The sequence below is a fragment of the Bos indicus genome, chromosome 6, assembly GCF_029378745.1.
Source record: "Bos indicus isolate NIAB-ARS_2022 breed Sahiwal x Tharparkar chromosome 6, NIAB-ARS_B.indTharparkar_mat_pri_1.0, whole genome shotgun sequence".
Taxonomy (NCBI): domain Eukaryota; kingdom Metazoa; phylum Chordata; class Mammalia; order Artiodactyla; family Bovidae; genus Bos; species Bos indicus.
In genome coordinates this window covers 78,725,882-78,797,970 of record NC_091765.1, presented here as the reverse complement: position 1 = coordinate 78,797,970, position 72,089 = coordinate 78,725,882, and the positions used below count along the sequence as shown (strand labels likewise).

Here is a 72,089-nt window from a genome sequence, read left to right as displayed (position 1 = left end):
AAAAAGCAAGATAGAAAATGGCTTATTTTCAGTAAAGAGTTAAAAATGCTATTTTTTAAGAAACTCAAATATAGAAATAATTTAGAAGATGCCTTTAATGCTTTTATAACCTGTGCTTCCATATAAGGTTTATATTTGGAATATTTGACTGCCTTTTTAAAAAACCTAGTACTAAGTACTTCTCAGTTCAGTTCAGTTCAGTTGCTTAGTTGTGCCTGACTCTTTGCAACCAAACCCATGAATCGCAGCACACCAGGCTTCCCTGTCCATCACCAAATCCCTGAGTTCACCCAACCTCATGTGCATCGAATCTACTTACTTAATAATTCCCTGGATATGGGAAAACAGCCATGCCTGTCAAGTGTAGCACTAACCATCTCCTTTGTGCAGCCATGTTTGGTATTTCAGGTCTGTTTTGCATTCTTCTCCGCAGCAATTGTTGAAGCCTGTTCTTGAAAGACAGAAGCATAGGATTTCCTGCAAATTTCTGTCTCATTGATTTATTAACTGATTTCTATAAAATGGCTGTTTTAATACACTAATTACTAGTGATGACACAGAGAATAACAACCCTATAAATGATCAGAAAAGTCATTTTTGATATGAAAGTAATTATCTTTTATCATTAAAAGTCTACACAGACCAGTTCTTTCTTTTCTAGGATACTGCATAACAGAAGTTATAAATCAGTATCCTAAATACTTTCAGGGTGTTGAATATTGTTGAAATCAGTGAGAGGATTAAGGCAAGTGCATGTTTTATAGGTCTAATTTTTTTCCTTTTGATGCACAATTGAAAGAATATCACTGATCTTGTAACAATATGACAAAAATAATATTATAAAGCAATTATAAAAAGTTTTATATTTTAAAAAAATGCATTAGGGCTAAACAGAGATATCAAACTATAATTTCAATGAAATAGTCTTTATATAAAACAATATATTACTAAAGAAAAATATTACCTAAAATCAATTTTGAATCATTTCACGGGTGGATGAATTCAAATTAATATTGATATTACTATGCTTCACACTTAACTAAAAGAAAAATAATGTTGCTAGAAAATGTTCATATAATGATGTTGCTCTGGTTGGCTTTCTGCCATTTAAGCAAATAACAGTGGCTTTTTGTTAGGCTGTTAAAATTAAATTTTGGTATGAAAAATTATCCTTTAATAATTACTTTCATTATATGGAATTTTCCAATAGGTCAAAGTACATTTGAAGAGCCTATCTTTTTTTTTCTTTCTGGATTAATTATATGTCTGGAAATTAGATAGTCACAAGGGAGATTTTTTTTTCTTTTTATGTCCCTTGATTGAATTTATCTTTTTTCTTTGGTTTTATAGACTATGATACATGTAATATACATTTACCTTTTCCAATTCAGCATTCCAAAACAGTTACCTGTCAAATCATATAAAATTAAGAATGCTCACAGTTCCTACATCACCATGAACTATTATGATCTATACCTCTCTGTCCATTTTCTTCGAGACAGCCATTGTGAGAGCATGAACCTTTTAATGTCAACACTACTGTTCATACCATCATGGTCCACCCTGAACCACACAGAGTTCTTTCATCACTAACAAAACATTTTACTAGTTTTCATTTTACAATTCATTTTTTTCTTTTTTTTATATATTTTTTTTAACTTTACAATTGGCATTGAAACATGTACAATTCATTTTTTTCATGAACCCTTTGTTTGGATATGTTAGTCATTTGGAGACTTGAAAAAAACAGCTTTTTTCCCATAAGATTACAAGAGCTCTATTCTTTTTCTAAATTGAATTAGAATTTATAGATTTCTTTTCCCTTCTCTGCTTTTCTTTCTCTTCCTTCCTTTTTTCTTGCATCCTTCCTTTCATCAAAATACTCAGAGAAGCAACAGATAATTGTACTATATTGTAGCTCACTTCCCAGATGGCACTAGTAGTAAAGAATCTACCTGACAACACAGGAGATGTGAGAGATCTGGGTTCAATCCCTAGGAAGACCCCCTAGAGAAGGAAATAGCAACCCATTCTAGTATCCTTGCCTAGGAAATCCCATGGACAGAGGAGCCTGTTGGGCTACAGTCCATGGGGTTGCAAAGAGTTGGATATGACTGAGCACACATGACACAAATACTAATTTAATGACCCTATGTGAAATTTCTTCCTCCTAATTTGTATCCCTGATTAATCCTTTAACACTTCTTTAGGTAAAATACTTTCATTTTACCCACTGTATCAATCTGGGATCACCAGAGAAACAAAATCAATAATATACTTATGTCTGTCTATATAAAGAGCTTTATTGTAAGGATTTGTTTACACAGTTATGAAAACTATGTCCCTCAATCTGCTGTCTGCAACCTGTGGACCCAGGAGAGTTGGTAGTATAAGACCCAGTCCAAGGGCAGCAAAAACCAATGTCTTAGCTCAACAATCGGGCAGAGAAAGAAAATTCTTGCTTTCTCTACATTTCTGTTCTATTCAGACCCTCAATGAATTAGATGATGTCCACCTACACTGGAAAGAACAATCTATTTTACTATGTCTACCAATTGAAATGTTAATCTCATTCAGAAATAACCTCACACTCAGAAATAATGATTAACCATATAACTGGACACCCTATGACCCAGTCAAGTTAAACAAATAAAGTTAACTTAATATTCACATATTATTGTTCTATTTGGCTCTTTTCCCCTTTGCTGGAACTGGAAAAATACATGACCTCATAAAATTATGTCAAAATATACTCTTCATGATTATTTTCTCCTCAAACTATGACATGCATCTCATTTGCTTCCATTACACTTTTTTTTAATTAGAATTCAATGATAAGGTATATTATAGGAAGTCAGGAGTAATGCAAAACATCAGCAATTTAGTCACTCAGTCCAGTCTAACTATTTGTGACCCCATGGACTGCAGCACGCCAGGCTTCCCTATCCATCACCGACTCCTGGAGCTTATCCAAACTCATGTCCATTGAGTTGGTGATGCCATCCAACAATCTCATCTTCTGTCATCCCCTTCTCCTCCTGCCTTCAATCTTTCTCAGCATCAGGGTATTTTTCAAATGAGTCAGTTCTTCGTATCAGGTGGCCAAATTATTGGAGTTTCAGCTTCAGCATCAGTCCTTCCAATGAATACTCAGGACTGATTTCCTTTAGGATTGACTGGTTGGATCTCCTTGCAGTCCAAGAGACTTTCAGGAGTGTCCTCCAATACCACAGTTCAGAAGCATTAATTCTTCGGTGCTCAGCTTTCTTTATAGTACAAGTCTCACATCCATACATGACTACTGGAAAAAACATAGCTTTCACTAGATGGACCTTTGTCAGAAAAGTAAAGTCTCTGCTTTTCAATATGCTGACTATGCAAAAAAGCCCTTGCCAAAGGAGAAGGAGGTGGGAGGAGGAGATCAAAATGATAAAGTAGGAGGACATGGACCTCACCTCCCACATGAACACATCAAAAGTACATTGACATGTGTAGTAATTCTCATAGAAAACAAACTGGAGACTGGCAGAAAAACTCTTCTACAATTAAGACTGTCAAGAAAGACCCATGTGGAGTCAGGTAGGAAGGAAGAAGATGCAATCGTTTTGGGACCTGTACCCCTAGGAGGGGTCACAAAAGAAGAGGAGGATTGCATAGGCTTGGAGATCCTCCCTACTGAGAGAGCTTTTTGAACTATATGTTAGACACCAGAGCCCTGGCATCCAACACTGGGAAAATGAGTTCACTTTGTTGGTTTGAGAAGCAGTGGGATAACAGAGGGCTGTAAGGCACTAGACTCCACTCATGAACAGTGTACATATGCTTGCTTACTCCCAGGAACAACGTGGAGGAAGCAGACTGAAACAGCCCAGCACTCTGACTGGCTTTCTGTGACCACTCCAGCACATGCCCTCTCCCACACTTAAGTACCCATTTCAGCACTTCTAGCTCCAGTGAAGCTCCTTACTAGGGCAGAAGCTGTAGCAGGGAAGGAAACACAGGTGGGTGGAAAGGAGCTGTATGGCTGTCTGGGACATGGCAAAGCACTAAAGGGGGCAATGTTGGCCATTAGTGGCACTGACAGAGATGATAGATTGGGAGATGTCTAGAGCTCTTACTGGGCTGAGACCATCCTAGCATACTCACTGCCTTACACTGGGCACCCACTCCAGCTCTTCTTGCTCCAGCACTGCTCCCCTCTGGGGCAAAAGTATGATAGCTAGGAGTGGAGAGAGCACATATTTAGAGAGGAAAGAACTGGCTTGGACCCTACCCTCAGGGCTTCTGCTATAGCACTTTGGGTCTAGTCTTCACCCCTGAGAAGGAAGGGATAGCCACTGAGCATAGAAAACCTAGCTCATACCTGGCTCTGGCCCCAGCCCCTCTGCTTCCAGTAGGACTCCCACCAAGGTGATAGCTGCCAGTATACCTTGAGGGGAAGATGTAACCTGTACTCACTTCATATCCAGCTTTCCCAACAAAGCCACAGGGCACAAATAGACTGCATAGAGATGCTTACACAAAAGGACACCCCTTCAAGACTAGCACAGGAAACTGTTTCACCTATTTTTACAGAGACAGAGAAGGAAGAAAATGAGAAGATGGAGGAATTTGTTTAAAACAAATAAAGAAGGAAAAACTTCTGAGAAAACAACTAGTGAAACAGAGATAGATAATTTACCACATAAAGTTTTCAAAAACTGAAATGAAAAACATACCAAAAGGAATTAACAGAAGACTAAATGATACAAAATTATTCATGTGATCTAGAAGTTAAAATAACTAAAATCATCCAATCTGAGCAGCAAAAAGAAAAACAAACTTAAAAATGAGCTTAGTTTAAATTACCTCTGAATCAACATCATGCACACTAACATCTACATTATAGGGACCCCAGCATGAGAAGAGAAAGAGAAAGGGTTTAAAAATGTATTTGATGAAATTATGGCTGATAACATCCCAAACTTGAAGAAGGAAATAGATACCCAGGTACAGGAAGCACACAGAGTCCCAAATGAGATGAACCCAAAGAGAGCCACACCAAGATACATCATAATTAAAATGGCAGAAGTAAAAGTGGGAATTCTAAAGGTTATATGAGAAAAATAGTCACTTACAAGGGAATTTGCACAAGACTACTGACAAGGAATTAATTTCCAAGATACATAAACAGCACATAAACTCAAAGAAACTGAAAAACCCAACCAAAAAATGAGCAGAAGTCAGTAAGACATTTCTCCAAAGAAAACATGCAGCTGGACAAAAACACACAAAAAGATATCCAACATTGCTAATTATTGGAGAAATGCAAATCAAAACTACAATGAGGTATCACCTCACATCAGTCAGAATGATCATCATCAAAATGTCTAAAAGTAATAAATGCTGGAGAGGGCATGGAAAAAAGGAACTCTCCTACACTGCTGGTAGAAATAAAAATTGGTATGGCCACTATGGAGAACAGTATGGATGTTTCTTCAAAAACTAAAAAGAGCTACTATATGAACTAACAATCCTATTCCTGGGCATATATCCAGAAAAAAACTCTAATTTGAAAAGATATATGCACCTCAATGTTCACTGCAGCATTATTTACTATAGCCAAGAAATAGAAGCAACCTAAATGTCCATTGACAGATGAATAGACAAAGTAGATGTGGTGTATACACACAATGGAATACTACTCGGTCATAAAAAAGAATAAAATAATGGCATTTCAACAACATGGATGGATCTGGAGATTATCATATTTAGTGAGGTAAGTCAGACAAAGAAAGACATATATCATATAAACCACTTAAATGTGAAATTAAAAAAAATGATATAAATGAACTTATTTACAAAACAGAAATAGACTTACAGACATAGGAAACAAACTTATGGTTACCAAAGAGGAAAGGTGAAGGGGAGTTAATTAGGAGGTGGGAATTAATATACATAAACTACTGTGTATAAAATAGATAATCAACAAGGACTTACTGTATAGCATAGGAAACTCTACTCAATATTCTGTAATAACCTATATGGAAAAGAATATGAAAAAGAAAAATAACACAATGAAGTATCACCTCATACCTGTCGAATGATTGTCATCTAATATACTGCAAATAACAAATGTTGTCAAGTATGTAAAGAAAATGTAGTACAGTGTTGGTAGGAACATAAATGGGTTCAACCACTATGGAAAAGTATGAAGTGAAGTGAAAGTCACTCAGTCAAGTCCAACTCTTTGTGACCCCATAGACTATACAGTCCACGGAATTCTCAAGGTCAGAATACTGGAGTGGGTAGACTTTCCCTTCTCCAGGGGATCTTCCCAACCCACAGATGGAACCCAGGTCTCCCGCACTGCAGGCGGATTCTTTATCAACTGAGCCACAAGGGAGGCCCAAGGATACTGGACTGGGTAGCCTATCCCTTCCCCAGCAGATCTTCCCCACCCAGGAATTGAACTGGTGTCTCCTGCACTGCAGGCAGATTCTTTACCAACTGAGCTATCAGGGGGTTGCTAAAACAACTACTAGCAATTAGTAGCTGCAATTTAGTTGCTAAAACAATTACTAGCAATTTAGTTCTACTAAAAACAGGACTACTAGCAATTCCACTCCTGGTTATATATCCAAAGAAAATGAAAACACTAATTTGAAAAGATATGCACCCCAATGTTCATAGCAGCAATATTTATAACAGTGAAGATGTGGAAGCAACCTAAGTGACCATCAACCAATGAATGAATAAAGAATATATGGTATGTGTGTGTGAATATATATACATATATATATTCATAATACATATTATGTATATACATACACAAAGATATACATAAAAATGTCATTCTTTGATATGACTGAGTAACATTTCTTGTATACATACACAATAAGAATGAAATTTTTCCATTTGCAACAGCACAGATGGAGGGTTTTATGTTAGTGAAATAAGTCAAACAAAGACAAATACCATATGCTAGCACTAATATATAGAATCTATAAAATAGAACAAATGAATATAGCATAATAAACAAAGACTTACATAGAGAACAAACTAATGGCTGCCAATGGGGAGAGAGAAGTCAGAGGGGTGTGAAAGGGGTAAGAAACTAAGAGGTACAAACTACTATACATAAAATAAATAAATTACAAAGATATATTTTATAGTGTAGAGAAAATAGCTGATATCTTTAGTACCTTTATATGGAGTATAATGTATGAAAATACAAAAAAAATGCAAAGCATATAAATCATTAAGATAAATTATAATTGGCATATAAAGTAGATTAATTTCATATTATAAATATTAACTATAATTTTTTAATGGATGAACTATGTTTATTATTTCAGTTAAATCTGTTTCAAAATATTCTGAATCCCACATGATGATACCTGTAATGCAAATATTGAACATGTGTGTGTGTGTTTGCTAAGCTGCTTCAGTAGTGTCCCACTCTATGAACCATAGACCACCAGACTCCTCTTTCCATGGGATTCTCCAGGCAAGAATACTGCAGTGGGTTGCCATGCCCTACTCTAGGGGGTCTTCCCAACTCAGAAATTAAACTTATATCTCTTGTCTCCTACATTGGCAGGTGGGTTCTTTTACTACCAGCACCACCTGAGAACATGCATTTATTCAAAATTTGTATCACAAACAACTAAACATTAAAAATAACCTGTTCTTCAAACTTATCGTTACTAAGGGGAAGGGTGGATCGATGGGATAGTTAGGGAGTTTGAGACTGACTTGTACACCCTGCCATATTTAAAATGGATAATCAACAAGGACCTACTATTTAGCACAGGGGAATTCTGCTCACTATTATGCAACAACCTAAATGGGAATAGAACTTGAAAAGGAATAGATACATGTGTATGTATAACTTATTCACTTTGCTGTATATGTGAAACTATCACAACATTGTTAATCAATTATAGCTCAATTAATATTAAATTTCCATATCCTCCTAAGATAATTTACTTCTTTAAAAATAAGGTATGTAATATACCAAATGTTAATTGAATTTTTCACCACAATTCATAGTCTCCTTGATTTATGAAGGGAAAAGTATAATTAGATAAACATAGGCTTTGGTTTATTGCTCCATTTTAAGATTTTTTTTTTTGGTTGTGTGAGAGTAAACTGTGCATTTTGGGGCACGGAGTATAAAAAAGTTACTCTAGTAAAATAGCGGTTATCTATCAGAATCAACTCCTAATAATCAGTATTTATTTAGAAATGTTTAATTTGAATGATATTTAGAACCATTGTATCTTTATTTTTAAGATAGTTTCATTATTTGATTGTTCTATAATATTATAGTGATCAACTCTCTACAAGGTTTAATTAATTATGTATCATATATACACACATATGTGGGCTTCCCAGGTGGTGCTGTTGGTAAAGAATCTGCCTGCCAATGCAGGAGAAGAGACACAGGTTTGATCCTTGGGTTGGGAAGATACTCTAGAGGAGGGCATGGGAACTAACTCCAGTATCCTTGCCTGGAGAATCCCATGTACAGAGGAGCCTGGCATGCTATAGTCCACAGGTTTGCAAAGAATCAGACACAACCAAAGCAATGTAGCACACACACACAAACATATTTACATATGCATCTTACAAGTAACTGTCTTTTTATAGAATATATAGGCAAATTAAAAAGTTAAGCCAGAACTAATTTTTTTCTTTACTGTTAAGTAGGGAACTGTTAAAGGCTCTGTCATGTCATTTGTGTCATAAATGCACAGATTTTTATAAATTTAAAGTAAACAGAGATAACATATATTGGTTGCCTTCTTTATACTGTATAATGAATGATTGAACACATAACATGGGCATTGCTTTCAGTAGGAAAATATAAACAGAGCAATAACAGTTCAGTAGGGTGAGTGATTCTTTTTCAGATTAAAATTCAAATAGCAAGCTAATGCTTCACAGTCAAAATTTTAGGTGCTTTGCCCTTGGTCGCAAGGAAAAGACTACTACTTATGGCCATGAAGAAGAGCCAAGCATAGAAAAACAAAGAGAATTCAAGGAATGGAAACAAAGGGATAAAATATTTGATGACATTGACACTCCCAAGGATGAATCAAGCATAGAACTGTACAGAGCACACAGGAATGGAGTAAGCGCAAGAGACTCCACTAGAGGGAATTATGTAGAAGTGCAAAGAGAGTGCGATAATGGCAAGCAATTGACCATAATGAATGCAGCAGAAATGCTCATAATTGAAAGATAGTCAGCAAAAAACATATTGAAAATCCTGACTGAATCAGAATAAAATTAAGAAGTGTAAGCTGATGATCAGAATACAGTGAACAAAGATTTTTACTGTGCATGTTTATTATGTGTGCTGAGTCGCCTCAATTGTGTCCAACTCTTTGTGACCCTATGGACTGTAGTCCACAAGACTCCTCTGTTAATGGGATTCTCCAGGCAAGAATACTGGAGTGGGCTGCCATTTCCTCTGCCAGGGGATCTTCCCAGCACAGGGATCAAACCCATACCTCTTACAACTCCTTCACTGGCAGGCAGGTTCTTTACCATTAGTGCCACCTGGGAAGCCCCAATAATGTACATTAAATAAGTATTGGTCCCACCATAGAGTATAATTGATTATTCTCTATAAATCTGTTAGAAATAGGACAATAATATTTGTTAAATCCTTAACAGTATTTAACATGTAGGCAATTTAATTATATTTATTATGTGCTTTAAAGTCAAGTGAGAAAAAAGAAATTTGGCACCACTTATAAAGTCCTATCACCATTAAGACTCATTTCTGTCTGAGTCTCTTATAGCTACAATTTTAAAAGTTATGATTAATTTTGGCGAAAGAAACACTACAAATAAATGAAAGAGGAAATGTATATAGACACTGACAACAAAAAGTATAATCATACTCAAGCCTAACTATTGAAATTTTTTAATCTGTCCCGCAAGTAATTGCATATATCTATGTTTCCTTCTTCCTATGGAATCTCTAAAAGTTGATTTTGCAACCAATACCCCATTACACAAAACTGTCTGTGAAAAGAAGAAAAAGTTTAAGGAATCTTCCTTCTAAGGTACTGAATTAGCTCTTTTACATAACTATTGACAAAGTCACCAAATACAAACTGGCCAAATGAACTGTGTTTTCACCCATAAAAGATGATGACTTGATCATTAACATCTCAGATTCCTTTCTGGGAGAAAATAATATTGTATTAATTAAAAAAAAAGATTAGGTACATACTTAGCATTTTATGGGCTCAATTAAATGCTCTGTCCAACCCCCAATTCTGAAAATACAGGCTTTCTTCTTGTAAGGAAGAAAATCAGACCTCATGTTCAATTCTTGTAGTCAACTTCCTACATAAATTCTCACTGCAGTAAATTCTCACTCAGGCAAAGAGGGATTGAGATCCTTTAACTATCTTTTATACAAAAGCAGAATTTAGATCTCCTGCAGTTTTAGGAAAGAGAAGCATTCTCTTTATGTGTGATTAATGGAGTTACTGAAATAGAAAAATATCATGGAAATTTTAACAGTTACTCTTGTACCATTATGGTCATTATTAAAGTTATTAAATTCAAATTACTAAAAAGTAAAGAACAATTACTGGGTAAATTAGAAAACCATGGGAATGCAAGATTGTTTAAAAAAAAGACTCAGAAGAAATTATAGAAGAGGTTTGAGTTTACATATTAGAATTTATTGTAAATGAATTTACTTGTCAATAAGGTTAGAAAATATTAAGGTAGAAAAATAAATTATAAAGTATTGAAGCTTGACAGTGATATTACACAGGCATTGCATGTCTCTGCAACAAAGGGTCACCAAACTGATTTGAAATGCTTTGAGGAAGAACTGATAAAGCACATCCTGGAGAGATAAGATGGATGTAAAAACAGTAGGAGGTAAAAGAGATAATCCAGAAGTTATCAAGAACAATGAAAATAAATATACACAATATTATTTTGGAAAAATTTTGGGATGCTATTACATCAAAATTATCCCTCATTATGTACTATCTATAAGCTTTAGCAATAAAATCCAAGCAAAAGATAAAAAAGGGAAACAAAGTTTACTATTCATTGTCCAGTTAAAGGAGAAAACATATTGATAATCACAGAAACAAACAGCTGTTTTTAGAAACTGATATTGTCTATGAAGGAAAGGAAACTGATGCTCTGAGATTTTTTTTTTTAATTTTATTTTATTTTTAAACTTTACAATATTGTATTAGTTTTGCCAAATATCAAAATGAATCCACCACAGGTATACCCGTGTTCCCCATCCTGAACCCTCCACCCTCCTCCCTCCCCTACCCTCCCTCTGGGTCATCCCAGCGCACCAGCCCCAAGCATCCAGTACCGTGCATCGAACCTGGACTGGCGACTCGTTTCATACATGATATTATACATGTTTCAATGCTATTCTCCCAAATCTCCCCACCCTCTCCCTCTCCCACAGAGTCCATAAGACTGATCTATACATCGGTGTCTCTTTTGCTGTCTCATACACAGGGTTATTGTTACCATCTTTCTAAATTCCATATATATGCGTTAGTATACTGTATTGGTGTTTTTCTTTCTGGCTTACTTCACTCTGTATAATAGGCTCCAGTTTCATCCACCTCATTAGAACTGATTCAAATGTATTCTTTTTAATGGCTGAATAATACTCCATTGTGTATATGTACCACTGCTTTCTTATCCATTCATCTGCTGATGGGCATCTAGGTTGTTTCCATGTCCTGGCTATTATAAACAGTGCTGCGATGAACATTGGGGTACACGTGTCTCTTTCCCTTCTGGTTTCCTCAGTGTGTATGCCCAGCAGTGGGATTGCTGGATCATAAGGCAGTTCTATTTCCAGTTTTTTAAGGAATCTCCACACTGTTCTCCATAGTGGCTGTACTAGTTAGCATTCCCACCAACAGTGTAAGAGAGTTCCCTTTTCTCCATACCCGCTCCAGCATTTATTGCTTGTAGACTTATGGATTGCAGCCATTCTGACTGGTGTGAAATGGTACCTCATAGTGGTTTTGATTTGCATTTCTCTGATAATGAGTGATGTTGAGCATCTTTTCACGTGTTTGTTAGCCATCTGTATGTCTTCTTTGGAAAAATGTCTATTTAGTTCTTTTGCCCATTTTTTGATTGGGTCATTTATTTTTCTGGAGTAGAGCTGTAGGAGTTGCTTGTATATTTTTGAGATTAGTTGTTTGTCCTTTGCTTCATTTGCTATTATTTTCTCCCATTCTGAAGGCTGTCTTTTCACCTTGCTAATAGTTTCCTTTGTTGTACAGAAGCTTTTAAGTTTAATTAGGTCCCATTTGTTTATTTTTGATTTTATTTCCTATATTCTGGGAGGTGGGTCATAGAGGATCCTGCTGTGATGTATGTCAGAGAATGTTTTGCCTATGTTCTCCTCTAGGAGTTTTATAGTTTCTGGTCTTATGTTGAGATCTTTAATCCATTCTGAGTTTATTTTTGTGTATGGTGTTAGAAAGTGTTCTAGTTTCATTCTTTTACAAGTGGTTGACCAGATTTCCCAGCACCACTTGTTAAAGAGATTGTCTTTAATCCATTGTGTATACTTGCGTCCTTTGTCAAAGATAAGGTGTCCATATGTGTGTGGATTTATCTCTGGGCTTTCTATTTTGTTCCATTGATCAATATTTCTGTCTTTGTGCCAGTACCATACTGTCTTGATAACTGTGGCTTTGTAATAGAGCCTGAAGTCAGGTAGGTTGATTCCTCCAGTTCCATTCTTCTTTCTCAAGATAGCTTTGGCTATTCGAGGTTTTTTGCATTATTTTTTTAAGGAATTTATTTAAAGAATAATGGAAAGTTTTTGAGAAATTGACTTTAAGCCAAAACTTATTATTAAGTATGAATAACTTGGCAAAATTATTTGGAGTATGGAGTAAAAGGAGACAATTAATAGAGAGGTGTGCTTCAAGAAAAGAGAGATAAAATTTTAAAGACCTAAAAGAATTGCCCAGACCCTGACAGAAAGCCAAAGCAGAAAGAGTAAATGGATAGTAAGAGTGACAAAAGATAAAACTAAAAATGTATCATTAGGGCAATGTTAAGATTTTTTTTTCCTTTCTCTTAAGGGGGTAGAGATGGAGGTAACTTGTCATAGTTGAGCCATTATTTTTGTGGCAAAATGGTAGGATGTGGTGTTCACTTATATGTAAGTGTTGTTCTACTTTATCCCTTGAGCAACTAGTGGGTGGTGGTGTCACTTACTTAAAACGATGAATATTAGAAGAGGAACAAGTTTATTTGAAGATAAGAAAAAATTAATTTTGGTCATGTTAGGACTGAGATAATCAAGAGATATTAAAATGTACATGTATAGTAGATTGTTATTCATACTTCTTGCAGAAGGCAATGGCACCCGACTCTAGTATTTGCCTGGAAAATCCCATGGACAGAAGAGCCTGGAAGGCTGCAGTCCATGGGGTCACTGAGGGTCAGACACTACTGAGCGACTTCACTTTCACTTTTCACTTTCATGGATTGGAGAAAGAAATGGCAACTCACTCCAGTATTCTTCCCTGGAGAATCCCAGGGAGCTGCCGTCTATGGGGTTGCACAGAGTCAGACATGACTGAAGTGACTTAGCAGTAGTAGCATTTATTTTTGGGAACTGAAACCCAAAAATGAAAACAGAACTAGTGATATACTTTTGGGAGAGATAAGGGTATAAATGGTTTCAAAGTCAGGGAGATGGCATGAGGTAGACAAAGTGTATTTAGTATGAGGGGAAAATAAAGGTACAGTGCAAGGACCTGAGGCTATATGAAAAAGAAACAGCCAGCAAAAAAGACATAGAAGAAAACACAATTAAAAAAAAAAAATCCAAAGCCAAAGAATGTATCATGAAATTAAATTAAAGAAGTCTACATTAATACAAAGAAATTGGCCAAATGCATCAAATAATGCTGAGATATATGTGAAGTACCCTTGATCATATTGGGAAACCTGGGTTAAAAGATCTTATCCTGCTTTTGTAGCTAGATAACTATGAGTAAATTAGAAAATCATTCTTCAATTCAATTTTCCTAAAGACAAACTACAGTTAAAAACCCATATTTCTCATATTGTTATGAAGGGAATAAGCACATTATAAACTTTTATGTTTGTGTAAGGTAGAGTTTACCACTAAATTTTTTAAATTTATTGATTTTATAAAGATGATAACAAGACATTTCAAAGCAAGCCAATAATACTGAATTTATATAATTCATCAATTTATATAATTTAGCCAGATATAAAGTATATGCAGATGACACCACCCTTATGGCAGAAAGTGAAGAGGAACTAAAAAGCCCCTGATGAAAGTGAAAGAGCAGAGTGAAAAATTTGGCTTAAAGCTCAACACTCAGAAAACAAAGATCATGGCATCTGGTACCATCACTTCATGGGAAATAGATGAGAAAAAGTGGAAACAGTGTCAGACTTTATTTTGTTGGGCTCCAAAATCACTGCAGATGGCGACTGCAGCCATGAAATTAAAAGACGCTTACTCCTTGGAAGAAAAGTTATGACCAACCTAGATAGCATATTGAAAAGCAGACATGTTACTTTGCCAACAAAGGTCCGTCTAGTCAAGGCTATGGTTTTTCCAGTAGTCATGTATGGATGTGAGAGTTAGACTGTAAAGAAAACTAAGCATCAAAGAATTGATGCTTTTGAACTGTGGTGTTGGAGAAGACTCTTGAGTGTCCCTTGGACTGCAAGGAGATCCAACCAGTCCATTCTAAAGGAGATCGGTCCTGGGTGTTCTTTGGAAGGAATGATACTAAAGCTGAAACTCCAGTACTTTGGCCACCTCATGCAAAAAGTTTACTCTTTGGAACAGACTCTGATGCTGGGAGGGATTGGGGGCAGGAGAAGAAGGGGACGACAGAGGATGAGATGGCTGGATGGCATCACTGACTCGATGGACATGAGTTTGAGTGAACTCCGGGAGTTTGTGATGGACAGGGAGGCCTGGCGTGCTGCAATTCATGGGGTCACAAAGAGTTGGACATGACTAAGCGACTGAACTGAACTGAACTGAAAAGTATGTTATGTAGATTCATTATCAGTCTAATAAAGTTTCAACAACTTGAGAATTGTTCATACAGATTGAGCCAAATTTTCTATACCAGGAAATGTTGATATAAAACTTGATTTTTAAACTTTATTGTTACAAATAAACGTATATGATTTTTTCAGCTATAATTATTTTCAACCTATTTGATGTCTGCAAAGATGGCTTTGGTACACAGACCTTCAAGTGGCCCACAAATATATCTCCGCCTCTCTCCTTAAGAGTGGGTGGGACCTGTGACTTCTAGTCACTAATAGAATATGATAAATGTCTGTGTTAGTTGCTCAGTCCTGTCTGACTCTTTTCAACCCTATTGACTGTAGCCTGCCAGGCTCTGCATTACAGGCAGATGCTTTACAGCCTGAGCTACTAGGGAAGACCAGAATATGACAAAAATGACGAGATAAACCCTTACTGGTTAAATTACTGTGGGGAAATAAAACTTTCCTAGATTTCTTAATATTCAGGTAAAAACCCATGTCTCCCAGTAACAAGTTCACATACTATTAGAATTAGATCCATAGTCATTTGTCTAGTTAATTTTTCTAATTCAAAACAATAATGTAATTTCTTATCTCTTTAAAGGGCTAAATGGATATGGCCACCAGTAGGTGTCTGGGTTAAGCCCTCAAGGAGCCAGAAAAACTGCAAAGGTTATCTTCTTAGGTATTTTCATTTCAAGGAGGAATGAGGCCCAGGAACTTGAAGATTTATCTAGATTTTAGACCAAACACATGGGGTTATCTGTTTTCAGAAGAAATTTTATTTACAGAGCTAAGGGCTAGAGTAAGGAAGACACCCTTCACCAAGAAAGAAAAAAGAAAGAGAAGGTATCTTGGCCCTCTATAAGCATAAAACAATGTTTTCCACACTCCTGTCTATGGGGGCAAGTTCTTCTTCCTTTGGAACAATGACATGCATCTATCTTATAGTCCTAGGGATAAATATCGAACATGTGAATAATAATGCTATTATTTACTGTGAAATATGTAATTTAAAAATCTGTTTCTAATTTAAAACACCTTATGTGGGCATTTAGGATGAAATCAGTAGAGAAATATAAAAAATCCAACAGCTTCATAAGATTGAAATTTCTTTCTTGCTGATGTCCTCTACTGCTTGCTCAGCTTGCATATTCTGGTGATGCAAGAAACAGGCAATAGCCAGTTGGGAACTGAGGCCCAATAGGCTGTAAAAAAATTGAATTTTATCAAAACTACTGAGCTTAGAAAACAGGTCTTAGCTCAAACCTTCCAGTGAGATTGCTGTTCAGTTGCTAAATCATGTCCCACTCTGAGACCCCATGGACTACAGCATGCCAAGATTCCCTGTCCTTCACTATCTCCCCAAGTTTGCTCAAACTCATGTCCATTGAGTCAGTGATACCATCCAACCATCTTGTCTTCTGCTGGCCCCTTCTCCTCCTGCTCTCAATCTTTACCAGCATCAGCATCTTTTCTGAGTCTACTCTTTGCATCAGGTAGTCAAAGTACTTCAGCTTCAGCATCAGTCCTTTTAATGAATATTCAGAATTGAAATTAGCCCTGGCCAAAACCCAGACTGTAGCCCTGTGAGAGATTCTGCAGAATACACCTCATGTAAGCTATGACTAGATTCCTGAAACAGTGAGATAATATGTGTTTTAAGAAATTAAGTCTGTGTCTAATTGTTACTAAGCAATGGATTATTAGCACCATGGCCTTGGAATCCAGAGCACAAGTTAATAGTACCACACTGTATATTTGAAAATTGCTAAGCAAGTACATCTTAAAAGTTCTTATCACAAGATAATAATTGTAACTATGTGTGGTGATAGATGACTTACTGTTTTAGTCATTTTGCAATATATACAATTACAAAATAATTATGTCATACAGCTGAAACTAATATAATGTTATATGCCAATTGTATCTCAGCTACAAGAAAAATCTAGAGTACAGATAATGAATAATTTCATTAGCAAAAGCTTTCTCACATGCATTATTATATAATGTGAACTGTGTCCTGTAGATTATAATTTTTTTTCTAATAAATTAAGGAAGTTGTCTCTTTGGAAGATACTTATTACTCACTTTTTATAAAGTTTCTATAAAATGTAAGGCTTTTATCTGATCATTTTAAATGCAAACTAATTTGAAAAATGATATTTCAGAATTGAGGTAATTAGAAAAAATTCTGAGATACACTGGATGAAACATGATTTTTTAAGTTCAATACTTTAAAAAAATTATAAAGGAAGACCATTTCCCCAAAGTTTGTTTGTGTTAATAACTTTAATATAAAGTACCTATTAAACTAAAATAGCACACAATTTCATGAAGTTTCTAAAGAGTTGTTAGAAGACTGTGAATTGAAAACAGGTAAAATCTTACCAGTAAATTTAGCATATCTGTCCAGTTTTTGATCAATAAAACCATCCATATATTGCTTAAAGGCATACATGTATGCCCCAGGCATACATAATACATGCAATTTCAAAGTTTGGAAGAAAAATAAAAACTGTCACTATGAAGACTGCCACTAGCAAAGGAAAGAATAAAAGAAAAATAAGCCTTTATAAAATATAAATTATACTGTTTTCAAGATTCTCGTGTGAATTTCATTACATAAAATATGCAATGGCTAAAGAAAAAAATTATAAAAATTTAAAATTCTTGCCAAAGAAGTGTATGAATAAATATATATAAATGTTATATATTTTGTATTACAGATTATAGATTTTGAAGAGACCATTTTATTGTGTAAATGTTTTATTGAGTATAAGAAAGATCAAGCATGAAAAGCAGATAGACTACAAAGGATATCAAAAAATATGTTTTTAACTTAGCTAAAATCCTATTATTTTCTTTTCTCAGTTGATATAAAAATACATGCATTTTATATGAACATGAAGCAGCACAACAGAAATAGTAAATAATGTATAAACATCTGTCTCTTTTCAAGATGGCTATTTGCCTTATGTGATTATATGCTGGAAACACTTAATAGATAGAAAATTAGAGCTCTAGGACCTAATCCAAACGTTGTTTAGAAAAAGAAAAAAAGTTTATGATCCATATATTCATTTATAGGAGAAAACAATAATATACTTTTTGAGACATAATAATAAAACATATGGTGCTCTGACTGTTTAAAAAGACACAAGCTAATCTTTCCCTTATCATTTCAAGGAAGAAAACAAGAGTATAAAAACTCCACAAATCTTTAAACAATGAAAGGTGATTGAGACATATTTGTTACTCTTTCTATCACACACAACTCTCATAATTGGAGTGATTCATATGCCCATATCATATTTCTATATTAGAAAAGCTTGTGTGTGGCTGTTTTAACCAAGGAAGTGACATCAGGAAAATTCTGTTATTAAATGTAATGCACATATGTGGAGAAAGGATTGGACAGGGATAAAAAGTAGCAGGTGATGTTTTAGTAGCTTACTGGTGAAGTTTAGGAAAAACAAAACATATGTTTGGATTGGTAGGGACAAAGCAAAAGGACAGGAGGAGGGGAATCCAAGATAAATAATATGGGTGATAACATTAGCTGGACTTACTGATGTCAAAGAAAAGAATACGTTAAGGCTGACTCCTTGGTTTGAGGTTTGAGCAAATAAATCTGGATTACTGATAAAGGAATAGTACTGATATTCTGTTACTTGATCAGTGTGGCAGATTGTATCCCCTGCCCCCTCAACCCCCCCCCGCCAAAAAAAAAAAAAGTAGCAACACAATATTTCTGATCATACATCCACTTCTGGAAATAGTAGGATTTCTGATCCTGCACCCAATTCTGGAAGTAGCTTAGGGAGACTATTTCTTTCCTTTGAACCCAGTTGGCTCCTTTTGGCTACGTTACCAAATAAGAACGTAAGGTAAAGGATACTGCCTGACCCCTGAAGGTAGGTCATAAAAGGCAATCTCACTCTCAGGTCACTCTCGAGGTTCATCCTTGAAAGCCACCATCAGGTTGTAAGGAAGCAAAGACTACCTGGGAAGAAAGCTACTCAAACCAACAGCCTCGAAGCTGAAAGCCAGCAACAACCAACTGATATGAGGGTGAAGACACCTTCAGGTGATTCCTGATTCCAGCTAACACCAAGTATAGCAGTGACAAGCTATCATGGACTCCAGCCAGGCGCCTCTGGCTGGGATTCTTCAGACAAGAATACTGGAGTGGATTGCCATGCGCTCCTCCAGGGGATCTTCCTGACCCAGGGATCAAATCTGTGTCTCTTATGTCTCCTGTGTTGGCAGACAGGTTATTTATCACTAGTGCCACCCAAAAGGCAGACTTGTGAGAGAAACAAATGACAGTGTGCTTTAATCTACTCAGATATAGTTGCTTGGTTAGTACTGTTCTTATTTGTGTGTGTGTGTGTGTGTGTGTTTGTGGAGCAGGGGAAGTGGGTGTGCATGTGCATGTGCTTTTGCAAGAAAGGCAATTTATCAGTCTGATCAAGAGTTCAATTTTCAATGTGAACCTGAGAGAGATATAAGTTTATGTATCCAATGTGCAGTTGGAAGTGAATGTGGAATTCAAAGGAAAACTTTAGCCCAGCAATGAAAATATAAAGGCATGGGCTTCCCTAGTATGCTCAGACGGTAAAGCATCTGCCTGCAATGCCGAAGACCTGGGTTCAATCCCTAGGTCGGGAAGATACCCTGAAGAGTGAAATAGCAACCCACTGCAGTATTTGTGCCTGGAGAATTTCACGCACAGAGGAGCCTGGCAAGCTCCAGTCCATGGGGATGCAAAGAGACGGACACGAGTGAGTGACTAACACACACATAAAAAAATTACCAAGAGATCTAGTTAAAATAAGTTAATTTTTAAGTAGCTTAAAAAATTACATTGAATAATTGGATTAAATCATCAAAATTAATGCTATGCTTTGCAAATTATCAGGTCTCAGGTGTTAAGTATTGGCACACAACATGTTTCTGCAATGAGGATAATATAGTAATAATTACAGTAACAGATTATTTATTTAGTTTACTATATGGCAAACATTGTATTACAAAACTAAACTATCTGTATTTAGAATCTAATTTTCTCATTAGATTAAAGCCATTTTTTTTTTAAATTTCCCTCACTAAAGAGATGTGGAAATGAAGTCTAAAGGAGAATGGTAATCAACCCATAATCATGTAAGCAGTGACTGGCAAAAATCTTAATTTTGGCTTAATTCTATGTGACTACAGCTAAATTATGCTGATCTTTTCATATAAAATTTTTCATTTATTCATAACCAAAATAGTTGTATATTACTTATATATGTATATATTTCTCACTCCATAATGTTCGATATTCAATGCTAATAAAAACAAAATCTATTTTTATTTTTTTTTAATATCCTACACCTTGCTCAGAGATTGCTGAATTTTCATTTACTCTCAGGGGATTCATCATTATGGGGTCTCATCTCTTTAATGACTGATTTTTTAAAACAATTCTGAAACAAACATTTTAGAAAGCTTGTAAAAATATGTATGCATTTTCAAGCAGTAATAAAAACACTATTACTTTCTCCTTGACATTATATTATGTGCTGTGTGCTTGTGCAACCCCTTGGATTATAGCCTACCAGGCTCCTCTGTCCATAGGATTCTGTAGGCAAGAATTCAGGAGTGGGGAGCCATTCCCTTTCCAGGCAATCTTCCTGACCCAAGGATCGAACCCAGGTCTCTTGCACTGCAGGCAGATTCTTTACTGTCTGAGCCACCAGGGAAGTCTGACATTATATTTCCCTTAAATTGTTTAAAGAACAAAATGCAATTTTACATCTTATAAACCTGAAAGATTACAATAAAAATTATAAAATACAGGAATAAATGTAATGTTCTGAAATAAGCAATTTATGATCCCACCGAAAAATAACAAATTTTATACTCAACTAATATGTCAACTGCAGAAGTCTCTGTTGTTAGTTTATTTTTTTTTTATTTTATTTATTTTTTTTACTTTACAGTATTGTATTGGTTTTGCAATACATCAGCATGCATCTGCCACGGGTGTACACGTATTCCCCATCCTGAACCCCCCTCCCACCTTCCTCCCCATATCATCCCCTTAGGACATCTCAGTACACCAGCCCCAAGCTTCCTGTATCCTGCATCAAACCTGGACTGGCGATTCATTTCTTATATGATATTATACATGTTTTACTGCCATTCTCCCAAATCATCCCCCCTCCCTCCCTCTTCCACAGAGTCCAAAAGACTGTTCTATACATCTGTGTCTCTTTTGCTGTCTCAGGACATTTTACAAAAATAAAACATCTACATTTTTTGCACTCTTTTAAAGAATTCAACTCTGACCAATTTTGAAGAAGGGCATCTTTGCAGATTCTGAGATGTAGCTATCCTTGTTCAATTGTTGACCACTGAAACTGCAAAAGCCAGGCTTCAGCAATATGTGAACCGTGAACTTCCAGATGTTCAAGATGGTTTTAGAAAAGGCAGAGGAACCAGAGATCAAGTTGCCAACATCTGTTGGATCATCAAAAAAGCAAGAGAGTTCCAGAAAAACATCCATTTCTGCTTTATTGACTATACCAAATCCTTTGACTGTGTGGATCACAATAAACTGTGGAAAATTCAGAAAGAGATGGGAATACCAGACCACCTGACCTGCTTCTTGAGAAACCTGTATGCAAGTCAGGAAGCAACAGTTAGAACTGGACATGGAACAACAGACTGGTTCCAAATAGGAAAAGGAGTATGTCAAGGCTGTATATTGTCACCCTGCTTATTTAACTTATATGCAGAGTACATCATGAGAAATGCTGGGGTGGAGGAAGCACAAGCTGGAGTCAAGATTGCTGGGAGAAATATCAATAACCTCAAATATGCAGATGACACCACCCTTATGCCAGAAAGTGAAGAGGAACTAAAAAGCCTCTTGATGAAAGTGAAAGAGGAGAGTGAAAACGTTGGCTTAAAGCTCAACATTCAGAAAACGAAGATCATGGCATCTGGTCCCATCACTTCATGGCAAATAGATGGGGAAACAGTGGAAACAGTGACAAACTTTATTTTTCTGGGCTCCAAAATCACTGCAGATGGTGACTGCAGCCATGAAATTAAAAGACGCTTACACCTTAGAAGGAAAGTTATGACCAACCTGCTGCTGCTAAGTCGCTTCAGTCGTGTCCGACTCTGTGCGACCCCATAGACGGCAGCCCACCAGGCTCCCCCGTCCCTGGGATTCTCCAGGCAAGAACACTGGAATGGGTTGCCATTTCCTTCTCCAATGCATGAAAGGAAAAATGAAAGTGAAGTCGTTCAGTCGTGTCGGACTCTTAGCGATCCCATGGACTGCAGCCTACCAGGCTCCTCTGTCCATGGGATTTTCCAGGCAAGAGTACTGGAGTGGGTTGCTGTTGCCTTCTCTGGCAACCTACTTGACCAACCTAGACAGCATATTAAAGAGCAGAAACATTACTTTGCCGACAGAGGTCCATCTAGTCAAGGCTATGGTTTTTCCAGTAGTCATATATGGATGTGAGAGTTGAACTATAAAGAAAGCTGAGCACCAAAGAATTTATGCTTTTGAACTGTGAGGTTGGAGAAGACTCTTGAGAGTCACTTGGACTGCAAGGAGATCCAACCAGTCCATCCTAAAGGAAATCACTCCTGGGTGTTCATTGGAAGGACTGATGTTGAAGCTCAAACTCCAATACTTTGGCCACCTGATGTGGAGAGCTGAATCATTGGAAAAGACCCTGATGCTGGGAAAGATTGAGGGCAGGAGGAGAAGGGGACGACAGAGGATGAGATGGTTGGATGGTATCACCAACACAGTGGACATGGGACTTCAGGAGTTGTGTGATGGACAGGGAGGCCTGGAGTGCTGTGGTTCATGGGGTCGCAAAGAGTCAGACACGACTGAGCAACTGAACTGAACTGAAACTGAGAAAGACTGAAGGAAAAATATGACTGCTTTTTAAATGCAGATTCCCTTTTTATGTCTTTGTTTCTAACCTCCAACTTCATATTTTGATTCATGGTGAGTTTTAGGTATTTATAGGCCCTATTCATGTTGCATAAACATAATGCTTATTGACATTTTGTTGATCAATTTCTGCTCTTCTGTTTCAACACTTTGCATTTCATTACTCTTGATAAAGGAAAATCAAGTTTAAGCTATAAATTCTGTACCAGTGGAAAGCATTCAAATCTTTGGTTTGACTTTAGAATATAAGTCCAAGCCATTCAACAATTTTTATTGCTTTTCAACAGCCCTGAAGGGTTAAAATTTTACTTTCACATAAGTTAAGATCTCTATGTCTAGAAAATATTTAGCTCTCTAGTTATAATTTCACTGAGTTTTGCATTTCACTCTTCTTAATATGGCTTAGTGACAATTCGCAAATAGTGGCAAATATATTTAATTTTATAATATTTTATAAACAAACATTTTTTCTGTTATTATATTCTGAAGTAGTCTTTTTCATTTTTAACAGGTTTATTTATGCTTATCTTATATGCAGTCTTCCCTTATGTGAGATAAAAAAGGTAAATTTTAAAAGGTCATAGAAGTGATTGTGGGAAAATGCCATGCTGTTCCTCTTTTTCTTTTATTATTTTAATAATTGAAAAATAGTATGACTTAAAAGAGAGGAGAAAAATACACAGAAATATTTTTGCTAGACTATATTCATACAACACCAAAATAAGTACTGACAAGCACATTCAAGAAACCTACTGATCCCTCCATATGATGTCAAAAGATAATATTGGCAGATTTTTTTCACCAAATTATCTCTTTCCTCTTCATAAACATAATAACTTCTATGATAAAGTACTGGCATAAATTTACTTAACTAATAATAATTATGTCTAAATATAATTAAAATTCAGTTCAATCAAATCAATTCTATTTTTGTTTCAAATGTTATCAAATGTTATTCCTAGTTTAAAGATCCATTTTAACATTTAAAAATTTGTCTACAGCTTATTTTCTATATATGTCATGGTCATATTCTAACATCCATTTAAATAAAATAATTGTTTTCATATTTGTATTCATCTTTTCATTAAGTTTTCATACCACGTATTATCACTGTCCTTACTTTTCTTCTCAGTTATATACACGAAGAAATTAGCCTGGATTCATGAAAAAATTGATAATATCCAAAATTGACAATATAAGGGAACTCTAAGAAAAGAATAATCCATGCAGTTAACAAATTAGTTAAATTGTCTAATTGTAAATACATCCTGTTGAATTTGGCCAAAACAGGGCACGTTAAAATTTTCTTGGGAAAACCTCTTGTAACCTCCAGGTACTTTGCATTATCTATAATCACAGTCATTTCTGAAGAGAATCTATGAATTTGGATCTTAAAACCTTTAGATTGACCTGTTCAGATTCCAGTAGGTACAGGGAGAGGCTGAAGCAATGTTTCCAATTAAAACAATGATGATGTGACCAAGTCTCCACACATTCAATCCATATTGTGCTTTATTTCTGGAAATACTTTAACTGATAGTTATACAGCATGATAGATGAGATTATGAATTTTGAAGCTGGCCCTACTTGCTTTTCAAGATCATCACAACTTTCAAGTTTCATATCTTTAAGAAAAATTACATATCATGTGTTCCACTGAGTCCTTTGTATTGATTTAAATTTTTTTCCCAGGCTTCCTGAGGGGAAATATCAGGAGGATCAGAAAGCCTCATTCATTAGAAATGTCTCTTGAATTCTTCCCATCATATAATTAGAAATCTTTTTGTTATAATACCAGTTAAGGTTCTTGTCACCGTCAGTCCAGATTTGCCAAGTAGGTACCCAAGGAGTCACTTTTTATGTGGTAGATTTAGTCCTTGGTCCCTTTTCTTTACTTCCCCCTAAATCACAATGATAGTGCCACAACTTTTGTCATGTTCCATTGAGGTACTACTAAAATGTGCAAAGTAAATGTTTTCACCCTATTGATCTTGAATTTAGCCATTGACTTATTTTGGCCAGTGGAAAATGGAGGAGAATGACAATAATTATTTCTGAGCTGAGGCTTTGAGAGTCAGCAGGTATTTTTGCTTGTGGTCGTGTGTCATTACCAAGAAAATGTCCTGGTATATCCTGATCTCAGGATGAGAAACTGTGGGACCTGGGGACCTGAACCCGACCTGCAGTCTATAGCAAGTCTAGACAATTGGCAACCTGAAGGCAAAGAGCTTCAGCTGACCTGCAAAACTATGAAAGAGAAGCTATAAATGTCCATTGTTGTGAGCCACTGATATTTTGAGGCTCTTTGTCGTATAATAAAAAACTCAGCCTTTAGGCTCTCTTTCCTCTGTTTGATAGAATGCACCTCAGCTAGTTTTAACCACTGTACTACCACTGGAACTCTCCAGTTTATTGCTCAAATGTTTTATTGTTCCCAATCACCTAACAAAAAATTCCCATTTTAACCTGATTGTTCACAACCTGGCAACCTTTCCTGGCTTATCTTCAAATACACCTAAAAGTGAAACGATTTGTTCTAGCCCACTGATGGATTCATTGCTCCAAAAGCATTTATCATTTATTTCCTGGTTTACCCTGTAGTTCATTACTCACCTCCTTTCTTAAAGTTCCCTTCTTATTCTTTTTCTTGAGCAATACATGTCTTAAAGTTTTAAATATTTCTAGATAATAATTATCTCTTGTGCAGAATATCAAAAGTATTTTGTAACCATGTAGAAGAATTAGGCCACTGATGTTCATGTAAGGCCAAGTAAAGATGGTACCCAGTACTTTTCACTCCTGAAATCCTGGAAGCCACAGATGCTGAATGAGCTTTTAGTGTAGTTTAAATACCTTCCATATTCATGGCACTTTTAGGCTACTCCAGAGAGACACTATTGTCTTAACTGTGTTTACCATGTTAACTAAATATTTAAAAAGCAATTGCATGACTATCCATCTCAAGCAGAAACAGAAATGAAAGAAGATGAACTTTGTTTTTCCTTAGCCCTGATGATGTTAGTATGACATCCTTCTGTTTTGAATTAAAATCATTGTAATATTATAAGTTAAAGTTATAAATCATGAATATTTTTTCATGAATATTTTCTGCTATGAAGCTTTCCCCCCTATTGGAATGACTCCTTTCATGTTCTAACTTTTATACAAATTGGTGGTTTAAATTGATACATCTAAACCCCCCAACTAGATTTTAAACCTTGAAGAGTCAAACAAGTTCAGTTCAGTTCAGTTCAGTTGCTCAGTTGTGTCCGACTCTTTGTGACCCCATGAGTCGCAGCACGCCAGGCTCCCCTGTCCATCACCAACTTCCGGAGTTCACTCAGATTCACGTCCATCGAGTCAGTGATGCCATCCAGCCATCTCATCCTCTGTCATCCCCTTCTCCTCCTGCCCCCAATCCCTCCCAGCATCAGTCTTTTCTAATGAGTCAACTCTTCACATGAGATGGCCAAAGTATTGGAGTTTCAGCTTCAGCATCAGTCCTTCCAAAGAACACCCAGGGCTGATCTCCTTCAGAATGGACTTGTTGGATTTCCTTGCAGTCCAAGGGACTCTCAAGAGTCTCTCCAACACCACAGTTCAAAAGCATCAATTCTTTGGCACTCAGCTTTCTTCACAGTCCAACTCTAACATCTATACATGACCACTGGAAAAACCATAGCCTTGACTAGATAGACCTTTGTTCTATGTAACTCCAAAACCTAAATGGTATCCTACATACTGTAAGTAAATTACTAGAGGAGAAAGAATACAAAGTTTTTACTCCTAAAGATCTAAGTACAAAATATGCATACATGTATGTTCAATCATGTCTGACTTTGTGACCCCATGAGCTGTAGTCTGCCAGGCTCCTCTGTCAGTGGGATTCTCCAGGCAAGAGTACTGGAGTTAGCTGCCATTTCCTCCTCCAGGGGATATTACTGACTCCAGGATCAAACCCACATCTGCAGTGTCCCCTGCATCTCCTACATTGAAAGCAGATTCTTTACCACTTGAGTCATCAGGGAAGCCCTGAGTACAAAATATGTTTGTACCAACTGGAAGTTATGATAAGCTATTAAACTCTCCATACTCTAGATTAATCATGTTTGAAAAGGTGGGAAATGAGGGGAGTGGGTGTGTAGGTACTAAGATCTAATATGTTTGGGACAAGGTATTTAATTAACAGCTCTTAGTCACCAATCCCACTTCACTGACCTCAAACTTTAAAACAAGAGAGCTTTCACATGAAAGATTCATTCTATTCTGGGAGCCCCCAAATCTACCACATTGTTGCAATTTATTATTAAGATTCTAGAATGTTTAGTATCTTCCAGAACTGTTTTTCACCAATATTTCAGTGTCCCATTGCTATCTCCAGCAAATCCCAAACAGAAGTCAAAGAACTCAGACCCAACTGGACTGTCCCTAGAAATGCAGAAAAGGTAATCTAAGCATCACAGCACAGAGTTGGGCTGTGTATCTTCCAAACTTAGAGAGTAAAGTATTTGTTACAGTGAGAGATAAACTAAAATGGAAATGAGCACACCGTTTCTGTTTGATTTTAATTTAGATGTTCTTTCCTAGCACAGATTAAAATTGACAAAAGTTATATTTTATCTAACTAGGTAACAGCTTGAAAGCCAAATTTAAGTAGGGCCCCTTGAAGAATGCTCTGGCAAATATCAAAGCTCTGAAATTCATAGTGTGATGCCACAGTGGAGGTCTGATAGCTCAGACTGCCTGTTAGGCACTCAATAAATATACGACAACAATTGATTAAATCACAGATGCAGTTTAATGATTAAGTACTGCATACCCCTCACACTGTATCAGTAACAAACAGCTGTTTATTTGCTTTATCAAAATCACCAACTTTAGCATCAATATGATGACCATAGCATATACGCCATTGTCTGAAATTTTTTTAATTTAAATTTTATTTTATTTTTTAAGTTTACAATATTGTATTGGTTTTGCCATATATCAAAATGAATCTGCCACAGGTATACATGTCCTGAACCCTCCTCCCTCCTTCCTCCCTATACCATCCCTCTGGGTCATCCCAGGGTGGGATGATTTGGGAGAATGGCATTGAAACATGTATAATATCATATATGAAATGAGTCACCAGTCCAGGTTTAATGCACGATATTGTCTGAAATTTTATGTAAGGTTTTCAGTTTTAAAATGAAGTCTGACTAGTAATAGTCTCTGATCCAACTTTTAAAATCTTCCTCCTAGATGCCTATAAATGGAGAGGAGAAAAATGTTTTCTATTGTATGTCCCTAACTTAGCCAAGTCCCTAAACTTATTGCCAAAAATAAAGAGAAACTTTTAAGTAACTAAAGCCATGGAGCTACCTTGGCAAACTCAATTAATTGAACAATTTTTGCCTCTTTATCTTCCAAAACAAAGTGAACTTGCTACTCTTGGAAGTAGGTAGAAAGTGACTCCAATCCAGTCAATTTCTTGATCAAAAGGCAGCAGACCTGTACTCATTAGTGTGTGTGTTCTTTGATGTTGCCTAGTATCCTTCACTTCCAGTTCCTAACTATTATCAGAATCTTGTTAGAAATTACACTAGAATTTGCATAATACAATTTGCCTTCTTGTCATAGCAATGCAATAGAAAGTACACCAAGATTGCAAAGAACACTTATAAAAACTGCAGATCTCACTCATGCTTTCTGGGTAGTATGTCAGTGCTAATCAAATAATAATTTCAAAGTAGGCAAGATTAGGGGAGAAAGAAAGAAACAGTGTTACAATACAGAATAAAAAGAACATCATCCTGAAACAAATGAAAACTTTATCAGGAAAAGATTCTACAGTATACCTTAAGACATGTTAGAAAATACTCTGCATTGTCATCCATAGGGTATAAGGAGATATAAAGAAAGAAATGTCTGGAGGAGGAAATGGCAACCCACTCCAGTATTCTTGCCTGGAGAATCTCCAAAGACAGAGGAGCCTAGAAGGATACAGTCCATGGCATCAGAAAAGAGTTGGACACGGCTGAGTGACTAGCAACAAAGAAGAAAGTGTAATACACAAAGGAAAGCCAACACTTGAGATTCTTTGGAATAAAATGCTAGCTGTTTGTCCTAAGTAAAGATGAAAATGCAGTTTTAAAATATCCATTGAAACAAGAAGAAAGTTATTTGCAGAAAATAATCTTCAGAGATCTAGAGTAGATAACATAGAGGAGATAGACAAGGTTTCATGTTGATGTATGGCAAAACCAATACAATATTGTAAAGTAAGTAGCTTCCAAATAAAATAAATAAATTTAAATTAAAAAAAAAGAAATATAGGAACTATGAAAGACAAAGAATGGAAACCTGAAATTTAAAAAATAAGTACTTCTGAGGAATGTAAGAAATAATAGCTAGAAGAATAATTCAAGATATAATTAGAAATAGTTCTACAAACATGTAAGGTGTCAATTTGCACAAGAATGTCACTCCAACCCTAACAATGAAAAGAAAGAAATTATCAGAGGATATACCCAAAGCAATAGAGATAACAGATTGGGAAGTCAAACCCAGGGAGAACTAGAGACTAATTGATAATGGTATAGCTAATATGCTTGCCTTAAGAACCCTATGAACAGTATGAAAAGGCAAAATGATAGGACACTGAAAGGGGAACTCCCCAGGTCAATAGGTGCCCAATATGCTACTATAGATCACTGGAGAAATAACTCCAGAAAGAATGAAGGGATGCAGCCAAAGCAAAAACAATACCCAGTTGTGGATGTGACTGGTGATAGAAGCAGGTCCAATACTGTAAAGAGCAATATTGCATAGGAACCTGGAATGTCAGGTCCATGAATCAAGGCAAATTGGAAATGGTCAAACAAGAGATGGCAAGAGTAAACATCGACATTCTAGGAATCAGCAAACTAAAATGTACTGGAATGGGTAAATTTAACTCAGATGACCATTATATCTACTACTGTGTGCAGGAATCCCTTAGAAGAAATGGAGTAGGCATCATGGTCAACAAAAGAGTTCAAAATGCAGTACTTGGATGCAGTCTCAAAAATGACAGAATGATCTCTGTGCGTTTCCAAGGCAAACCATTCAATATCATGGTAATCCAAGCCTATGCCCCAACCAGTAATGCTGAAGAAGCTGAAGTTGAACAGTTCTATGAAGACCTACAAGACCTTTTAGAACTAATACCCAAAAAAGATGTCCTTTTCATTATAGGGGACTGGAATGCAAAAGTAGGAAGTCAATAAACACCTGGAGTAACAGGCAAATTTGGCCTTGGGGTATGGAATGAAGCAGCGCAAAGGCTAAGAGAGTTTTGCCCAGAGAACGCACTGGTTATAACAAACACTCTTCCAACAACACAAAAGAAGACTCTACATATGGACATCACCAGATGGTCAACACCGAAATCAGATTGATTATATTCTTTGCAGCCAAAGATGGAGAAGCTCTATACAGTCAGCAAAAACAAGACCAGGAACTTTCTGTGGATCAGATCATGAACTCCCTATTGCCAAATTCAGACTTAAATTCAAGAAACTGGGGAAAACCACTAGACCATTCAGGTATGACCTAAATCAAATCCCTTATGATTATACAGTGGAAGTGAGAAATAGATTTTAAGGGACTAGATCTGATAGACAGAGTGCATGCTGAACTATGGACAGAGCTTTGTGGCATTGTACAGGAGACAGGGATCAGGACCATCCCCATGGAAAAGAAATGCAAAAAAGCAAAGTGGATGTCTGAGGAGGCCTTAGAAATAGCTGTGAAAAGAAGAGAAGTGAAAAGCAAAGGAGAAAAGGAAAGATATAAGCATCTGAATGCAGAGTTCCAAAGAATAGCAAGGAGAGATAAGAAAGCCTTCCTCAGCAATCAATGCAAAGAAATAGAGGAAAACAACAGAATGGGAAAGACTAGAGATCTCTTCAAGAAAATTAGAGATACCAAAGGAACATTTCATGCAAAGATGGGATCGATAAAGGACAGAAATGGTATGGACCTAACAGAAGCAGAAGATATTAAGAAGAGGTGGCAAGAATACACAGAAGATCTGTACAAAAAAGATCTTCACGACCCAGATAATCATGATGGTGTGATCACTCACCTAGAGCAAAACATCCTGGAATGTGAAGTCAAGTGGGCCTTAGAAAGTATCACACGAACACAGCTAGTGGAGGTGATAGAATTCCAGTTGAGCTATTTCTAATCTTAAAAGATGCTGCTGTAAAAGTGTTGTACTCAATATGCCAGCAAATTTGGAAAACTCAGCAGTGGCCACAGGACTGGAAAAGGTCAGTTTTCATTCCAATCCCAAAGAAAGTTAATGCCAAAGAATGCTCAAACTACCACACAATTGCACTGATCTCACATGCTAGTAAAACAATGCTCAAAATTCTCCAAGCCAGGCTTCAGCAATACATGAACCGTGAACTTCCAGATGTTCAAGCTGGTTTTATAAAAGGCAAGGAACCTGAGATCAAATTGACAGCATCTGCTGGATCATTGAAAAAGCAAGAGAGTTCCAGAAAAACATCTGTTTCTGTTTATTGTCTATCCGAAAGCCATTGACTGTGTGGATCACAATAAACTGTGGGAAATTCTGAAACATGGGAATACCAGATCACCTGACCTGCCTCTTGAGAAATCTGTATGCAGGTCAGGAAGCAATAGTTAGAACTGGACATGAAACAACAGACTGGTTCCAGATAGGAAAAGGAGTTCGTCAAGGCTGTATATTGGCACCCTGCTTATTTAACTTATATGCAGAGGGCATCATGAGAAATGCTGGACTGGAAGAAGCACAAGCTGGAACCAAGATTGCCAGGAGAAATATCATTAACCTCAGATATGCAGATGACACCACCCTTATGGCAGAAAGCAAAGAAGAATTAAAGAACCTCTTGATGAAAGTGAAAAAATTGGCTTAAAGCTCAACATCCAGAAAACAAAGTTCAAGGCATCAGGTCCCATCAGTTCAGTCCAGTTCAGTTCAGTCTCTCAGTCGTGTCTGACTTTGCAACCCCATGAATTGCAGCACGCCAAGCCTCCCTGTCCATTACCAACTCCCGGAGTTCACCCCAACTCATCTCCATCAAGTCGGTGATGTCATCCAGCCATCTCATCCTCTGTCATCCCCTTCTCCTCCTGTCCCCAATCCCTCCCAGCATCAGAGTCTTTTCCAATGAGTCAACTCTTTGCATGAGGTGGCCAAAGTATTGGAGTTTCAACTGTACCATCAGTCTTGTCCCATCACTTCATGGCAAATAAATGGAGAAACAGTGGAAACAGTGTCAGACTTTATTTTGGGGCAGCTCCAAAATCGCTGCAGATGATGACTGCAGCCAGGAAATTAAAAGATGCTTACTCTTTGGAAGGAAAGTTATGACCAATCTAGATAGCATATTCAAAAGCAGAGACATTACTTTTCCAACAAAGTCCATCACTGAATAATTGATGCTTTTGAGCTATAGTGTTGGAGAAGACTCTTGAGAGTCCCTTGGACTGCAAGGAGATCCAACCAGTCCATCCTAAAAGAGATCAGTCCTAAGAGTTCATTGGAAGTACTGATGCTGAAGATGAAATTCCAATACTTTGGCCACCTAATGAGAAGAGCTTACCCATTTGAAAAGACCCTGATGCTCTAAAAGACTGAAGGCAGGAGGAGAAGGGGACGACAGGGGATGAGATGTTTGGATGGAGTCACAGACTCAATGGACATGAGTTTGAGTAAGCCCTGGGTGTTGGTGATGAACACAGGGAGGCCTGGCCTGCTGCAGTCCATGGATTTTTCAAAGAGTCAAAAACGACTGAGCAACTGAACTGAACTAAACTGTGCTACTTTTCAAAATTCAGTTCTAATTGCTTATCAGTAGCAATTTCTATGACTTATTTTATAAAATTTGGATTAAACTTAAATTATTTCATAATTAAAGTAAGCAATTTTATATTCATAGATTTCTCATATGTGAAACTTACTTTCTTGAAAATCTCAAATGACAATTTTTTATAAAATTCTTGGTTTCCACACCTGTGGATGATTCATCTCAATGTATGGCAAAAACCACCACAATATTGTAAAGTAAATAGCCTCCAATTAAAATAAATAAATAAATTTTTAAAAATTAAAATAACATACAAAATACTAAAAAACATTTATTTTTATTTTCAGTGATAACATTTCTCATAAATGTAATCAGTTCAGTTCAGTCAATCAGTCCTGTCCAACTCTTTGCAACCCCATGGACTTAGCATGCCAGGCTTCCCTGTCCATCACCAACTCCCTGAGTTTACTGACACTCATGTCCATCGAGTTGGTGAGGTCATCCAACCATCTCATCCTCTGTCATCCCTTTCTCCTCCTGCCTTCAATCTTTCCCAGCATCAGGGTCTTTTCCATTGAGTCAGTTCCTCACATCAGGTGGCCAAAGAAATGGAGCTTCAGCTTCAGTGTCAGTCCTTCCAATGAACATTCAAGGTTGATTTCTTTTAGGATGACTGGTTTAATCTCCTTTCAGTCCAAGGGACTCTCAAGAGTCTTCTCCAACACCACAGCTCAAAAGGTCAATTCTTCAGTGCTCAGCTTTCCTTATGATCCAATTCTCACATCTATACATGACTACTGGAAAAAATAACTTTGACTAGATGGACCTTGTTGGCAAAGTAATGTCTCTTCTTTTTAATATACTCTCTAGTTTGGTCATATGTTTTCCTCCAAGGAGCAAGTGTCTTTTAATTTCATGGTTACAGTCACCACTTGCAGTGATTTTTGATCCCAAACAAAGAAAGCCTCTCACTGTTTCCACTGTTTCCCTATTTGCCATGAAGTGATGTGACCAGATGTCATGATCTTATTTTTTTGAAAGTTGAGTTTTAAACCAGCTTTTTCACCCTCTCCTTTCCCTTTCATCAAGAGGCTCTTTAGTTCCTCTATGCTTTCTGGCATAAGGGTGGTATCATCTGCATATCTGAGGTTATTGATATTTCTCCCAGCAATCTTGATTCCAGCTTGGGCTTCAGCCAGTCCAGCATTTCACAACATGTACTCTGCATATAAATTAAATAAGCACAGTGACATAAACAGTCTTGACACACCCCTTTCCCAATTTGGAACCAGTCTGTTGTTCTATTTCCATTTCTAACTGTTGTTTCTTGACCTGCATACAGATTTCTCTGGAGACAGGTAAGGTGGTCTGGTATTCCCAACTCTTTAAGTGTTTTCCAAAATTTGTTTGATTCACACAGTCAAAGGCTTTAGCATAGTCAATGAAGCAGAAGTAGATGTCTTTCTGGAATTATCTTGCTTTTTTGATGATTCAACATATTTTGGCAATTTGATCTCTGGTTCTTCTGCCTTTTTTAAATCCAGCTTGAACATCTGGAAGTTCTTAGTTCATGTACCGTTGAAACCTGGGTTGGAGAATTTTGAGCATTACTTTGCTAGCATGTGAGATGTATGCAATTGTGCAGTAATTTGAACATTCTTTAACATTGCCCTTCTTTGGGATTGGAATGAAAATTGAATTTTCATTGAATCCTGTGGCCACTGCTGAGTTTTCCAAATTTGCTGGCATATTGAGTGCAGCACTTTCATAGCATCATCTTTTAGGATTTGAAATTGCTCAGCTGGAATTCCATCACCTTACTAGATTTGTTCGTGGTGATGCTTCCTAAGGCCCACTTGACTTGCACTCCAGGATGTCTGGCTCAAGGTGACTGATCACACCATCGTGGTTATCTGGCTCATGAAGACTTTTTTGCATAGTTTTTCCGTGTACTTTTGCCACCTCTTCTTAGTATCTTCTGCTTCTGTTAGGTCCATACTGTTTCTTTCCTTTATTGTCCCCATCTTTGCCTGAAATTTTCCCTTGGTATCTCTGATTTTCTTCAATCAATCTCTAGTCTTTCCTATCTTACTGTTTCCCTCTATTTCTTTGCATTAATTACTTAGGAAGGCTTTCATATCTTTCCTTGCTATTCTTTGGAACTTTGCATTCAGTTGGATACATCTTTCCTTTTCTCTTTTGCCTTTCACTTCTCTTCTTTACTCAGCTATTTGTAAGCCTGCCTCAGACAACTATTTTGTCTTTTTGCATGTCTTTTTCTAACCGATGGTTTTGAACCCTGCCTCCTATACAGATATGTAATACCTGATAATTATTCCCAGGTGGCATTAGTGGTAAAGAACCTGCCTGCTAATGCAGGAGTCCTAAGAGACTCAGTCCCATCCCTTGGTAGGGAAGATTCCCTGCAGGAAGAAATGGCAAGCCACTCCATTAGTTCTTTCCTGGAAAACCCCATGGACAGTGGAGCCTGGTGGGCTACAGTCCATAGGGTCACACAGTCGGACATGACCAAAGTGACTTAGTGCAGTACCTAAGTGATAATTATTCTTAAATTAAGAAGCATGTTACAGAATCTAGTGAAATGGTTCTTCTAAACATCTAACTTTTGTTTTTATTCTTGATCTTATCTGCTTTAGAAAGTCATGTTGTATTACATCATTTCCATACAAAAATTAGACACATTACAAATGCTCAGTATACACATTATGAAAACTAGCAGTCCAATTTATAGCTTTAAAAAATTAAGGCCAACCTGATTTTTTACTTTGTAGAAATACTAAATGTTTATTAATTAAAACATTTTGAACAGAATGTTTGATTCCTAGCATGTATTAATAGTTGTTTAGGATCAACTTCCATATTATTACATAGTAATAATCATAACTTTAATGTGTTAGCTTTGTAATGAATAATTGTTGCTATATCAGTAGGCACATTTTTTTTTTCACAGCAAGCCTTTTTCCAAGAAGGAAGGAATGTATCATATCAATCTACATTCTGACACAGTCTCACCCTTTAATCTATGTAACTACTTCAGAAGGTTTTCTGATATCACAGCTATCTCTTCAGAACATACTTCTACCAAACAGACTCGAAACTACATTTTGAAACTGTGTTATCTTTTAATAAAATATGAATATTGTCATATATCTAGCAATGAAACTAAAAAGATTCTTCTTCTTTCCCATCTCTATTATGTTCAAATCATAGATACATTTTTTTAAAGTGTCATGTTAGCCATATTTGCACATTTGCCAGGTTGCAAGGAAAAATATGTTGATAGCTTTGATCTCTGAGGTCTATGACAAACAGGTCACAATTATCTACTCTATATTTTACTCTGTGAAATGTAAGTTAACATACTTATGTCCAGTATATGTTAATGAGACTCTACCAGAAGAATCTGGCAGAGAAAAACAAATTTCTGTGCAGGGGATTCAGGAAGTGCTTTAGTTAGGGGAAAAGGAAGTAGTTTTACCCCAGTATAAAATGATTAGTTGATTAGTTGCTCCATGTGAGAAAGAGGAATGTGTAGAACAAAACATAAATAGGTATAGTAAGTTGTAAAATTCTACAGACAGGCAATTTTACTTGTTGTGTTCAAAGCTACCAAAGGTTTGATGGGTTTATTAATAAGAATTGTTTGAAAAGTGCTTTTATATTAAATAGTATATTGAAACAAAACTAGAATCTGGTTTTCTCTCTGTTAAAATGACATATTTTCTTGAATTACTGGTTTGTTCTTAACAAGAGTTTGCAAAATGTGTATCTTGGCCTTCTGAATAATCTGCCTGGAAGGTAAAAATTCTATGTCATGTCACAATTGTTCCCTGTGCTTTATTTGACTTTATCATGACCTTAGATAGTTAAGAAAATAAGATTTTTTTTTCACTTTTATGCTAAGTTCTTATTATATCTTATGTATATGCTAAAAATCTCTTATTGTCATGTGGGTTTTTTTGTTTTGTATGCCAAAAGCAAGCAAATATCCTTGTCAGTTGCATTTATTTTTTAATGAACTTTCATCAGATCTTTTATGTTTGAAAATTATCCATGGTAAATTAATCACTAGTTTAAAGTCTTGCATTTTCTCAACATAGTTTTTTGTTTTACTCTAGCACTTCATTGACAGCACTTTCAAATCAGCTACAGAACAGAATGCTGTTTACAAAAAAGGACTGTCTCAGAGACTCTTAGAAAATGACTATACCAGGTACTCTCAAGCATACATTTCATATGGTATTCCTTAAATAACTTTATTTGAGACCATACCATTGGACAGTCAGTGTTTGCTTAACTCTAATGCCGAAGCAAACAGGTTCACCAGACAACCCAGAATCTATCAGAACAGAATTACACAGGTCACAAAGAACTCATAAAGGATGAATTATGAATCAGGTCAGTTCAGTTCAGTCGCTCATTCGTGTCCGACTCTTTGCAACCCCATGAATCGCAGCTCGCCAGGCCTCCCTGTCCATCACCAACAACCAGAGTTCACCCAAACTCATGTGCATCGAGTTGGTGATGCCATCCAGCCATCTCATCCTCTGTCATCCCCTTCTTCTCCTGCCCCCAATCCCTCCCAGCATTAGGGTCTTTTCCAATGAACAACTCTTTGGATGAGGTGGCCAAAGTATTGGAGTTTCAGCCTGAGCATCAGTCCTTCCAATGAATAGCCAGGACTGACCTCCTTCCGAATGGACTGGTTGGATCTCCTTGCAGTCCAAGGGACTTACAAGAGTCTTCTCCAGCACCACAGTTCAAAAGCATCAATTCTTTGGCACTCAGCTTTCTTCACAGTCCATCTCTCACATCCAATACTGCTGACTTAAAAAACCTATTTTCTGGATATGAGGAACCCTTTTTTTGTTTGTTTTTTATTATTCTCTCTATAACTTCTAACAATTTAGTAGACTATATTCTTACAAACAGAAATATATTAATCCAGATCCCATCATATTTTGGAAACTCTTATTGACTGAATATTCTTATTTTATGGCAACATAAACTTGGTTTAGGTTTAGTAAGTATCTGTCTTCTTTTGTTAGCAGAACATAATTGAAAATACTGGTAATTAAAACAACAACAACAACACTGAAGTGTATTTTGGAATGATGTTTTAAATCATATATGATTAGACACTATTAAAGGGCTCCCCAGGTGGCACTAGTAGTAATGAATTCATCTGACAGTGCAGGAGACTCAGGAGGCAGGAGTTCAATCCCTACATTGGGAAGATCCCCTGGAGTGGGAAATGGCAACCCACTCCAGTATTCTTGCTTGGAAAATGTCATGGATATAGGAGTCTAGTGGGCTATAGTCCATGGAGTCATAAAAGGGTCAGACACAAACAAGTGAGTGAACACTTAAAAAGACACTACACGAAGAGTCAGACACGACTGAGTGACTGAACTGAACTGAACTGAACTGAACTGAATGAGTTCAAGTTAACCTTATGAAGCCCAAACTCACAAAGCCCTAAGTAGGAAATCCAGTGAAGTACCTAGCTCAGGTTTACAATTGGTAAGGATGAGCATTTCTTTGCAGGCACAGGGAACTTAGGGTATTTTAAGAATCTCTAGAAGAGAGAAATTCACCCAAATTTATAACTACTGTAGGTAAATTATAATGATGAATTCTTGGGTGGGCTGCCCAGACTTAAGAGTTTTTTGAAACTATACCTGAGATTCCTTATGAAAAGTTCCAGCAAAGTAAATTTTAGAAGATCTATAAGCATAAATCACCATTCAAACAATATCTATGAAATAATGAAGCCAAATCTAATGAGAGAAGCCTCAACTTCTGGTCTAGAATAACGTTTATTTTCATTCCAATCTCAAAGAAAGCCAATGCCAAAGAATGTTCAAACTATTGCATAACTGTACTCATCTCACTCTCTAGCAAAGTAATGCTCAAAATTTTGCAAGCCAGACTTCAACAGTACGTGAACCATGAACTTCCAGATGTTCAATCTGGATTCAGAAAAGGCAGAAAACCAGAGATGTAATTGCCAACACCCATTGGATCATCGGAAAAGCAAGAGAGTTCCAGAAAAACATCTATTTCTGCCTTATTGACTATGTCAAAGCCTTTGACTATGTGGATCACAACAAACTGTGGAAAATTCTTTAAAAGATGAGAATACAAGACCACCTGACCTGTTCTCCTGAGAAATCTGTATGCAGGTCAAGAAGCAACAGTTAGAACTGGACACGGAACAACAGACTAGTTTCAAATTGGGAAAGGAGTTCGTCAAGGCTGTATGTTGTCACCATGTTTATTTAACATATATACAGAGTACATCATAAGAAATGCTGGGCTGGATGAAGCACAAGGTGGAATCAATATTGCTGGGAGAAATATCAATAATCTCAGATATGCAGATGACACCATTCTCATGGCAGAAAGTGAAGAAGAACCAAAGAGCCTCTTGATGAAAGTGAAAGAGGAGAATGAAAAAGTTGGCTTAAAGCTCAACATTCAGAAAACTAAGATCATGGCATCCAGTCCAATTCCTTTTGGCAAATAAATGGGAAAACAATGGCAACAGTGATAGACTTTATTTTGTAGGGCTCCTAAATCATTGCAGATGGTGACTGCAACCATGAAATTCAAAGATGCTTCCTTCTTGGAAGAAAAGGTATGACCACCTAGACAGCATATTAAAAAGCAGAGGCATTACTTTGCCAACAAAGGTCCGTCTAGTCAAACCTATTGTTTTTCCAATAGACACCTATAGATGTGAAAGTTGGAAAGCTGAGCACCAAAGAACTGATCTTTTGAACTGTGGTGTTGGAAAAGACTCTTGAGAGTCCCTTGAACTGCAAGGAGATCAAACTAATCAACCCTAAAAGAAATCAACCTTGAATGTTCATTTAAAGGACTGATGCTGAAGCTGAAGCTCCATTACTTTGGTCATCTGATATGAAGGACTGAGTCATTAGAAAAACCCTGATGCTGGGAAAGATTGAAGGCAGGAGGAGAAGGGGATGACAGAGGATGAGATGTTAGGGTGGCATCACCAACTCGATGGACATGAGTTTGAGCAAGCTCTGGACTTTGGCGATGGACAAGGAAGTCTGAGGTGCTGCAGTCCATGGGGTTGCAAAGAGTCAGACATGCCTGATTGACTGAACTGAACTGACCCTTTATTTGACATTATCTTTGATCAAAAGAAAGACAACTGTAGAAAGAAATTGTGTGCTGAACAACTGTAGCACACCCAAGCAGGTTATCGTACTCTGGCCCTTTTAATTATTTTTTGAGCTATTTTGCAACACTTGGCAAGTTGTAAGTAACAAATATATATGAAAAATCAATTATGTTACCAACATCTTATTGGAAAGGATCCTTTCATGTGGCATGCATTGTCAACATTTGTCCAGTCGCTAAGTTATATCCAACTCTTTGCGACTCCGTGGATTGCAGCACATGAGGCTCCTCTGTCCTCCACTATCTTCCAGAGTTTGCTCAAACTAACGTCCATTAAGTCAATGATGCTATATAACCAGCTCATTCCCTACTACCCCCTTTTCATTTTGCTTTTAATCTTTCCCAGCATCAGGGTCTTTTACAATGAATCTGCTCTTCACAACATGTAGCCAAAATATTGGAGTTCTAGCTTCAGCATCAGTCCATACAATGAATATTCAGTGTTGATTTCTTTTAGGATTCACTTGTTTGATCTCCTTGCAGTCTAAGGGACTCTCAAGAATCTTCTCCAATACCACAATTCAAAAGCATCAATTCTCCAGTGCTCAGCATTTTTTATGGTCTAACTCTCATAGCTGCACATGACTACTGGAAAAACCATGGTTTGACTATATGGACCTTCGTGAACAAAATGATATCTCTGATTTTTAATATACTGTCTAGGTTTGTCACAGGTTTCCTTATAAGGAGCAAGTGTCTTTTAATTATGTGATTGAAACTCCAATACTTTGGCCACCTGATGCAAAGAACTGACTAATTGGAAAAAACCCTGATGCTGGGAAAGATTGAGGGCAGGAGGAGAAGGGGACGACAGAGGATGAGATGGTTGGATGGCATCACCGACTTGATGCATGAGTTTGAGTAAGGTCCTGATGTTGGTGATGGATAAGGAATCCTGGCATGCTGTAGTCCATGGGATTGCAAAGAGTTGGACACGTCTGAACAACTGAACTGAACTAAATAAGATGTCAGTGTTCAGGTATCTCTCCTTTAAGAGCTTGCAAGACTTGAGGACTTTATCAGACTTCTTGATGACCAATCAGCAGATAGTGCAGGAAGAAATTTATTCTACACATAGTATACTGTGGTTATGAGTCCTTCAAGGTTATCAAGTCCTCAGAATTTATTTTATGGTGTTTCTAAGATGGTGGGGGAAGAGATTTGCTACATGGATACCTAGAGTCCATGTAAGAGTCTGGTTAGTCAGGTTTTAGCTCTTGGTGATACCAAGTAAGGGAGAAGGGAGAAAAATTAGTAACATTTAATTGGGAGTATAATCTCATATTGAAGAAAACCAAAAGAATTGAAAATATTGTAAAGGTTAATATCCCTTCTTGGATCACAGTCTTGTCATAGCAAAATGGCTTGCATAACTCAATGAAACTAGAACCATGCCATGCAGGGTCACCCAAGATGGAGAGAGATCATAGTAAAGGGTTGTGACAAATCCTGGTCCACTGGAAGAGGAAATGGTAACTTACTCCAGTACTCTTGCCATAAGAACTCCACAAACAGTATGAAAAGGCAAAAAGACACAAAACTAAGATAAAGGACAGAAAATGTAAGCCCCTAACAGAAGTAGGAGAGATTAAGAAGAGGTGGCAAGAGAACTTTCCAGCCAGTCCAGTGGTTAAGAATCTGCCTTCCAATGCATTGGGAAGCAGGCTCAATCCATACTTGGGGAACTAAGATCCCACACACTATAAGGCAACTAAGCCCCCCAGGCCCCAACTACTGAGCCTGCCCACCCCAACAAAGATCCCACATGTGACAACCAAGAACTGATGCAACCAAATAAATAGTTAAAGAAAAAAGAAGAGGTGCAAGAATACACAGCACCATACAAAACAAGGACCTAATGATCTGGATAACCACAGTGGTAAGATCATTAACCTAAAGTCAGACATCCTGGAATGTAAAGTCAAGTGGGCCTTACAAAGGATTACTATGAAGAAAGCAAGTGGACAGAATTCCAGCTGAGCTATTTCAAATCCTAAAAGATGTGAAAGTGCTACACTCGCTGTCAGCAAATTTGGAAAACTCAGCAGTGGCCACTGGACTAGAATGGGTCAGCTTTCACTGGAATCCCAAAGTAGGGCAACTCAAACAATGTTCAAACTACCACACAGTTGCACTCATTTTACATGCCAGCAAGGATATGCTCAAAAATCCATCAAGCTAAACTTCAACAGTACGTGAACTGAGGACTTCCACATGTATAAGCTGCATTTAGAAATGGCAGAGGACCCAGATAAAATTGCCAACATTTGTTGTATCACAGAGAAAGCAAGGGAATTTCAGCAAAATATTTGCTGCTTTGATCATGCTGAACCCTTTGACTGTGTGGATCACAACAAACTGTGGAAAATTCTTGAAGAGAGGGGAATATTAGACCACCTTACCTGTCTCCTGAGAACCTGTATGTGGGTCAAGAGGCAACAGTTAGAACTGTACATGGAGCAAGTGATTAGTTCAAAATTAGAAAGGAGTATGACAGCAAGTATGTTATCACCCTGCCTATTTAACTTATATGGGAAAACATTGTACAAAATACCAGGCTAGAAGAATCACAAGCTGAATATTCAGGACCAATTTCCTTTAGGATGGACTGGTTGGATCTCCCTGTAGTCCAAGGGACTCTCAAGAGTTTTCTCCAATTCCACAGTTCAAAAGCATCAAGTCTTCAGTGCTCAGCTTTCTTTACAGTCCAACTCTCACATCCATACATGACCACTGGAAAAACCATAGCTTTGACTAGATGGACCTTTGTTGACAAAGCAAAGTCTGTGCTTTTTAATATGTTGTCTAGGTTGCTCATAACTTTTCTTCCAAGGAACAAGCATCTTTGAATTTCATAGCTGCAGTCACCATTTTCAGTCATTTTGGGCCCCCAAAAACAAAGTCTGTCACTGTTTCCATTATTTCCCCAACTATTTGTCAAAAGTAATGGGACCAGATGCCATGATCTTAGTTTTATGAATGTTGAGTTTTAAGCCAATTTTTCACTCTCCTCTTTCACTTTCTTCAAGAGGCTCTTTAGTTCTTCTTCACTTTCTGTCTTAATGGTGGTGTCATCTGCATATCTGAGGTTATTGATATTTCTCCCAGTAATCTTGATTCCAGCTTGTGCTTCTTCCAGCCCAGCGTTTCTCATGATGTACTCTGCTATAAGTTAAACAAGCAGGGTGACAATATACAGGCTTGACGTACTCCTATTTCAATTTGGAACCAGTCTGTTGTTCCATGTCCAGTTCTAACTATTGCTTCTTGACCTGCATACAGATTTCTCAGGAGATAGGTCAGGTGGTCTGATATTCCCATTTCTTGATGAATTTTCCACAGTTTGTTGTGATTTACACAGTCAAAGGCTTTGACATAGTCAATAAAGCAGAAGTAGATGTTTTTCTGGAACTCTCTTGCTTTTTTTAAAATTTATTTATTTTAATTGGAGGCAATGGATGTTGGCAATTTGATCTCTGGTTCTTCTGCCTTTTCTGAATCCCACTTGTACATCTGGAAGTTCACGGTTCACGTAGTGTCTAGGCCTGGCTTGGAGAATTTTGAGCATTACTTTACTAGCATGTGAGATGAGTGCAATTGTGTGGTAGTTTTAACATTCTTTGGCATTACCTTTCTTAGGGATTGGAATGAAAACTGACCTTTTCCAGTCCTGTGGCCACTGCTGAGTTTTTTTAATTTTCTGGCATATTGAGTGCAGCACTTTCACAGCATCATCTTTTAGGATTTGAAATAACTCAGCAGGAATTCCATCACCTCCACTAACTTTGTTTGTAATGATGCTTCCTAATGACCATTTGACTTCACATTCACATTCTAGTCTGGCTCTAGGTGAGTGATCACACCATTGTGGTTATGTGGATTATGGAGATCCTTCGTGTATAGTTCATCTGTGCTTTCTTGCCACCTCTTCTTAATATCATACCATTTCTGTCCTTTATTGTGCCCATCTTTGCATGAAGTGTTCCCTTGGTATCTCTAATTTTCTTGAAGAGATCTCTAGTCTATCCCATTCTATTATTTTCCTCTATTTCTTTGCACTAATCACTGAGGGAGGCTTTCTTGTCTCTCCCTGCTATTTTTTGGAATTTTGCATTCAAATGGGAATATATTTCCTTTTCTCTTTTGCCTTTCACGTCTTTTCTTTTCTCAGCTATTTGTAAAGCCTCCTCAGACCATCATTTTACCTCTTTGCATTTCTTTTCCTTGAGGATGGTCTTGATCACTGCCTCCTGTACAATGTCAGGAACCTCCAACCAAAGTACTTCAGGCACTGTATCAGATCTATTCCCTTGAATCTATTTGTCACTTCCACTGTGTATTTGTAAGAGATTTGATTTAGGTCATACCTGAATGGCCTAGTGGTTTTCCCTACTTTCTTCATCTTAAGTCTGAATTTGGTAATAAGGCATTCATCATCTGAGCCACAATGAGCCCCCAGTCTTGTTTTTTGCTGACTATATAGTGCTTCTCCATCTTTTTCTGCAAAGAATAGAATCAATCTGATTTTAGTATTGATATCTGGTGATGTCCATTTGTAGAGCCTTCTTTTGTGTTATTGGAAGAGGATATTTGCAATGACTAGTGTGTTCTCTTGGCAAAACTCTGTTATTTTGTATTCAAAGGCTAAATTTGCCTATTACTTCAGGTAACTCTTGACTTCCTACTTTTGCATTCCAATCCCCTATAATGAAAAAAGACATCTCTTTTGTGTGTTAGTTCTAGAAGGTCTTGTAGGTCTTCATAGAACCGTTCAACTTCAGCTTCTTCAGCATTACTAATTAGAGCATAGGCTTGGATTACTGTGATATTGAATGGTTTGCCTTGAAAATGAACAGAGATCATTCTGTCATTTTTGAGACTGTATCCAAGAGTACTGCATTTAGGACTCTTTTGTTGACTACAAGGGCTACTCTCTTTCTTCTAGGGGATTCTTGCCCACTGTAGTAGATTTAATGGTCCTCTGAGTTAAACTACCCTTTCCAGTCCATTTCAGTTTCCTGATTCCTAAAGTGCCAATGTTCACTCTTGCCATCTCCTGTTTGACCACTTCTAATTTGCTTTGATTCATGAATATAACATTCCAGGATCCTGTGCAATATTGCTCTTTGTAGCATCAGACTTTACTTCCATTACCAGCCACATCCACAACTGGGTGTTGTTTTCGCTTTGGCTCTGTCTCTACATTCTTTCTGAAGTTATTTCTCCACTATTCTCCATTGCATATTGGGCACCTACTGACCTGGGGAGTTCATCTTTCAGTGTTCTAACTTTTTGCCTTTTCATACTGTTCATGGGGTTCTCAAGTCAAGAATACTGAAGTGGTTTGCCATTCTCTTCTCCAGTGGACCACGTTTTGTCAGAACTCTTCATCATGACCCATCTGTCTTGGGTGGCTCTACAACTTATTAGTTTCAAGAAATTCAACAAGTGCTTCTGCATAAGTGAAAGATTTTCATCCATCAAATTCTTAGAATTCACTAGACTGAATGCTTTCTAGGGTACAACATCTGGCTTTTTACTTTAATACAATCTTTCATATTAATATTTCTCATTTTTATTTTAAAAATCTGTCTTTTAAAATGCGTTTACATAACACAATAGACATTTGCTACTATCCCTCAATAGATGGTTTAATTGCTTTTAGAGGGCCAATGCCAAAAAGAGTTCTCAGGAGCCTACTTCTTAAAAGCTACTTTTCCCCACTCTGACTTATAATCCCCTCTGAGTTATTCACCAAGGAATGATATTCATTTGGTTTAAACAAATGATGGAGCTGACAATGAATCTCCCTCATCCTATGGTAACAGAGCCCTTCCTTCTATTTCAATTGTACTTTTTAATAAAGCTTCTCTTACGTCATATCACAATTTGTTACACTACCATTCTACAACATTTAGAAAACTTATCTTTTCTTGAGAAATTAACTAAGTGAAAATATTTCATAATCTGTAAATTAAAAGTGGAAATAAATAACACAAATGTCACTTCCTTATTTTTCCAAGTCCTATTAAACTATAAGCTAAAAACCAGGCTTAAATAAAGGGATGGTATGGGGAGGGAGGTGGGAGGGGGGTTCAGGATGAGGAACGCATGTACACCCGTGGCGGATTCATGTTCATGTTCAGTTCAGTCGCTCAGTCGTGTCCGACTCTTTGCGGCCCCATGAACTGCAGCACGCTGGGCCTCCCTGTCCATCACCAACTCCAAGAGATGGGAATACAAGACCACCTGACCTGCCTCTTGAGAAATTTGTATGCAGGTCAGGAAGCAACAGTTAGAACTGGACATGGAACAACAGACTGGTTCCAAATCGAAATAGGAGTACGTCAAGGCTGTATATTGTCACCCTGCTTATTTCACTTATATGCAGAGTACATCATGAGAAACGTTGACCTGGAAGAAGAACAAGCTGGAATCAAGATTGCCGGGAGAAATATCAATAACCTCAGATATGCAGATGACATTACCCATATGGCAGAAAGTGAAGAGGAACTAAAAAGCCTCTTGATGAAGGTGAAAGAGGAGAGTGAAAAAGTTGGCTTAAAGGTCAACATTCAGAAAACGAAGATCATGGCATCTGGTCCCATCACTTCATGGGAAATAGATGGGGAAACAGTAGAAACAGTGGCTGACTTTATTTTTGGGGGCTCCAAAATCCCTGCAGATGGTGACTGCAGCCATGAAATTAAAAGACGCTTACTCCTTGGAAGGAAAGTTATGACCAACCTAGATAGCATATTGAAAAGCAGAGACATTACTTTGCCAACAAAGGTCCGTCTGGTCAAGGCTTGGTTTTTCCAGTGGTCATGTATGGATGTGAGAGTTGGATTCATGTTGATGTGTGGCAAAACCAATACAATATTATAAAATTAAAAAATTAAAAATATATAGAAAAAAACACAATATGATGTAAAAATATTGAGCCATTATAAAACCAATGACACATTTTCTCTGATCATATATCCTTTTGAGTTATACTTAACAAACTAGTTTTAAAATACCACATGTTGTATTGTGATTCTTCTACACATAAGCATCTTATTCTACACCAACTTATTCCCCACAATGAACTTCATCAAAACTAATAAACCTGTTCAATGCTGAATCCACTGATCACCTACATACAAGGATGAGGAGCCTTCAGTAAGACAGGAAATTAGTGGATAAGAAGTCAGCATTAAGCCTGAGTATTAAAAATTCTCCTTGTTTAAATATGGCTATTGCATTAGCTAAGGACTGAACTGAACTGAAATTAATTTTAAAGATGAGAGAAATGCTTAAATACTCTGTATCTTTGAAGATCAATGGGTATGTTTCTAATTCACTCTGTTAGATTCATTTCCAGAATTCGTTTTGACATGTTTGCTTACTATGTTTTAATGTAGCTTTTAGTTTCACTTCATATTATCTCTTGACATATTTCAACAAATGAAAAATATAATAACCAATAGGAAGTTAATCAAAATATCAAAGGTAAAGAATTTTCTACACAATCAATTTGAGAAATGTCTTAATGTCTGATCTTCAAAACTGAAGATTTTGTCATTTCAGCTCTATAGGATAGACTTAAGTTATTTAACATAATATATATGGTTGATATGCTAGAAAGGAAATTATTTTAAATATGTAAATATTATTTAGGGATAATTGTAGTATGTGGGTAGAGCATATTAACACTAAGAAAATTTTCAAAAACTCATGTAGGTTCCTTACCCAGCACAAAGAGAATACATTAACATGAAAAGCAGATTTGAAGTCACTGCCCTCTTCTCCACTAAGCAAAAATTTTGGTGGTCATGCTGAGAGTGAATTAACATTTTTACTGTTTCTTGATATATGAAATCAAAGCCAGGAATCATATTGACGTTCACAAAATACTTACTATGAATGCAGTGGTATGTAGATTACTATTAAAGGGCACTCAAACTGATCCACAAAGTAATCCCCTACCTTCCTCCAAACTCTCCTTACAAGACCACTGATACAAAAACCAAAGTCACAAAATAAATGGTAACTAAATAAAAAATTTCTTCTCCTGTACCATGAGTTCCTCATTGATAAACAGAATAAAAAGCCATCAACTCTGATTCTTTAATATCTGTACAGTTCTTGGGCCAAGAATTTTTTCATTAATTTGCACAGTTGGCTTCAATGAATGGTTATCAAAATATCTACAGACATCTACCATATAGTAATTATTTTTCTTCTTTTAATACATAGTTAATATCATGCATCATCTTAAAATATCATTCAAGAAAAGATTTCTGACAATAACTTCTATTTTCTCTTTGTAATATTTGTCATTAATATTGCAGTGTGAAACCTTAAATGCTTCCACAACTTTTGGTGTTGTCTGTACCTTTAGCAAAAAATTATTCACTTTTACTGCGTGGAAATTATTTAAGCATGCTGTTTTTTGCATATTATTTTTAAAAATCTTCCTTAGTTTACTGGATCAAGGATAAAAGAATCAAGGACAATTTCCAACTTATTATTCCCAGTTCTTCCTCTCCCACTCCTGCAATCAGTGGGCACCACCACCACCACCATTCCACTAGACAACTCATGTCTAAGTCTCCCTCTGCTAAGGAGGTACAGAAAGCGTACCAGTCTAGGATGGCGGTTAGTCACAGGTAAGGTGACATCTGAGAGTGGACAAAATCAAGGCAGACTCTTAAGGTTACAGGACAGTTATATTGCAACTGAGTGTTCAGATCAAAAGGCTGCAGTGTTGCAAAAAATCACTCCACAGTTAGCTAGGATCCATGCAGTCTCCTGGTGCCTAATACTGAAGGCATTTTCTGTCTACTTCTCAGACAAGACAAGCCCTTCCTTTCCTGCTTCCTTTCTCTCTCCCTTTGGTGCCTGCTCCTTCCTTTCTTTCATCTCCTGTCCCAGTTTCTTCCCTTTCTTCTCTCCTTCCCTATCTGTATCATGTGAGACTTTCAGTGGATGGTTCTGAAGTGGGTGATTTTACTTACTTATGCAGTTGAGGAGAGTGGAATATTTCTCAGGCTATAAGCTGGATACTTCACAAGGAAACAGGGGAAACACATCAATTAATCCTTAAAGAAATGATCTTGCCAGACACTTATGCCCCTATTTGACAAGGCTTTACAATGGAAAATAAACTGGGGAATAGTGGTAAATTAATCTCCAGTCAAATATAATTCATTTTTTAAAGATATTCATAAATGCATTTCCTATTTGCACTTTTATTTTCTTGCTGCCTATGTGAAATCCTGCCACTTGCGCATTTATGTGGCCCAGCATATACAGATTTTCATTTCACATTCAACACTGGAGATCATTTCACTCTTTGTTTATGATGTTATTTTGGGTTGTCATGTTTATGTAACTCTTTCTATCACTTTTAATGCTTCAGTGAACCATATTTCAGTCATGGGTCCATTTTGAGTATTGGGGATATTATGCAACACAAGCATAAAAAAATACAAATTTAATAATGCTAACAGTAGCATGAAAATGGCATGAAAATACAGTAGGTGAGACAAACTGTATCCTATTAGCTAGATATTTACATATATAAAACCAATGTGGTCCTGGAAAAGACATATATAACCTTAGCAGCGGTCCCCAATCACTTTAGCACTGGGGACTGGTTTCATGGAGGACAATTTTTCCATGGGCCAGGGGGGTGGGAGATGGTTTGGGGATGATTCAAGTGCATTGTATTTATTATGTACTTTATTTCTATTATGATGACATCAGTTCCACCTCAGATCATCAGACATTAGATCTCAGAAGTTGGGAACCCCGGCTTTAGAGGACATAGTTATCATTAACTGTATAAGTAATGCTATTTCTAGGAAAATAAAAATTAGCCTTCCATTTCAGATTTGTTTAAGGCTGTGAACAAATTGTTTCATGGATTTTGGAATTTTTTTTCTCTTCAAACTGACAAACTGCCTTCAACATGGCCACAAACCATACTTGAACAAAGACCACTCTATCAAAAAAACACCACTATGGTTTCCTTCACATTTCTTGTCTCTAAATTCCCTTTATATTACTTTTTTTTTTTTATACCTTCTGAGACATTACATGTGTACACACACACATTATAATTAGGAAATAAATTAGAAGGACTCCTGTGTTTTGACCTCTTATCATAATTTAAAGCAATTAATAAAGAGCACAGGAACATAAAAACATATCTTGACCTTAGAGTGCTTATCTCTATGAAGCCAGATAAAACACAGCAGTAGCTTTCATTTGTCCACAGTTTACATCTTCTCCACAGAATGTGCAATGACAGCACCCTTACTCCAGAGGGATGCTGTGCAATATCAAGAGCACAGAGAATCTGAAGGAAGGAGACTGAAACCGTTGTGAAGAAAAAAAAAGCATTGCTGATTACAGCAATAATGATATTGCATATCCATTTAGGAAAGGGCATTCTGGAAAGAGTCAAAATTGACTTCTCTGACACACACTCAATGCTATGATGGATGAACAAGCATGTGTATTTATATACAGAAGTAGTTTGATGAATTTTCTAATAAATAATTGGCAAATTAATTTTATTGCAAAAATAACTATTCACTGTGTTAGTACCAATAAACTGGCTCAAACTGACATCAAACTTCTTCTCCTTACTTGTAAAACAGGAACAGTAATACCTAAACTTACTGTCTGAAGTCAGCATGTACTGAACTCATATCCTGAGCAAGACTCATACTAGAGGAACAATACTTAGTCTTAATTCTTGCCCTCACTCTGTGTGGGGTGGGGTGGGGATTGGAGCATGTGCTACTGAAATAGTTATTGTATTAACATTATAGAAGGCAGAGGAAAAGACAGTATTAAATGAGTCCTCAGCATGTTGGTTTATATTTTATCATTAGTTTTAAAAGCCATATTGAGTGAGATACTTTATCTAGTAGAGTTTATGGAAGGATCAATTATACAGCAGGAGAGTGAAAGGGAGAAGGGAATAAAAATGCTGCAAGAGTTGCCTTTACAGTAGGGATGGTGTGTAAATCTTGAGTTGCTACATATACAAAGCAATGCTGATAGCTTCTGACCTCAATGACAGACTATTCAGACAAAACTTGCTTTCTACTCATGGCTGGGTATATTTTTACAAGGTAGTATCATAAAGAAAGAGAGATTATCAAGGAAGACATTGATCCTAAAATCAATTATAAGCTTGTTAATGTGTTCAGTTTCATCCATTTCAGGCCTGATATAAACAATGGACATTAGACAGAACTAAGAATTCTCAGTTCTATTATGATGGCAAAATATGTCATCTTGTCAAAGGTGACTAATTATGACAACTATATTTCATGTATCTGGGAAGAAGGCCATATTTAAGACTTCTTGGCTATTATTTGAAGAACTAGAGGATTCCTAAGGCAATCAGGCTAAAGAGTAGATGATCAGAAAAGGTGGAGAATTTTTGGAAATTAAAAAAAAAAAAAAGAAGAGAAGGAAAGAATTGGGGTACTTTTACAAGGGCAACTAAAAATATAGACTCTCTGACATAGACTCTCTGATTAAAAAAAAGGATAAATTATATACATACATCTTTAAGATAATCATTATATTTCTGATACTTGAAGTAACTGTAAGTGGTTCTCTCAAGGCTAGATATCAGCAGTTATGATCATTTTGTCACCTAATATTTGCCAGATACTTTAAAACTATTCACTTGCATTCTTCACAATATAGACCCATATAAAGAGATGAAAATGCTGAGTAACATGTTACCAAATACCACACTAGAAATCAGCTGAAGGCTAAAACCCTATGGTCTCTTCTTGATATAAAGTATGACCTAAGAACATGCAGACTCAAAAATAATGGAAAACTGAGAGACAAAGGACAATATTTGAAATATGAAAATGTGTTTAAAATAAAGCAATAAGTCAAACAAAGATTTAAAAAATCTAATGAACATATATGAGACCAAGTTTGAGAAGACAATTTTTGACTTTGCCTTGTATAAGTTTCTTCTTAAACCAAACTTCTTCTAAAAAGAGAAGGCTGACAAATTTTCCCAAAGGTTTCTCCAAGCCTGAAAGTCAGCACAATTGAAGAGAGTATAGATTTTAAGATTATTATTTTCTGGATTTTAATGTGAAATTTACTACATATTGGCTAGGTGAACAGTGTCTAGTTAATTAGCTTTAATGAGTCTAAATTTAGTCTTAAATATGTACTTTTTAAGACTGTGCAAGGGAGGGGGTTATATTTTTAAAAATGGAAATTAAGTGCTTGGCCATTGCAGTCAGTACCAAAATCATCTATCCCTTTTTATTAATCTAAAATTCTATACATTATAAGTGCTAGATTAATAAGATTATGCTCTAAAGATTACTGTTTCTAGGTCTTTCTAACTGAGTGAACTTGGACAAATATCTGTTTTTTCATGTGTAAATAGGGTGTAAATGTAAGCTTTCTTTTCCATTCATTGTTAGAAAGAAGAAAAATAACATAAAAACATAGTCATGAAAATAGCCATACTCATGAAAAAATGGACACCGAAGGAATTAGCCCTGCTGGGTACTTACAGTGTTCTAGGGGATTTGCTTGCAGCATTATCTTCATTTCAATCCTGTGAGGTTTTGTTATTACTATTTCACAAGTAAGAAGCTGCAGCAAGGGTAGCTTGGCCAAGGTTGATCCAAGTCATCCAACTGTTGTTAAGTCATAGAGCAGCAAAGTCCCTAGGTGAGCACCTACCCAATCCACACATGACTTCTGAATAACCAAGTTGTTAGTAAGAGAAAAGGACTATTTAATCTTAAATCAGGAATGATAAAGAGAAGGGTAAAGAATAGGCTAATAGATGCTATGAACAACTATTTGAGTGTCTGCTCATTTCGCAGAACAAAATAAAACTCACTAAGCTGAGAAGGAGTCATAGACAATAAGTAAACAAGTCACAGAGGAAATGGATAATTATTAAATACAACAAAATTGTTTAATGTGTATGTCTAAGAGTATGTTTTTCCTATTTTTATAAAACTGCCAGTAAGAAAAGGAAGAAAAATCCACGTTAATTCATCATATATTCTGATACACTTCAGCTGTGGATTAAAGGAACCATGCCAGTTGCTGCAACTCCAGACAGAGAGCAAAGGAATCATATACGAGGCCCCTGGGTTTATAGAAGTCTATCAATCACCCTGTCGGTCTTCCGGATCATTATTCAAGTTGCTATACCCAATTTTGCTGGATATATCAGATCAACTCCAGCTCCATAGGTAATTTCTCTCCCTAATGGGTTTGGAATTTGTTCTTTTTTTATTATCTTTAGGCTAATGTCTTGCTTAAAATCTTTTTGAAAATGATGGTAAGAATGTCAATCATTACCTGTGTGTGTGTGTGTGTGTGTGTGTGTGTCTGCCCGTGCATGCACCTGTGCATTTCCTTCACAAACGATTACCTTACTGTTAATACACAGGGAATTTAAAGGTACAGACAGAACAGTTATTTAGTGCTAGTAATATTAGCTGAATATTGTGATTTCTTATGTTACTATTGACATTATTTTATATATTCCTTTGCTTATTCTAAGGGATCTTCAAGGATAGGGAAAAACATATTTAATGGTTTCAGGTTCATGCAAAAATTTGGCATATATCTAGTCTTCTGATCAATAAAGAACAACACACTAGGAAGATTTAACTGAATATTTATCAAAATTCAATCAGCAAACAGATATATACATATAAGTGTATATATATATATATGTATATACACTCTCACTAATTTTATTACTATAGACAATATTTATTAATGATATAATTTTATTAATTATATACAATATAATATTAAAATACATAAGTGCTTAGTGACTGAACAGCAACATTAATGAAACAAGTATAGTTCTTGGAATGTGTGTGTGTTCAGTCACTCAGTTGTGTCCAAATCTTTGGGACCCCATCAATTGTAGCCCACTAGGCTCCTCTGTCCATGGGATTATTCCGGCAGGAATACTGGAGTGGGTTGCCATTTTCATTTCCAGGGAATCTTCCCGACCCTGGGATTGAACCCAATAATTGATACTCCTATTCATATTTGCCCTCCAGACTTTGTCCTTGTAATGTAGAATTTTCCTGATACAGCTTCCCATCATACTCTGTCTATGTCTATTTACCTTGGAATATATATGTGCTGATAGAAGCTAATTTAATGTACCTTAAATTGTTCATGGGAGGGATACCTTTCCAAATATAATTTTCAGTCAGCTGTGGTATTTTAAAAAGACCACTGTTCATTGCAATTAAAAGAACTGAGTTCATATCTCAGACCTGACATGGACCAGGCATACAACTTCCTTTTCTGTTTACTTTTAAAATGATATCAAACCAAAACCACAGAGATACTGGAGATTATGATTTATTTTCAAATAACTCAATCCTTTTGTCCCTTAATCTTAATTTTGAGAGGAATAGCATCCTCTGATTACCATATAAACACTTTTCCAATTCATCCTCATAACAACTAATGCTACAGGGTAGCACATATCATCATTATCCATACTTTATATAGGAACAGTTAGGAGACTTGCACAAGGTCAAATGCACTATGCCTGGTTCCACAATTGTTGGGCTTTCTGCTATATACTTGTACCTTGCTTTGAATTTGGTTAGTCAATGAATCTGAGACAGTTATTGAGAGAAGTTACTCTTTATTATAATATATAAACAAACACATAATAATTACTTTTTTTTGCCTTCATTGAACTGGGAAAATATCTGTCCTATGGGCAGAGTGGATAATTGTTTATATGGGTTATGCTTAATTCCTTACGCTTATGCAATTAATTTGTATGTTTGTCATTCTATGCATATATATACAAAAATAACCTAATCTATATGCTTATGTATAGATATCTATACATGTATGAACGCATATGTATATATATATACATACACATACAATTAACAAACATTCATTCCTATTCTTTACTACTCCAAGGGACACTTGTATTTTTTTCTCTTTGCTAAATATAGTACCAGATAAATCTCTTACATATCCTAAATTTACTTGCTCCTGCTGTTATGCATGTTATTAAAATGAGTAGATTTTCAAATCAGACACATAACACATTAGATACAAAAAACATGTTAATATTAATTAACATAATTTTTTGGTTGAAGTGTCCTGAAGAAAACAACAGCTGTATTGGTCTAGCACAATTAGTGAGGCAGGATAGTATAAAAGATTCTCACCATCTACAGATAACCTGAGGTTTGTGAGATTGTCAGAAAAGGCCATTATCTAAGTTACCATGGTTTCTTACAGAAATATAATCATAAAACCTCAAACTCATCATGTTGAATGGTAAATATATGTGGGATGTCATGTTTTCCCATGAGTTTTCAGACTGATGATATTATACCATAAAATAATTCTTTTACTATTTTGAATATGGTGGCACCCAGTAAAAATGATTGCATATGTTATTTCAAATTATATTTAATTTTGTCATCATTATTTTCTTTTCTTTCCAGATGGACAGTGTGTTTTCTTCCTATTTTTAAAAACAGAAAGGTGGAAAATTGGTGAATATTATGAGGACACACTGGGAAGTACATTGTTACTATGGCAATAAAAAACAGAACAAATGCCTCAATTCTTCTTGGTAAAATTCCATTTTTCTGTGTGAAATGTTATAGTTCACTGCATTAAGTGTAAGAAAATAGTCTTTAACATTTTTAATTGAACTAAATATATCCGTTTAATTTAAATGCACTTAACACCTACTATGTTCCTGGTAATTCAGTTTACAAACATGACTGAAGCACCTTTTCTGACCTCTTTGTAGCCTGTTTGGGAAAACTGGAAAACTGTTAACTTTGACACAAAAAGCAACAAGTGGTACAAGGGAGATATCCAAAGGAAGTAAAGCATCTAACACTCTCCTCCCCTTGAAAATGTATGTTCAAAGAAATTTTGAAAAGCTGCATTCTTACAGTAAATAGACTGCCAGCAGGAAATCATAACAAAACTCTTCTTAACCAGTAGGGATATACAGAAGGTAGTATGAAAAATTACTATAGATAGACTAAAAGGAATTATCAAGTATTTTTAAAAGAGAAATATGGTGATTCCTTTTCAAGCCTAGATATAATCATGGCAATCACTACTTAAAACCAGTTACTAATGAGAACCAGTAACATGATTTAAAAAGCCATTTGAGAGCTAGCTCTTGCCTGTTTCTAAAGTCCCATTCCATTCCATTCTCTGTTTTATCCATACTTTGTCACTCTGATTTTCTTTAAGTTCCTTGAACAATTTTTCCTTTCTCAACACCTCCATATAAACTGCTCTGCTTGAAACATCTCCTGAACTTGAAGTATTACTTTAATATCCTTGTAAAAATCTAAGCTGTTCCCAATTTCCACCATTATCATCATTACCACCACGCCTGCCTTCACCAGATCAGCTGAGTTCCACTATTAAAGTCATATAATATTATCTCCATTAAATCTATCCCATATTATAATTATTTTTGTGACTTACAAGCTCTATTAACTTACAAAAATGCATTGAGGTAGAGCTCTCAACATGGCAGAGCAGAAAGACCCTGGGAGTACCTCCTCTTACACACACACCCAAATCACAAATATTAACAGAGCAACTAGAAGAGAAAAAGACAGGAACCTACCAGAAAAGACAGATACTCTACAACAAAAGATAGATACTCTACAACCAAAAATATAAAGATGGAGCCAAACAAGGCAGGAAGGAGGGGCATAATCGCACTACAGTCAAGGCCCATACCCCGAGGTGAGAGACCAACAAATGGGAGAATAATTACAACTGCAAAGATTCTCCCCAAGGAGTAAGGGGTCTGAGCCCCATATCAGACTCGCTAGCCTGAGGTTCCTGTGCTAAGATGAGATCCCAGAATATTTGGCTTTGAAGGCCAGCAGGGTCTATTTTAGGGAGTCTCAGACTACCTAAGGGAAATAGATACTTCACTTAAAGTGCATACACAAAATCTCACACACTCCAGGACTCAAGGAAGAAGCAGTAATTTGAAAGGAGCCTGAGTCAGACCTACCAGTTGATCTTGGCAAAGCTCTTGGGGAGGCAGGAAGTGATTGCAGCTCACCTGGAGGACCCAGACACTGGCAATAGTCATTACTGTAAGCTTAGTCTACCACATGCACACAGTACTGGTGAGTACCATTTTGGAATCCTCCATATAGCTTATTCATGCATCACTGACTTGATGGACATGAGTTTGAGCAAGCTCTGGGAGTTGGTGATGGACAGGGAAGCCTGGTGTGCTGCAGTCCATGGGGTTGCAAAGAGTCAGACACGACTGAGTGACTGAACTGAACTGAGAACATATAGTTTATTAGCTTCAGCATCCATTTCCACCCTCACACACAAGCCTGGAGGCACCAGTACAGGGATGCCTCAGGCCAAGCAACTACGTGTGCAGGGGCACAGCCCCACCCAGTAGCTGACAGGCTCTCATAAGACTCTCTGAGACTAAAACCACCCCTGGACACAGCTCTGCCCACCAAGGACATGGCTCCACACACAGGTGCACAGGCACTAGGTCTGAGACCTAGCAACCAGAGACCCTAGGACCAAGGGTTTCCCTTCATGGGCAGGCCCCAACCCAGAATTCCCTAGGCCCTGGTCACACATACCAGCAAGCCTGCTCTAGCTTCAGGACCAGCCTCACCCACCAGCAAGTTGACATTAACCCCAGGACAATTGAAGCCCCACAGCATGCTGTGGTAGGACCTAGTCCACCCATCAGAACACCAGCACCAGTCTATATATGGTTGGGTCCCATCCCCAACACCAGCAGACCAACACAAGCTTTGGGATGCTTCCAAATCTTAAAATTTGTTAGAAACACTAAGCCAGCAAACAGCCAAAACAATCCTGAGAAAGAAGAGCAGAGAGAGAATTATCAATCTTCCTGACTTCAGACTACACTACAAAGCACAGTAATCAAAACACTATGGTACTGGCATAAAAACAAACCCATTGATGAATGGAACAGAACAAGGACCCCTAGAGTAAACTCACATACTTATAGTAATTTAATCCATGACAGAGGAAGCAAGAATATACAATGGAGAAAAGATAGTCTCTTCAATAAGTGGTGCTGGGAAAACTGGACAGCTACATGGAAAGACTTGAAGTTAAAACATCTTCCCACACCTATACAAAAACAAACTCAAAATGGATTAAAGACCTAAATGTAAGACAAGAAGCCATAAAACTTCTCAAAGAGAACAAAGGCATAACACCTTTTGACATAAATCATAGCAATATTTTTTGGATCTGTCTCAAGGCAAAGGGAGAAAAAAGCCAAAATAAATAAATGGGACCTAATTTTAAAAGCTCATTGATAAAGACAAATATACAGTAAAGGGAGTAAGTCAATCTTGCACAAACCTATCAAAAGCAGTAATCATGAGCGGAAGAGGGTAAACACAAAGAGTTGCTAAAATGTATCTGAAATTAAGAAATCAGCAATGTAATCATTCATAGATAGATAGATAACTATATTTAAACCTTATGGTTACCACAAACCAAAAATCTATAATTGATACACAAATAAAAATGAGAAAGGAATCCAAACATAACATTTAAAATAGCCATCAAATTATAAGGGAAGAGAAAAAAAAAAGAGTAAAGGGACAATAAAGAACTACGAAAATAACCAGAAAATAATTAACATAATGGCAATAAGTACATGTATATCAATAAATATTTTAATTTAAATGTACTAAACACTGAATTAAACTTGAAAGCTTTTGTAAAGCAAATTAAATCATCAATAAAAAGACAACCTACTCAATGGGAGAAAATATTTGCAAATGATATAGCCAACAATAACAATATCCAAAATATATTAACCGCTCATACAATTCAATAGCAAACAAAACCAAATCATCTGATTAAAAATGGGCAGAACACCAGAACAGATAGTCCTTCAAGTCAACAGGCACATGAAAAAATGTTCAACATCACTAATCAGAGAAATGCAAATCAAAACCACAATGAGATATCACCTCATAGCTATCAGTGGCTACCATTCAAAAGAACGCAAATAATAAATGTTGGGGAGGATGTGGAAAAAATTGAACGTTGTACACTATTGGTGTTGTTAATGCAAATTGGTACAGCCACTGTGGAAAGCAGTATGGAGGTTATTAAAACAACTAAAAGATAGAATTACCATATTATCCAGTAATACTACTCTAAAAGAAAACAAAAACATTAATTCAAAAAGATACATCCACTTCAGTGTTCACAGCAGCATTATTTACAATAGCCAAGATATGGGAGCAACCTAAATGTCAATAAACAGATGAATGGATAAAGAAGATGATGTATATGTATACATTTATGTGTATGTGTGTGTGTATATATATATACATAAAATACATATATATATGTATATGCATATATATATTGGAGAAGGAAATGGCAACCCACTCTGGTGTTCTTGCCTGAAGAATCCCAGGGACAGCAGAGCCTGGTAGGCTGCTGTCTATAGGGTCGCACAAAGTCGGACACAACTGAAGTGACTTAGCAGCAGCAGCAGCAGCAGCATATATATATACGTGTATATTTACATATATATATATACAATGCATACTACTCAGTAATTTAAAAAATGATCATTTGCATCAACATGGCTGAATATGGAGGGATATTATGCTTAGTGAAATGAGTCAGAGAAAGAAAATTACTGTATGATATCATTTATATGTGGAGTCTATAAAACACAATAGTGAATGCAATGAAAAAAAAAAAATAGCAGGCTCACAGATGGAAAGAATATGCTAGTGGTTACCAGTGAGGAGATGGAAGGGTGGGGGGGCTAGAACCAGTAGGTTAATAAGTGGTACAAACTTCTATGTACACAATAAACAAGCTGTAAGAATATACTGGACAACACAGAGAATGTAGACCACATTTTCTAACTATAAGCTGATTATATTAAAAATGTTGAATCACTATTGGACACCAGAAACTAACATAATATTGTAAATCAAATATAGCAATAAAAAATTAAATTAGAAAAAGTAGAAATATTTAGATTTGCATTTCTAGTCAACAGTAGATAAGTTTTTAATTTTTTCCCCAAATATTTTTCTATTCTGGTCTTGGATTCATAATTTAATCATTGTCTATGTAAGCAATACATATTATCATCAAAAAAAAAAGATAAGAAAGGTTCCTCTTTTGCTAACTATATTATTCTTAGACCTACATAAGACTTGACATATAATAAGGGTACAATGAATATTTGTTGAATGAATAGTATTTTCAAGATCACATTGCTATAGGAAAAATGATTAAAAGGAAATAACACTAAGGACAATGAGAAGAATAAAGAAAGTTTTACATGAGTCCAAAAATTTAAATAAGTCAAGAATATTGTACAAAGGAAGGAGGAAATAAATCTTATTAAATGTTCAGAGAATATTTCACCATGGAAGTAATATTTCAGTTTAATTAAAAGAAATATGGAAGACTTAAATAGAAAACATGGCAGCAAAAAAGCTCACTGTTGTTGACAAAGGCTTCCCAAAGATCTTTATGTTCTAATCCCAGAAGCTATAAATATGACACTTTATGTTGCAAAAGGAACTTTTAATGTGTGATTAAATAAGGATCTTGAGATGAGACAATTAACCTGAACTATCTGGGTGAGTCAAATGTAATCACAGAGCAGTTTATTATAAAGAGGTAAGAGGTAGAGTTTTGAGTGATACACTTTAAATATGGAAGAAAGCCAAGACATATAGAAATCCTTAGAAGTTGGAAAAAACAAGAAAATATATTTTCCCCTTGCAGGCTCCATATTAAGTAGAGGGAACTTCCTCAACTTCACAAGGAACATCAACAAAAAACACTAAAATAACATATTTGATGGTTAATATGATACTAGATGATTTTCCCTTAAGATGAGGAACAAGATAAGGATGTCCCTTCCCAGATCTCTGATAGAAAATCATTCTGAAACTCCTAGTTAATGCAATCGGACAAAAATATAAAAACCTTTTATATTAGAAAGCAAGAAATAAAACTTTTCATTTACATATTACTTAATTGTTTATGCAAAAGAATGATGTTCTAGACGATAAGAGAGTAGAAAATCAAGGTCACTTTGGGTTTGGCAATGAATTTTTAGATATAATACCAAACACACGATTCGTGGATTCGTGAAGAAAAAAACTTATGTTGCACTTCATTAAAATTTGTTTTTTTAACCTGACTTTATGTCTACTTTGCAAAGACACTGTTAAGAAAATGAAAAGACAAGTCACACGATAGAAGAAAATATCTACAAACTAGGAGTCATATCCCTCAAATCTGCAAGAACTCTGGAAACTCAATAATAAGAAAACAGGCTACACAATTAAAAAGTAGGCAGGCAATCTGAACAATCACCTTATGAAAGAAGGTATCCAAATGGAAATAAGCATATGAAATGATGCTCAATACTATATGTCAGTAGGAAATTGCAAAGTAAAATAATAAGACGGCATGACGGACCCTGGTGGGCTGCTGTCCACAGCGTTGCACAGAGACGGACACGACTGAGGTGATTTAGCATGCCTGCATGCATGCACACACCTACAGAATAGCTAAAATCAAAAACAATGACAACACCAAATGGTGGTGAAGATATGAACCAACAGGAACTGTCATTCTTTGCTGGTGGGACTGCAAAATGATACCACCACTTTGAAAGAGAGTTTGGCAAGATTTTTGTTTACAAAACTAAGTATAGTTTTACCACAATTGAGTAATCAGACTCTAAGTATTTATCTAAATCTACAAAATCCCACACACAGATGCTTATAGCGGTTTTACTATAATTGCCCAAAATTGGATGCAACCAAAATGACTTTCAATAGGTGAATGGATAAACTGTGATAAATCCATACAATAAAATGCTATTCTATGATAAGATAAGTGACCTATCAAACCAAGAAAAGACATTGTGGAGCCTTAAATGCATATTGCCCAGTGAAAGAAACCAGCTTGAAAAGACTACATACTACATGGTTTTCACTATGTGACATATTGGAAAAGGTAAAATTAGAGGCAGTAAAAAAGATCAGTAGCTGCCAGGATTTGGGGAGGGAAGGATGTACTGGTGGAGCACAGGGTGTTTATAGGAAAATAGACCTATTCTGTGCAATATTGACATTACGCATTTGTCAAAACCCATTGAACTGTACAACATAAAGACTGAACCCTAATGTAAACTACTGACTGTAGTTCATTATAATATATTAATATTAGTTCAACAGCTGTAACAAATGTACCACATTAATGCAAGAGGTTAGTAATAGAGAAACTATTGAGGTCGGGGGAGGCAGGAAGGAGAAGGAAATACACAAGAACTCTTTGTAAAGCTCATTATTTTCTGTAAACCCAAAACTGCTCAAATAAGTAAATTCTATAAATTAAAAAAAAAATGTTGGGAGAAGTATGTTTAAAAGAAATAAACTTTTGCCTAGTGTTGTATTGCTACTAGGCAAAAGTAGAAAAATCAAAAATGGCTTATGTTCTACTTTTTGTTTTGTTTATATTTCTATTCTAGTCTATTTTTCCAATTCAAAAGTGTTCTTCAAAAAGATGTATTTTGGAACAGTTGACAACTTATTAATAGAGGTAGCACTTCTGACATCAAGTGAGAATCAGTTCTATATTTCAACAACAGAACACAAAAAGGCTTGCATTCCTTAAGGATTTCACAAACCGCTTATTAAACTTTCACAGGCTACTTCGAAAAGTAGAAAGAGGAGTCAGGTAAAAAACCTCAAAGGAAAAAATAAAAACTACATAGAAGGCAAACTCCTATTTTATTCTCCACACAAACACAACTTCCATTGAAAATGTTTTCTTTTTTCTTTTATTCAATGGCAGACTAAGAATTCTACAGAGAAACAAACCTATTCCCAAAGTGTACGTAACTAGTGCTGCCAAACAGAAGGTTACATCTAAAGGTGAAGCTGACCTCTTCACCACGAAGAGAACAGTGGAGAAGCGAAAAGGTCTTTCATCTGGACATTTAAGAACAACTGTGCAGGACTTGTTAGGGTTATAACTATAGATGACACTGAGAATCTGGATTTAAACACAGTCATCCTGAGTACAATATTAGCTTGGCTCAAAGGGCCTAAAATATTATTATTTTTTGAAGAAGTTTGTCTGTTAAGAGACTGAGAGCAATCGAAAATGGAATCTTTCTGTGTGGTTACAAGAATATAAAATCCTTTTTCTCCTCCAGAAGATGTTTCTGATAACAAAAATTACCCAATAGCTCAACTTATACTACAAAATTTATTCCCTATAATTATAATATGTAGAGTAAAAAGTAAAGTTGTATGAAGGTTTACGCTACTAAATCAAAAACATAGAAAGGGGCATAATATATAATAGATTTAAATGTCAATGTACACTTTTTCATCTATATGAAATACTGCTGGTAATTTCATACAGGTACCAAAATAGAGGTGATATTTTTCATCATTATGATTTGCTTATAACGGGAGGCTATTTCATAGCTGCAATCTTTTATAAAAAATTATATGCTTTAAATGACTGGAAGCTCTGAATATAGTCTAGGAGAAAGGGCTACTGTACTAAGATTAAATTTATCTATGAAAGCTTTGCTCAAAAAGTCTGCAGGAAATTACTTTATGGTAATAAATAATTTTTCAAAATTAAATTTATCATAAATATTGAGAAAATGTATGTGGAAGGTACTTTTAATGGGTGATAGGATTTTGACATAGCTGACAGATAAGATTTGAGAACTACAGATTCTAACTGTACTTTCTCCTTCTCTCCTGCTAAAATCAGCTAAAAACTCATCTGCTTCAAAAAGGCTTGGCTAAGTAACCCTAACAAAATTCACTTTCATCCTGCATATATTCTCATTTATGCAGAACCATAATATGAATCATATCCAATGGATCTTTGAAAATAATATTAAATCTTTATTCCACAGGCAGTTTTCTAGAGACCACAGTTCTTGAGTATTATTATTTTTAGACCTCATCAGTTCAGTTCAGTTCAGTCATTCAGTCCTATCTCATTGTGACCCCATGAATTGCAGCACACCAGGACTCCCTGTCCATTACCAATTCCTGGAGTTTATTCAAACTCCTATCCATTGAGTCAGTGATTCCATCCAGCCATCTCATCCTCTGTCATCCCCTTCTCCTCCCGCCTTCAATCTTTCCCAACATCAGGGTCTTTTACAAGGAGTCAGTTCTTGTAAAACTGGCCAAAGTTGAGGTGGCCAAAGTATTGGAGTTTCAGCTTCAGCATTAGTCCTTCCAGTGAATATTCAGGCCTGATTTCCGTTAGGATGGACTTAATGACTGAGCACACTGGCACAAGTGATTATGCATATGCTGAATAGCAGTAAATATCACTGCTTATTTATTAATAATTTATATCAGAGGTAGCCAATTATGGCCTACAGGCCAAATACACCAACAGCTTGTTTTTGAAAATAAAGTTTGAAACACAGTCATACTCTTGGTTTACATATTATCCATGGCTACCTTTATGTTACAATGATAGAGCTGAGTATTTACAACTGACCACATGGCCAGCTAAGTCTAAAATATTTACTTCTGGACTTTATAGATGAATTATTTATTTGCTACCCCTGATTTCAAGAAATACTGTAATTCCCTGGCTATTACATTTGAGTATTTTGATAGTCCCGAAAGAAAGAAATGGTGAGTTTGGAGAAATGAAATATATTTTATTTTGTTGTTAAAAAAATGAGTTGTAAAAGAGAAAACAAATGTAGTTTAGCCTTTGACTAAATCAAGTTTCTGAAGTTTAAAGACAATACAAATGGTACCATTTGTTACATGCTTACCTTTTGCTTTACCTGTAGTGTTTTCTTCAATAATACTTTTAATGAGAAGGAAATGACAACCCACTCCAGTACTCGTGCCTGGAGAACCCCATGGACAGAGGAGCCTGGTAGGCTGCAGTCCATGGGGTCACAAAGAGTTAGACACGACTGAGCAATTTCACTTCACTCACTTCACTCACTTCATACTTTATCACTGGAGAAGGAAATGGCAACCCACTCCAGTATTCTTGCCTGGAGAATCCCATGGACAGAGGAGCCTGGCTGGCCATGGTCCATGGAGTCGCAGAGTCGGACATGACTGAAGGGACTAAATACGCACACACTTTTAATGAGGTATTATTATAGTTATTTTCCATGTGAGAAAAATGTGGTTTATATAGATTAGGAAACAGCAAAACTTACCTAGCAATTTACTTAGGAAGTGACATGACTAATTCCTGATTTCAAGTCTATTGAATTTCAAACCTAAATGTTAACAACAATGTTAAATTGTACTTTGTTCCTGAACAGTGAAGTATATCATGATCATGAATATGGTTTACCAATATTAGAAAAAAAAATTTCAACTGAATGTCCAACTAAGAATGAATTACTATATACCTCCTTAAAAAAAAAGGCATAGATATGTTTCTATTTACACTGCAAACATTTTCCTCAATAAGAAGGAGAAACGGCTGGAAACAGTTCGTATGGAACGGGAGGAATCAACCTACCTGACTTCAGGCTCTACTACAAAGCCACAGTTATCAAGACAGTATGGTACTGGCACAAAGACAGAAATATTGATCAATGGAACAAAATAGAAAGCCCAGAGATAAATCCACGCACATATGGACACCTTATCTTTGACAAAGGAGGCAAGAATATACAATGGATTAAAGACAATCTCTAACAAGTGGTGCTGGGAAATCTGGTCAACCACTTGTAAAAGAATGAAACTAGAACACTTTCTAACACCATACACAAAAATAAACTCAAAATGGATTAAAGATCTAAACGTAAGACCAGAAACTACAAAACTCCTAGAGGAGAACATAGGCAAAACATTCTCTGACATACATCACAGCAGGATCCTCTATGACCCACCTCCCAGAATATTGGAAATAAAAGCAAAAACAAACAAATGGGACCTAATTAAACTTAAGCTTCTGCACAACAAAGGAAACTATTAGAAAGGTGAAAAGACAGCCTTCAGAATGGGAGAAAATAATAGCAAATGAAGCAACTGACAAACAACTAATCTCAAAAATACACAAGCAACTCCTGCACCTCAACTCCAGAAAAATAAATGACCCAATCAAAAAATGGGCCAAAGAACTAAAAAGACATTTTTCCAAAGAAGACATACAGATGGCTAACAAATACATGAAAAGATGCTCAACATCACTCATTATCAGAGAAATGCAAATCAAAACCACTATGAGGTACCATTTCATGCCAGTCAGAATGGCTGCGATCCCAAAGTCTACAAGCAATAAATGCTGGAGAGGGTGTGGAGAAAAGGGAACCCTCTTACACTGTTGGTGGGAATGCAAACTAGTACAGCCACTATGGAGAACAGTGTGGAGATTCCTTAAAAAACTGGAAATAGAACTGCCTTATGATCCAGCAATCCCACTGCTGGGCATACACACTGAGGAAACCAGAAGGGAAAGGGGGAAACGTGTACCCCATTGTTCATTGCAGCATTGTTTATAATAGCCAGGACATGGAAGCAACCTAGATGCCCATCAGCAGATGAATGGATAAGAAAGCAGTGGTACATATACACAATGGAGTATTACTCAGCCATTAAAAAGAATACATTTGAATCAGTTCTAATGAGGTGGATGAAACTGGAGCCTATTATACAGAGTGAAGTAAGCCAGAAGGAAAAACACCAATACAGTATACTAACACATATATATGGAATTTAGAAAGAGGGTAACAATAACCCTGTGTACGAGACAGCAAAAGAGACATTGATGTATAGAACAGTCTTATGGTCTCTGTTGGAGATGGAGAGGGTGGGAAGATTTGGGAGAATGGCATTGAAACATGTATAATATCATGTATGAAACGAATTGCCAGTCCAGATTCGATGCATGATACTGGATGCTTGGGGCTGGTGCACTGGGACGACCCAGAGGGATGGTATGGGGAGGGAGGAGGGAGGAGGGTTCAGGATGGGGAACACATGTATACCTGTGGTGGATTCATTTCAATATTTGACAAAACTAATACAATATTGTAAAGTTTAAAAATAAAATAAAATTAAAAAAAAAGAATATTAATTAAATGGTTTTATAAAACCAGTTACCTACTGTTACAAGAAACAAAAAGTGAAGTAAATGCAGTGAAAACTCTGCTTTGCCACTAATTTTGCTTTCTAGCCAAAACTTTTAAACTATCTGAGCTTCAAACTGATCAATAGTAAAGCAAGACTAAGAAATCTGTATTCCAATGTTCATAGCAACATTAATTATAATTGCCACGATATGAAAACAACCAAGTGTCCGTCAACAGATGAATGGATAGAGAAAATGTGGTATATATCTATACAATGGAACACCACTCAACCAAAAAAAAAATGAAATTTTGCCATTTGTGACAACATGGATCAATCTGGAGGGTATCATGCTTAGTGAAATAAGTCAGCTAGAAAAAGACATACTGTCTGATATCACCTATTATGCAGAATCTAAAAAATTAAAAACAATAACACCAACAAATGAATGAACAAAAGATAGAAACAGGCTCACAGGTATAGAAAATAAACTAGTGGTTACCAGTAAAGAAAGAGGAAGAGGGAGAGGCAAGATAGATGAGGGAATGACAAGGTCCAATTATTAGCTGCACAATAAATAGCAAGGAGAACACAGGAAATATAGTCAACATTTTATAATAACTTCATAAGGAAAATAATTCTACAAAAAATAAAATTACTATGATGTACACCAGAAACTAATACAATAGGTACTGTACTTCAATTTTAAAAAAAGAAAAATTTACAGTAAGTAACTGATGCAACCATGATACAAAAATGCATAGAATGTAGTAGTTAATAGATAAGAAGTAGTTAGTTATGAAATACATTGGTCATATAGGAAGACTGTTTTTCTTGCATAAATATTTATTTAAAAATTAACTTATAGTTTAAAAGTGTTGCAAAATAGTATGTTTTCATTTCTCTAAGATTTATGGTTTTCTAATTTGAGTGGGTAGATTCTATAAAAGCAGGAATCAAAAATCTCTTGAGGTCTTTTTACTTCCAATAACTTAAAAGAAGTATTAGTTTACTGGATACAAATTAAGGCCCAGAGCTAATCTCAGCACAGTGGATATCAGGCATGTTTACCCTTGTTTCCACCAAACAAGTTTGCCTGATTCAAGCATTGTCTACCTAATACTTTCAATAGACTTTGTCACTAAGCTTACCATTTCCAGAAGCCCAGTTCTGTTTACTTTCTGAACACTTACCACTATTTATTAGAAAGTACAATAACATGCAGAAAATAAGAGTTTTATGGCAAAGATGTTATCTTGGTTAAGCAAGATCTTGAAACTGGTAATTACTGAGAATTTTGCATTACTACTAAATCTGTTCTAAATCTGCATTACTACTAAATCTGCATTACTACTAAATACATAAATATATATGTATGCGTACATATTATGCATTTATATACAGTAAAAAAATAATCTGGCTTTGTAGTTATTCTTTCCAACCTATTTTAAATTCAGGAAAAAGATCATTTTCCAAATGACACTAATAGGCAATAAATATCATTCTACTATTAAAAGCAAGCAACTCGCTGCTTTATTATGGGCAGGTTTCTTGCTCTTCACTAACATTTACTAGATATTTACTATGTACTACCTATCCTTATTATTTAATATTCATTAAAACTACAAGAAAAGTCTAGTCAGTATACATGAGAACTGAGGCTTAGGAATCATAATTTACCCAAAGTCTAAAGGCTTAGTAAGAGGCAGAAATGGAAATCAGAGACAGCCCTTTCTAACAATGAAGTGTACTATTATACATCAGGGAATTGTATTTGCATTTCAAATTGTGGTAGTTTGGGATAGTGTATTCTTCACTTGGAAACAGCTATTATTATAGTCAGTATGTGAAGGATTAGAAAATTATAAAAAGGCCTATTATGATGACAGAGGGACAAAGTGCCAATGTATTTATGACTTGCATTTACTCCATTAGATATGCAAAACAAAATGTGGTTTTAGGATGCAATTCTTATGACAAATTCTTTTGTACATTGACAAATGTCTGGTATGAAAATGTCATTATATGAAGTGAGACTGGTTAAAAGCAAGCAAAAAAAAAAGAAAAAAGTTACAGCTAATAAAGATCTCTCTGTTTTGCTTCTACAAGGTATGAGTACTTTCAGATTTGACTTTCTGTTGATCTGTTAAATTTCTGTAGGGACTCAGGTGTAATTGAGTGCAACTCTTGTCTTTTCTAAGTCTAAACTCTTTCTTTACACAATTATCCCTCTTTTCATGAATCCAGTGTGTGTCTGCCCCTTACCACAATTGAACTTAACCTTTGAAACAAAATTAATCTAATACCAATAACTACTTAAGTGCTGTCTTTCCTGGGCATATTTGCATTTTAAGCCTGTTAACTCTTATTTACAAAAACGACTTTTAATTTTCTTCTGGTAATTTTTTTTAACACTGCAAGGAAATGGGTCATACTTCAAAGAAGAGAATAAGCCATATAACTCTTGCAGTTAGTCATTTTACAATAAGACTAATAAATATGGCCATACAGAATGTCAGCCCTGAGGAATAACCCGGGTACACTCTCTAGACTCCTAATCATAGGAGCTATTAAGGGTGGAACCCTTTCACTCCTGAGTCCAGAATCTAAATTGCATAGCCCTGGCACCCATCCTTTCCCTCTAGTTTTCCTCTCTAACACTTCTTCTTAACCCAGCTATGCATCACTTAACCCAGCCATATATCTTTAGGAACCAAGAAGCCCAGATCTATAGATTAAATTCTTTGGATCTATACATAATATTTTTAAATGTTGTGACAATTTATAATTTGTTATGAATGATTTCTGTGTTTTCTATTTACAACTGGGAACCAGAGATCAAATTGCCAATATCCGCTGGATCATGGAAAAAGCAAGAGAGTTCCAGAAAAACATCTACTTCTGCTTTATTGACTATGCTAAAGCCTTTGACTGTGTGGATCATAATAAACTATGGAAAATTCTGAAAGAGTTGGGAATACCAGACCACCTGACCTGGCTCTTGAGAAACCTATATGCAGATCAGGAAGCAACAGCTAGAAATGGACATGGAACAACAGACTGGTTCCAAATAAGAAAAGGACTATGTCAAGGCTGTATATTGCCACCCTGCTTATTTAACTTCTATGCAGAGAACATCATGAGAAACGCTGGACTGGAAGAAGCACAAGCTGGAATCAAGATTGCCAGGAGAAATATCAATAACCTCAGATGTGCAGATGACACCACCCATATGGCAGAAAGTGAAGAGGAACTAAAAAGCCTCTTGATGAAAGTGAAAATGGAGAGTGAAAAAGTTGGCTTAAAGCTCAACATTCAGAAAATTAAGATCATGGCAACCAGTCCCATCACTTCATGGTAAATAGATTGGGGAAACAGTGGAAACAGTGTCAGATTTTATTTTTCTGGGCTCCAAAATCACTGCAGATGGTGATTGAAGCCATGAAATTAAAAGACGCTTACTCCTTGGAAGGAAAGTTATGACCAACCTAGACAAGTATATTCAAAAGCAGAGACATTACTTTCCCAACAAAGGTCTGTCTAGTCAAGGCTATGGTTTTTCCAGTGGTCATGTATGGATGTGAGAGTTGGACTGTGAAGAAAGTTGAGTGCTGAGGAATTGATGCTTTTGAACTGTGGTGTTGGAGACAACTCTTGAGAGTCCCTTGGACTGCAAGGCGATCCAACCAGGCAATTCTAAAGGAGATCAGTCCTGGGTGTTCATTGGAAGGAATGATGCTAAAGCTGAAACTCCAGTACTTTGGCCACGTCATGTGAAGAGTTGACTCATTGGAAAAGACTCTGATGCTGGGAGGGATTGGGGGCAGGAGGAGAAGGGGACGACAGAGGATGAGATGGCTGGCTGCCATCACTGACTCGATGGATGTCATTTTGAGTGAACTCCAGGAGTTGGTGATAGACAGGGAGGCCTGGCATGCTGCAATTCATGGGGTCGCAAAGAGTAGGACACGACTGAGCAACTAAACTGAAGTGATTAAGGATAAAATGAATAATAGCATAGACTGGTACACAAACAATCCTTATTAACCGTGTCATTATTATTGCTGTTTAATCTACTAAGCAACACTGCTTTTAAGAATAATCATTTCACAAATCAAATTATTTGCTGGATGTGTATTTTAATATATAGGAAAAGTGAGATTTGTGTTTCATGCTCAAATGTCACTTTGTACTTCAGACTTAGATATGAGTTATAAAAAACAGATGAAATTATTATTTTTCACAAATCATAACTGAACAGTTATAACCTCAAGGAGCTCATCCTGACATACATAACAGACCTATGGGCTAAGTGTGACAACAGCATTGTACTGTTTGAGGTCAGAGTATTATCTCCAAAGTAATTATTTTCTAGTCCTATTCTGAGACAGCGTAATTGATTTAATATATCCAATCAATACATATTTGTTTCTGTTGTTTTGATTGTGGGTTTTTCAGAGAAGTCAGATTGTTATTTTCAACAGAACAAATCTTTGCATATCCAGTGTAAAATAAAATACTTAGAGACATTGAAAGCTATAAACTTTAATTTTACCACCATAAAACAGAAATAACCCCCAAGTATATTGTAAAAAAGTAGCTCTACTTCCTTTTTAAAAGATGAAACATCTTTTGCTTCTTCTCTTGATTCCAGTTTTTTCCTCTTCAATTCATGCCACCTCCTTAGGGCTTTTATCAAACAAGCACCACTTCTTGATTCATTATCCTTCTTTTTCACTTTTTTTCACCACCCTGCTACCTCCCAACACATGCCAAACAGAATGCTAGAATCTCTAGGCATTACATAAATAGGCA

General features: G+C 36.3%; 1 long non-coding RNA gene across 2 annotated transcripts; it reads left to right on the top strand.

Moving 5' to 3' along the window:
• Positions 1 to 27,394: 27,394 nt before the first annotated feature.
• On the top strand, positions 27,395 to 55,728 carry LOC139183542 (uncharacterized). 2 transcript variants are annotated; one of them, XR_011567039.1, is made up of 3 exons: positions 27,395 to 27,489; positions 53,129 to 53,360; positions 55,617 to 55,728. It is a non-coding gene; the product is annotated as an uncharacterized lncRNA (long non-coding RNA). The 2 variants fall into 2 exon arrangements; XR_011567038.1 differs by lacking the exon at positions 27,395 to 27,489 and adding an exon at positions 51,426 to 51,539.
• The last annotated feature ends 16,361 nt before the right edge of the window (positions 55,729 to 72,089 follow it).